Source organism: Lucilia sericata, unplaced genomic scaffold (genome assembly GCF_015586225.1).
Source record: "Lucilia sericata isolate MDLA Ls3-8-SP2 unplaced genomic scaffold, ASM1558622v1 Contig001998F_arrow, whole genome shotgun sequence".
In the NCBI taxonomy this organism is placed as follows: domain Eukaryota; kingdom Metazoa; phylum Arthropoda; class Insecta; order Diptera; family Calliphoridae; genus Lucilia; species Lucilia sericata.
Genome location: NW_023995865.1, coordinates 4,528 through 76,616, shown reverse-complemented (window position 1 = coordinate 76,616; position 72,089 = coordinate 4,528). Strand labels below are relative to the sequence as shown.

Here is a 72,089-nt window from a genome sequence, read left to right as displayed (position 1 = left end):
TTTCACTATTTAAAGCAATCTCATAAAAATAGTTTATTTTTAACATTTGTTTTAAAAATTATATTTTTATAAATATTCCAATAAGAAATATATATTCAAGGAATATTGCAAAGAATCTTAAATAAGTTTTTAAGTAAAAGACTTCTTTTTTTCAAAAAGCTTTCGCTTTTATAAGAAAGTTTTTTAAAATTTTTTGATTGGGATCTGGTATTAGCTTGGTATAAACTATTTTAGTGCTAAAACTATCACCACAATATCTAAAATAGTCTTGTGTAAGTAGAGTACAAATGAATCCTAATTTTTACTGATTTATAACGAATGCTATAACTCTTAATGACACTTCTATTAATGTTTCTACAATTATTACTATTACTTTAGCTATTACTAGCATTTGCTGTCCATACTACTAACACAATTCCCATAATTAAAACAACAATAACATGGGAACGTAAATTTCAGTTTCCTCCTAAATGTTTTACAAAAATTTCTGAATTTATTTATAGCTAGTTGTTATTGCTTCCTTAACACTTCCTGGCTTGACAAAACAATATACCCCAAAAAAAAAAAAAAAACAAAAACAAAATGAATATATATAAGACTTAGCACATACTAAAAAAGCTACCTACACAATATCCACCATAAAGGGAAATAAATAAATGAACTTAAGGTCAGACTTTGCTTATCATTTAATTTAATGTCTACAAATTTTTATCAATAAATAAACTTAGGACTTAGGCACTCACACTCTACACAATGGTTATAAATAAACAGTTGAATAAACAGTAAATGCCGGCATACTTTTAGGCTATTGGCCCTGTAAGCAAACTATACTATTTAGCAATATTTTCCTATGAAAGACAAACAAAAAAAAAAAAAAAATACCATAAAATATTTCGTTTGTAGGTATTTTACAATAAGTTTATTATTTGGCGCATAGCTGGTATCTTTTGTCAACAATCAATTTGTGTGAGTGCGACAAGAAAAATAATGTGATAAACGAAAAAAAAGAGAAAATTACAGCAAAAGCAAACAGCAAGAAATATACATACATATATATTTTTATATAAAAAATATATGACTAAAGTAATAAGTATCTTAAAGTTATATACAAGAAATATGCTGCTATATTAAATTACTTACATTGTATTTATAAAAGAATAAAATATAGAAAGTTTTTTCCTCTATATTTACACATACACTCTATCATACTAATTAAATGGTGTTCTATAATTGCACATTTAATAAAATTTATTACTGTTTTCTTCTCCTTTTTCTTTTATCATTTTGTGCTGCCAAAAGAAATCAAGTTAAAAACTTCGATTTTTACTGAAAAGAAAATGCTTTTTTCTAAGAAAATAGTAAAAAAAAACATTTATCCTTATAAATAAGTTTTGTCTGTCAAGAAATTTTGTTGATTTTTTTGTCATGATAAAAAATATATTTTTTTAAGATTAAAGAATTTGAGGAGAACGATATGGAGGTTCAATGACTTTGTTCTTACCGTTTGTAACATGAAATAAAGGTCAAAGATCATTGTGATCTCTAAAACTATTTAAGATTCATCTGCCATAATTATCCAGTTCAGTTCTAGTTCAGTTCTAGTTCAGTTCTCAGTTCAGTTCTAGTTCAGTTCTAGTTCAGTTCTAGTTCAGTTCTAGTTCAGTTAGTTCAGTTCAGTTCTCAGTTCAGTTCTAGTTCAGTTCTAGTTCAGTTCTAGTTCAGTTCTAGTTCAGTTCTAGTTCAGTTCTGTTCAGTTCTAGTTCAGTTCTAGTTCAGTTCTAGTTCAGTTCTAGTTCAGTTCTAGTTCAGTTCTAGTTCAGTTCTAGTTCAGTTCTAGTTCAGTTCTAGTTCAGTTCTAGTTCAGTTCTAGTTCAGTTCTAGTTCAGTTCTGTTCAGTTCTAGTTCAGTTCTAGTTCAGTTCTAGTTCAGTTCTAGTTCAGTTCTAGTTCAGTTCTAGTTCAGTTCTAGTTCAGTTCTAGTTTCAGTTCTAGTTCAGTTCTAGTTCAGTTCTAGTACAGTTCTAGTCAGTTCTAGTACAGTTCTAGTTCAGTTCTAGTTCAGTTCTGGTTCAGTTCAGTTAGTTCAGTTCTATAAGTTCAGTTAAGTTCTAGTTCAGTTCTAGTTCAGTTCTAGTTCAGTTCTAGTTCAGTTCTAGTCAGTTCTAGTTCAGTTCTAGTTCAGTTCTAGTTCAGTTCTAGTTCAGTTCTAGTTCAGTTCTAGTCAGTTCTAGTTCAGTTCTAGTTCAGTTCTAGTTCAGTTCTAGTTCAGTTCTAGTTCAGTTCTAGTTCAGTTCTAGTTCAGTTCTAGTTCAGTTCTAGTTCAGTTCTAGTTCAGTTCTAGTTCAGTTCAGTTCAGTTCTAGTTCAGTTCTAGTTCAGTTCTAGTTCAGTTCTAGTTCAGTTCTAGTTCAGTTCTAGTTCAGTTCTAGTTCAGTTCTAGTTCAGTTCTAGTTCAGTTCTAGTTCAGTTCTAGTTCAGTTCTAGTTCAGTTCTAGTTCAGTTCTAGTTCAGTTCTAGTTCAGTTCTAGTTCAGTTCTAGTTCAGTTCTAGTTCAGTTCAGTTTCTAGTTCAGTTCTAGTTCAGTTCTAGTTCAGTTCTAGTTCAGTTCTAGTTCAGTTCTAGTTCAGTTCTAGTTCAGTTCTAGTTCAGTTCTAGTTCAGTTCTAGTTCAGTTCTAGTTCAGTTCTAGTTCAGTTCTAGTTCAGTTCTATTTCAGTTCTAGTTCAGTTCTAGTTCAGTTTAGTTCAGTTCTAGTTCAGTTCTAGTTCAGTTCTAGTTCAGTTCTAGTTCAGTTCTAGTTCAGTTCTAGTTCAGTTCTAGTTCAGTTCTAGTTCAGTTCTAGTTCAGTCTAGTTCAGTTCAGTTCAGTTAGTTCAGTTCTAGTTCAGTTCTAGTTCAGTTCTAGTTCAGTTCTAGTTCAGTTCTAGTCAGTTCTAGTTCAGTTCTAGTTCAGTTCTAGTTCAGTTCTAGTTCAGTTCTAGTTCAGTTCTAGTTCAGTTCTAGTTCAGTTCTAGTTCAGTTCTAGTTCAGTTCTAGTTCAGTTCTAGTTCAGTTCTAGTTCAGTTCTAGTTCAGTTCTAGTTCAGTTCTAGTTCAGTTCTAGTTCAGTTCTAGTTCAGTTCTAGTTCAGTTCTATTTCTGTCAGTTCTAGTTCAGTTCTAGTCAGTTCTAGTTCAGTTCTAGTTCTAGTTCAGTTCTAGTTCAGTTCTAGTTCAGTTCTAGAGTTCTAGTTCAGTTCTAGTTCAGTTCTAGTTCAGTTCTAGTTCAGTTCTAGTTCAGTTCTAGTTCAGTTCTAGTTCAGTTCTGGTTCAGTTCTGGTTCAGTTTAGTTCAGTTCTAGTAAGTTCTAGTTCAGTTCTAGTTCAGTTCTAGTTCAGTTCTAGTTCAGTTCTAGTTCAGTTCTAGTCAGTTCAGTTCAGTTCTAGTTCAGTTCTAGTTCAGTTCTAGTTCAGTTCTAGTTCAGTTCTAGTTCAGTTCTAGTTCAGTTCTAGTTCAGTTCTAGTTCAGTTCTAGTTCAGTTCTAGTTCAGTTCTAGTTCAGTTCTAGTTCAGTTTAGTTCAGTTCTAGTTCAGTTCTAGTTCAGTTCTAGTTCAGTTCTAGTTCAGTTCTAGTTCAGTTCTAGTTCAGTTCTAGTTCAGTTCTAGTTCAGTTCAGTTCTAGTTCTAGTCAGTCTAGTTCAGTTCTAGTTCAGTTCTAGTTCAGTTCTAGTTCAGTTCTAGTCAGTTCTAGTTCAGTTCTAGTTCAGTTCTAGTTCAGTTCTAGTTCAGTTCTAGTTCAGTTCTAGTTCAGTTCTAGTTCAGTTCTAGTTCAGTTTAGTTCAGTTCTAGTTCAGTTCTAGTTCAGTCTAGTTCAGTTCTAGTTCAGTTCTAGTTCAGTTCTAGTTCAGTTCTAGTCAGTTCTAGTTCAGTTCTAGTTCAGTTCTAGTTCAGTTCTAGTTCAGTTCTAGTTCAGTTCTAGTTCAGTTCTAGTTCAGTTCTAGTTCAGTTCTAGTTCAGTTCTAGTCAGTCTAGTTCAGTTCTAGTTCAGTTCTAGTCAGTTCTAGTTCAGTTCTAGTTCAGTTTCTAGTTCAGTACTAGTTCAGTTCTAGTTCAGTTCTAGTTAGTTCTAGTTCAGTTCTAGTTCAGTTCTAGTTCAGTTCTAGTTCAGTTCTAGTTCAGTTCTAGTTCAGTTAGTTCAGTTCTAGTTCAGTTCTAGTTCAGTTCTAGTTCAGTTCTAGTCAGTTCTAGTTCAGTTAGTTCAGTTCTAGTTCAGTTCTAGTTCAGTTCTAGTTCAGTTCTAGTTCAGTTCTAGTCAGTTCTAGTTCAGTTCTAGTTCAGTTCTAGTTCAGTCTAGTTCAGTTCTAGTTCAGTTCTATCGTTCTAGTTCAGTTCTAGTTCAGTTCTAGTTCAGTTTTCTAGTTTTTTCTAGTTCAGTTCTAGTTCAGTTCTAGTTCAGTTCTAGTTCAGTTCTAGTTCAGTTCTAGTTCAGTTCTAGTTCAGTTCTAGTTCGTTCAGTTCTAGTTCAGTTCTAGTTCAGTTCTAGTTCAGTTCTAGTTCAGTTCTAGTTCAGTTCTAGTTCAGTTCTAGTTCAGTTCTTGTTCAGTTCTAGTTCAGTTCTAATTCAGTTCTAGTTCAGTTCAAGTTCAGTTCTAGTTCAGTTCTAGTTCAGTTCTAATTCAGTTCTAGTTCAGTTCTAGTTCAGTTCTAGTTCAGTTCTAGTTCAGTTCTAGTTCAGTTCTAGTTCAGTTCTAGTTCAGTTCTAGTTCAGTTCTAGTTCAGTTCTAGTTCAGTTCTAGTTCAGTTCTAGTTCAGTTATAGTTCAGTTCTAGTTCAGTTCTAGTTCAGTTCTAGTTCAGTTCTAGTTCAGTTCTAGTTCAGTTCTAGTCAGTTCTAGTTCAGTTCTAGTTCAGTTCTAGTTCAGTTCTAGTTCAGTTCTAGTTCAGTTCTAGTTCAGTTCTAGTTCAGTTCTAGTCAGTTCTAGTTCAGTTCTAGTTCAGTTCTAGTTCAGTTCTAGTTCAGTTCTAGTTCAGTTCTAGTTCAGTTCTAGTTCAGTTCTAGTTCAGTTCTAGTTCAGTTCTAGTTCAGTTCAGTTCAGTTCTAGTTCAGTTCTAGTTCAGTTCTAGTTCGTTCTAGTTCAGTTCTAGTTCAGTTCTAGTTCAGTTCTAGTTCAGTTCTAGTTCAGTTCTAGTTCAGTTCTAGTTCAGTTCTAGTTCAGTTCTAGTTCAGTTCTAGTTCAGTTCTAGTTCAGTTCTAGTTCAGTTCTAGTTCAGTTCTAGTTCAGTTCTAGTTCAGTTCTAGTTCAGTTCTAGTTCAGTTCTAGTTCAGTTCTAGTTCAGTTCTAGTTCAGTTCTAGTTCAGTTCTAGTTCAGTTCTAGTTCAGTTCTAGTTAGTTCTAGTTCAGTTCTAGTTCAGTTCTAGTTCAGTTCTAGTTCAGTTCTAGTTCAGTTCTAGTTCAGTTCTAGTTCAGTTCTAGTTCAGTTCTAGTTCAGTTCTAGTTCAGTTCTAGTTCAGTTCTAGTTCAGTTCTAGTTCAGTTCTAGTTCAGTTCTAGTCAGTTCTAGTTCAGTTCTAGTTCAGTTCTAGTTCAGTTCTAGTTCAGTTCTAGTTCAGTTCTAGTTCAGTTCTAGTTCAGTTCTTCAGTTCAGTTCAGTTCTAGTTCAGTTCTAGTCAGTTCTAGTTCAGTTCTAGTTCAGTTCTGGTTCGATTCTAGACGTAAATCATCTTATATTATGACAGTATAAGATAACAGATAAGATGATGATTCTCTGAATAGGTCCATAGTTTTGGACAAACCGCCAAGTAGTATTAACTACTTAAAACAGCAGTTTGTAGAGTACCATGCACATAATTCTTTACTGTTCTTGCTTTCAATTTGTTATGGCATTTTTAGCTGCAGTAATTATTTTATACATGTACATTTATTTTTGTTGAACATTTATAAAGATTCATATTCTTACTTTGGCTCTCATACATTTTGTGTGTTTCTTTTCAATAACGTTTTACTTAGTCTTTTTTCTTGTATTTTCCTTCTTCTATATTTAGCTGATTTATGCTGGTTATTGAAGTCATAACTTAGCAATAATGTATTAGTTTGATAACATCTTTGGCTGTCGTAAAATTACCAATTTTTCGCTAACCATATTTTTTTTATTCTTTGTTACAATATTTTCCTTACCTCTGTTATAATAAGACATAACTACTCAACATTTATATACAATTTGGTTAGTGTTTTTATTTTTTTAGACAGTCTTTATAAAGACTTGATAAATGTTCATAATGTCCTTGTGAAAGTTATTACTAGTTAATATTAGTGTACTTAACTGTTGGGCCAAATAGAAGAAGATAGTACCAATCATGTTGATAATTTTATTTCTTTATTTCTTTTTTTTTTTTGTTATTTAGGAATTATTTTGCGAATTGAAGGCTTTTCTTGTTATATAATGAGCTTATTGCTATATAATAGCGGTATTTATTAGGTTAAGCTTAAATAATTTGTACTTCAAATTTACTATTCTCTAGACATATTTCTGTTACAAATTGTTTTCTGAATAAAATACGTTTTATAACCGCTTTTTATTTATTTAATTTAATATGTTTGTTCATATATATATATATATTTAATATAATGTAATAAAATTTTAATGCCCATTTGAATTGCCATTTCAATAATGCATTGGATTGCTCTGCAATTACATTTTAACATGTACTCTCAATATTTATAAAACACCTTAAATGTATAATAAATAAATAAATTTATATGTACATATGAAAGTATGTGTTTTTATAAGTATTTGCATATGTACTAAATTGTATATGTATGTATATATGCATATTAGGGTTATTCATTTTAGGACAATTTTTGAAAATTTAAAATCGGCTTTATTCATTCCACAAGTTTTCGATATTTACTCTAAACAAAATTTTAGTTTTGTAATGCAAAATCTGAAATATTTTATATAAACCATGACCCATGACATTTACAAGATGCAAACAAAAAATAGGGACTTCGTTTAATCTCTCCTCCAATTTTAGTACCCAAATTTGTAGGTTATTATTTTATTATTAAAAAGTTAAGTACAATTATTTCCAAATGGTTTTCGAAAATCGATTTGCAGAGGACGTTTTTTTTGCACTAAAAGACCAAGTAGGACCCTAATTTGGGAATAACCCTAATGCACATATTTTATATGAACATAATTTTACTATAAAATATACAACTGTATAATAAAAGTGCATTTTAAAACTATAAAAACTGCCGCCACTTACTGCTAAATCGACTTCAACTCGACAAATTGTTAAGTAGGTGAAGTCATGGATGTGTTAATACAGTTATAGGGGAATGGTTAAGGACTCTTTGATTGCTTTAAAATTAATACTATTCTTGACTTGATAATTAGAGAATGTAGTTAGTTAGTTAGTTAGTAGTTAGTAGTTAGTTAGTTAGTTAGTTAGTAGTAGTTAGTTAGAGTTAGTTAGTAGTAGTTAGTTAGTTAGTTAGTAGTTAGTTAGTTAGTTAGTTAGTTAGTTAGTTAGGTAGTTGTTAGTTAGTTAGTAGTTAGTTAGTTAGTAGTTAGTTAGTTAGTTAGTTAGTTAGTTAGTTAGTTAGTAGTAGTTAGTTAGTTAGTTAGTTAGTAGGTAGTTAGTAGTTAGTAGTAGTTAGTTAGTTAGTTAGTTAGTTAGTTAGTTAGTAGTAGTTAGTTAGTTAGTTAGTTAGTTAGTTAGTTAGTTAGTTAGTTAGTTAGTTAGTTAGTAGTTAGTTAGTAGTTAGTTAGTAGTTAGTTAGTTAGTTAGTTAGTTAGTTAGTTAGTTAGTTAGTTAGTTAGTTAGTTAGTTAGTTAGTTAGTTAGTTAGTTAGTTAGTAGTTAGTTAGTTAGTTAGTTAGTTAGTTAGTTAGTTAGTTAGTTAGTTAGTTAGTTAGTTAGTAGTTAGTTAGTTAGTTAGTAGTTAGTTAGTTAGTTAGTTAGTTAGTTAGTTAGTTAGTTAGTTAGTTAGTTAGTTAGTTAGTTAGTTAGTTAGTAGTTCGTTAGTTAGTTAGTTAGTTAGTAGTTAGTTAGTTAGTTAGTTAGTTAGTTAGTTAGTTAGGTTAGTTAGGTTAGTTAGTTAGTTAGTTAGTTAGTTAGTTAGTTAGTTAGTTAGTTAGTTAGTTAGTTAGTTAGTTAGTTAGTTAGTAGTTAGTTAGTTAGTTAGTTAGTAGTTTAGTTAGTTAGTTAGTTAGTTAGTTAGTTAGTAGTTAGTTAGTTAGTTAGTTAGTTAGTTATTAGTTAGTTAGTAGTTAGTTAGTTAGTTAGTTAGTTAGTTAGTTAGTTAGTTTAGTTAGTTAGTTAGTTAGTTAGTTAGTTAGTTAGTTAGTTATGTTAGTTAGTGTTAGTTAGTTAGTTAGTTAGTAGTTAGTTAGTTAGTTAGTTAGTTAGTAGTTAGTAGTTAGTTAGTTAGTTAGTTAGTTAGTTAGTTAGTTAGTTAGTTAGTTAGTTAGTTAGTTAGTTAGTTAGTTAGTAGTTAGTTAGTAGTTAGTAGTAGTTAGTAGTTAGTTAGTAGTTAGTTAGTTAGTAGTTAGTTAGTTAGTTAGTAGTTAGTTAGTTAGTTAGTAGTTAGTTAGTTGTTAGTTAGTTAGTAGTTAGTTAGTTAGTTAGTTAGTTAGTTAGTTAGTTAGGTTAGTTAGTTAGTTAGTTAGTTAGTTGTTAGTTAGTTAGTTAGTTAGTTAGTTAGTTAGTTAGTTAGTTAGTTAGTTAGTTAGTTAGTTCGTTAGTTAGTTAGTTAGTTAGTTAGTTAGTTAGTAGTTAGTTAGTTAGTAGTTAGTTAGTTAGTTAGTTAGTTAGTTAGTTAGTTAGTTAGTTAGTTAGTTAGGTTAGTTAGTTAGTTAGTTAGTTAGTTAGTTAGTTGAGTTAGTTAGTTAGTAGTTAGTTAGTTAGTTAGTTAGTTAGTTAGTTAGTTAGTTAGTTAGTTAGTTAGTTAGTTAGTTAGTTAGTTAGTAGTTAGTTAGTTAGTAGTTAGTTAGTTAGTTAGTTAGTTAGTTTAGTTAGTTAGTTAGTTAGTTAGTTAGTAGTTAGTTAGTAGTTAGTTAGTAGTAGTTAGTAGTAGTAGTTAGTTAGTTAGTTAGTTAGTTAGTTAGTTAGTTAGTTCGTTAGTTAGTTAGTTAGTAGTTAGTTAGTTAGTTAGTTAGTTAGTTAGTTAGTAGTTAGTTAGTTAGTTAGTTAGTTAGTTAGTTAGTTAGTTAGTTAGTTAGTTAGTTAGTTAGTGTAGTTAGTTAGTTAGTTAGTTAGTTAGTTAGTTAGTTAGTTAGTTAGTTAGTTAGTTAGTAGTAGTTATTAGTGAGTTAGTTAGTTAGTTAGTTAGTTAGTAGTTAGTTAGTAGTAGTTAGTTAGTAGTTAGTTAGTTAGTAGTTAGTTAGTTAGTTAGTTAGTTAGTTAGTTAGTTTAGTAGTTAGTTAGTTAGTTAGTTAGTTAGTTAGTTAGTTAGTAGTTAGTTAGTTAGTTAGTTAGTTAGTTAGTTAGTTAGTTAGTAGTTAGTTTAGTTAGTTAGTAGTTAGTTAGTTAGTTAGTTAGTAGTTAGTTAGTTAGTTAGTTAGTTAGTTAGTTAGTTAGTAGTTAGTTAGTTAGTTAGTAGTAGTATGTAACTTAAATAATTTGTGAGTTTACAACTAAATCTTAACTGACCTATGGGAGTTACGATAAAAAATGAACCGATATTTACCCTTAGGGTACTACATTTTTCCATTTAAAGAGCAATTATATCTCTACTACAGTCTCATAGATTATGATTCAGATATTTTATTAACAACTTAACATCTGTCATTATTTTTTACTACTAACTGTGACTTTATAATTTAATGTAGAAATATTACATGCGGTTTGCGTTGTACGATTAATTATGCAAAACAGGTTGCTTACCATATGACCATAATACAACTTGGTTATATAGAAATGTACACAACAAGTACACTTGCACAAATACAAACACGCATATTTACACATACCATTATCAAATAAACATTCCAGCAGTTTTACCAGGATTCAGTCAGTATCGCTTTTTAACAGGCTTATTTAGTACGATTTTATAAAACATTTCATTGTACATCACTTGGGTTACTTCAGTGTCACTAAGTTTATAAAAACATATACGACAATTTTAAACACGATTATAGAAATATTACAGCGAACAGCTGGGATTTTCAATTCTACTACCACATAAATAAACATTTACTCTATTAATGATTTATGCGTGTATTTGTGTTGTGTTAGCAACTTAACTGTGTGCATACAATTTTCACATAATTTTTATAAAATTTCTGTTTTTTTTTTTTTAAAACCCCCTCCGCTCTTTGTGCTCCCTCTCGAACTCATTTACAATGGTTATTATATGAGTAAATTTCCATGTTTAACAAGACACTTTGAACAAATTATTAGTTGTTTGTTAATAAATCGTTGTTGTTACGAGTAGGGGGTCTAGTACTGGGAGTTTAATACACATATGTTGTGTGCAAAATGATAAATTAACAATAATTGTTATTTATTGTTATGTAACGAAAAAAATATATAGAAGTTTTTTTGAAGTGAATTGTATGTATATAATGTATAAGTTGTAAAACTATTTGGCAAATTATGATAGAAAATTAAAATTTATTATGTTTTAATTGTTGTAATAATAAAATTTTCTTAATAGATGGAAGTAATTTAGATCCTTAATATTTTTTCAGTTTGTTTTAATTATAATATAGTCGATACCTTGAAAATCCTGTATTCTAACTAAAAACTAAAACCTTCAAACATCAAATGCAGCATAAACCAAATAGACATTTTACAACCACAACAACAAAATACTCATTCATATTTATTTATTTGATTTAAATAGGAATTGCCACTTTTTTGTTACATGATGATTATTTTGCTGTAAAAGTTATTGTGTTGGTCTATATGTCCTGCCTGACTGTTATGTACAGTAAATATGTGCGTGTGGGTCTGTGTGTTGTATTATTTTATTTAGACAATAATAAAATGTAATGGGAAAAAACACCATGTTCAACTGTCTTTCTAACTGACTGTTTTGTCAGTATAAATATTTGTTTGCAAGTGTGTAAATGTATGTATTAGGGTGGTTCACATTTTTTTGTGAATTTTAGGAGGAAAGTCAATCATCACTATAGGGTTTCCCAGTAATATGAAGTAAATACCTTTTTGAGCATCTTTATCGGATATTGTAACTGAGCGCGTCCCCCTTTCTCTTTTCGTTCGGATTCTTTCGACGGATATACAGACAGACAGACGGATGGACGGACGGACTGTGTATTTATATAATTTTGATAATTTTAATTAGTTTATGTCCTCAAAATTTGAATCAAATTGTCATTGAGAGTACGATCAACTTGTCAGATTTATAGGAAGAGAAAATGTCAGTCATCACTAAGTGTTTCTAAGTACTGCAGATGGAATGTCAGTCATCACTTTAGAGTTTCTAAGAAATCCAAAGAAATAGGGTATATCCCCCGCCGTGAGTAAAATAGCAATTTCAGGACTACCATTCTATAGAGCAGGGTAAATATGTATATTTTTATCAAACATACACATCTACATAATGTTAATGTCTGAAACAGTATCTGTGGGTTTAACTTACCTAAAAACGAAATGTTTGCCACACTTCCATTTCTAGTTTGTTCACTCTTATCTGCGATCTGTTCTGTATTGCAATACATGTATATAAGTCTTTCCATTTGACTGTTTGTTTGTCAAGTTAACTTTACTTGACAGTTGACATGAAAATCATGACTATTATATTAAAAAGAACAACAAAAAAGACGATAACAGTGTTAGATCTAAACAGACAATAAAACACACACACACAACAAAAAAGAAAATAAAAAAATATTTAAAAGTTAAAGGAGTTTTGTTTATTTTCCTCATGTATACTACTTATTTGCACACCCTTTTGCCCTGCCATGGTAAAAATAAATAATAATAAATGACCGTCACTGGAGTTTATAATAAACAAGTTCAGTTTTATTTAAAAATCATTATAATGTGTTTTTATGTTAAAAAAAAGAAAAACAAGACAACTTTGACGAGTTATATTTACTTTAGACATAAACAATTGTAGATTATGACATGAAAAACATCTAGCCTACCTTTCGCAAAGGGGAAAATTACTTTTTATTTTACCACCCTAGGGAGCTTTGAGTACGTTTTTCAGGTGAAAGGATATTATGTATAATGGTGCAATACCTTCGCACAACATGTATTATATGAAAGGTAATCCAAGTGGATTTAGTTAAATTTAAACATTTATTTAAAAATATATTAAATTTCTACTAGAGCTAGTTGTCAAATTCAGTCTATAATTGTCCACTGGTCTATGATTTTTTTACTCTTTTTCTCTACTTCTGATTTTATACACCTTTTTGCTACAATTATTCTCCATAATTTTCTGTTGTATCTTTTTTTTCTAAAATAAAAGTTACAATAAAATACTTCTTCTGCATTTCATGTAAAAGTATGCAAAAGGTCTCAAGAGATTTGTACATTGTCACGTGGTTTACTCTCCCAGTATAAATTCTCCATAGAAATGTTACGAAGAATCTTAACAGTAACCATAACCAAAAATCTGCAGAGAGAAAGACAGAGTACAAAACAAACAAACTATGAACAAACTTACCTACAAACTCTAAACGTTTGTATGTTTAAGTTTTTATTTAAACTACAACAGCCCTCTCACCCCAAAGGGAAACAAAGACATTTTACACACCACTGACTTTATGTTTGTCTCGATCAGGGAATATATGAAAAAAGTATAAAAAACTAGTAGACTAAAACCAAAAATATGTATTACCTTTTCTATCTGGGCTGCTATTTTTCCTTTCATTTTGTATCTCACAATGCACAAGACACACATGCAGTACACATCAGTTGATAGACAAACAGACAGAAAGACAGTTAGTAGATATAGATATAACAACAGCAACTACAATATGTTGTGGAAGTTGCGGTTATTGTAGTTGCCATTACTGCTGTTGTATTGTTGTTACTCCCTGAACTAATGTCTATTTACTTCACGTGGTTTATTTTGCATGTACAACTAATGCAATAATTTTTCAAAACAGCTTTACTATTGTCACTGTATTTGTTGTTTTTTTTTTTTTTGCTTTTGAGGGGGAGTAGGAGGTGTTGTAATCTAAGAATACATTAATATACATTTATAGAAACAAACATAGGAAGTTGTATGTAGAACTTAAGTAATGTAATTTTGGTATCTTCTTATGAAAATGTGTGTTTGAATGTTAACAAATATTTATCACAGTGAAATAAAGTAACAAAACATTAGTAATTCTGGTTGTTGCTGTTTACTGTTTTAGTTGTATATAATATGATTGTGTCCTTTTTTCTGTGGTTTATTTAACCGATTTCTTGAGCTAGTTTTGAATTTGTTTGGGTATTGTACGAAAGGATGGAGATCAGTTAATACGTTCAGTTCTAGTTCAAGTTCAGTTCAAGTTCAGTTCAAGTTCAGTTCAAGTTCAGTTCAAGTTCAGTTCTAGTTCAGTTCTAGTTCAGTTCTAGTTCAGTTCTAGTTCAGTTCTAGTTCAGTTCTAGTTCAGTTCTAGTTCAGTTCTAGTTCAGTTCTAGTTCAGTTCTAGTTCAGTTCTAGTTCAGTTCTAGTTCAGTTCTAGTTCAGTTCTAGTTCAGTTCTAGTTCAGTTCAGTTCTAGTTCAGTTCTAGTTCAGTTCTAGTTCAGTTCTAGTTCAGTTCTAGTTCAGTTCTAGTTCAGTTCTAGTTCAGTTCTAGTTCAGTTCTAGTTCAGTTCTAGTTCGTTCTAGTTCAGTTCTAGTTCAGTTCTAGTTCAGTTCTAGTTCAGTTCTAGTTCAGTTCTAGTTCAGTTCTAGTTCAGTTCTAGTTCATTCTAGTTCAGTTCTAGTTCAGTTCTAGTTCAGTTCTAGTTCAGTTCTAGTTCAGTTCTAGTTCAGTTCGTTCAGTTCTAGTTCAGTTCTAGTTCAGTTCTAGTTCAGTTCTAGTTCAGTTCTAGTTCAGTTCTAGTTCAGTTCTAGTTCAGTTCTAGTTCAGTTCTAGTTCAGTTCTAGTTCAGTTCTAGTTCAGTTCTAGTTCAGTTCTAGTTCAGTTCTAGTTCAGTTCTAGTTCAGTTCTAGTTCAGTTCTAGTTCAGTTCTAGTTCGTTCTAGTTCAGTTCTAGTTCAGTTCTAGTTCAGTTCTAGTTCAGTTCTAGTTCAGTTCTAGTTCAGTTCTAGTTCAGTTCTAGTTCAGTTCTAGTTCAGTTCTAGTTCAGTTCTAGTTCAGTCAGTTCAGTTCTAGTTCAGTTCAGTTCAGTTCAGTTTAGTTCAGTTCTAGTTCAGTTCTAGTTCAGTTCTAGTTCAGTTCTAGTTCAGTTCTAGTTCAGTTCTAGTTCAGTTCTAGTTCAGTTCTAGTTCAGTTCTAGTTCAGTTCTAGTTCAGTTCTAGTTCAGTTCTAGTTCAGTTCTAGTTCAGTTCTAGTTCAGTTCTAGTTCAGTTCTAGTTCAGTTCTAGTCAGTTCTAGTTCAGTTCTAGTTCAGTTCTAGTTCAGTTCTAGTTCAGTTCTAGTTCAGTTCTAGTTCAGTTCTAGTTCAGTTAGTCAGTTCTAGTTCAGTTCTAGTTCAGTTCTAGTTCAGTTCTAGTTCAGTTCTAGTTCAGTTCTAGTTCAGTTCTAGTTCAGTTCTAGTTCAGTTCTAGTTCAGTTCTAGTTCAGTTCTAGTTCAGTTCTAGTTCAGTTCTAGTTCAGTTCTAGTTCAGTTCTAGTTCAGTTCTAGTTCAGTTCTAGTTCAGTTCTAGTTCAGTCTAGTTCAGTTCTAGTCAGTTCAGTTAGTTCTAGTTCAGTTCTAGTTCAGTTCTAGTTCAGTTCTAGTTCAGTTCTAGTTCAGTTCTAGTTCAGTTCTAGTTCAGTTCTAGTTCAGTTCTAGTTCAGTTCTAGTTCAGTTCTAGTTCAGTTCTAGTTCAGTTCTAGTTCAGTTCTAGTTCAGTTCTAGTTCAGTTCTAGTTCAGTTCTAGTTCAGTTCTAGTTCAGTTCTAGTTCAGTTCTAGTTCAGTTCTGTTCAGTTCTAGTTCAGTTCTAGTTCAGTTCTAGTTCAGTTCTAGTTCAGTTCTAGTTCAGTTCTAGTTCAGTTCTAGTTCAGTTCTAGTTCATTCTAGTTCAGTTTCTAGTTTCAGTTCTAGTTTCAGTTCTAGTCAGTTCTAGTTCAGTTCTAGTTTCAGTTCTAGTTTCAGTTCTAGTTCAGTTCTAGTTTCAGTTCTAGTTCAGTTCTAGTTCAGTTCTAGTTCAGTTTCGTAGTTCTTCAATTCTAGAGTCAGTTCTTGTTCAATTCTAGTTTATTTCATTTGGTTTTTAACTCATTCCTTAAAAGAATATTTTTATTTACATTTCTGTCATGGGAGAGTACTGTGGTTGCCTCTTCCCTTTTTTTTTCTCAGAGAAAATTGAACTAAATGTTAGTGTAAATGTGTTGAAATTAAGTTAGTAAATGTCTCACAAGGATCTCAATTGTTTTCAACAACAACACATACCAATGCAAGCTCGCAAGCAAACATAAATTCATAACACACATAGTCATACATTAAGTGATAGAGATAGAGAGAGATAAAAAGAAAAAATTAAAGAACCAGAGCAGAAAAAAAAGTATGGCAATTAGTAAAAACTTAAATTACTACAACAAAAACAAATTGTACGTGTTGTAGTTATTGCTGTGTTTTTATTGTTGTAGACAAAGTTAATGTTCAGGGTGTAGCATCCATGATGAATGATATAATTTATATTTTTGAAACACATTTCTCTCTAAATGTATTTATTTGCTGTTGTTGTCGTTGTTTGTACTTTTTTTTTTGATATTTCTCTGGTATCTTAAATGATTTATTTTTAATTAGCTTGTTTTTTCTCTAATGTTTTTATTGTTTTTTTATTTCTATTTTTTTTTTTTTGTTTAAAAACTGTTTTAGCACTTTGTTTTCTAGAAGAAAGGGGGACTTTTATAAGTTGTTTTGTAAGTAGGAAATAATTAGTACATTGCTGAATACAATTAGATATGAGTTTTTAAATAGTAATTAATTTTATATGAAATATTTATTATAAATGATATTTTTTTAAATATACTTACATGTATTTACATGTACATATAGAAAACATTTTAAAGCTTTTAATTATAAAGTTATTATGGAATTTTGTTTGCTGACAAACAATTTATTTTAAATTTATGTTAAAAAATTTTTATGGGCACCTTAGGAATTAAAAAAAGTATTTTTCTATAAAAAAATTTATAAAATAATCTTAAAATAATGAAGGTCAAGATTCTAAGATTATTTTATATGATTCTAATGGTCGAATAAATACTCAAATATAAAAGGTTAAATCTTAAAGAAATCCTTAAGAAAATTTCCTTCAATTTACAAAAAAAAAAAAAATCGGAATAAAAATTAAATAATATTTCTTTAATTCAATAAAACAAAATTACAATTTCAATTTACTGTCTTTAGCATAAATTCATTTTACAGCTGTCGCCTGCTATTTCCTTTGTATATCATGTATAGATTTATTTATATTTACAAAATATTCTCTCCAGAAGAAATTACTTCATGTAGGGGTGTGTATATTTAAAGAAATTTATATCAATATCATTTACTACTCATTTCACTTCAATGATTATAACTCATTTTATTTCATCAATTTTGTATAATTTTCCATTTTTTTCTGCTTTTCATCTAACATCTTTTGAATTGACAAGGCAATTGACAAATTCATCATAATTTCTAAATTTATAGAATCAACAATAAGAAATAGCCCTGAACAAGTGATTGTATAGATGGATTAATATAAAATTTCGAATGGTACACTCGCACACATTGTATATTTCCGGTATTAAAGAGGAAATTGGAAGAAAAAATTATATGAAATATAATAACGAAAAAGGTATTTTGTTGACCAAACATACAAAAAAAACAAACACTTTATTGATTTTACAATTTATTTTGCTTTATAAGCGGATTTTTTTCACCGACATCATTGTCTAACAGAAAAAAAGGAGAAAAACTTTTAAAAATTAAATTGTATAAATGTCTCATATATCTTTTTGGTTTATATTGTGTGTATACTGAATGTATATTTATGTGGGAGTTTAGATTGATTTAGTTCTTATGTGTTTTAAAGTGAGTTTCATTTTTAAATGCCACTACAATTTAGTCAAAATAGAGTTTGGAATATCATAACAAAATCTCATGTATATATGTATATTTTAAAATCTCATGTATATATATTTTAAGTTTAGTTTTTATCAGTTCTAGTTTCAGTTCTAGTTCAGTTCTAGTTCAGTTCTAATCAGTTCTAGTTCAGTTCTAGTTCAGTTCTAGTTCAGTTCTAGTTAAGTTCTAGTTCAGTTTTTAGTTCAGTTCAGTTCAGTTCTAGTTCAGTCTAGTTCAGTTCTAGTTCAGTTTCTAGTTTCAGTTCTAGTAGTTCAGTTCTAGTTCAGTTTCTAGTTCAGTTCTAGTTCAGTTCTAGTTTCAGTTCTAGTTCAGTTCTAGTTCAGTTCTAGTTCAGTTCTAGTTCAGTTCTAGTTCAGTTCTAGTTCAGTTCTAGTTCTAGTCAGTTCTAGTTCAGTTCTAGTTCAGTTCTAGTTCAGTTCTAGTTCAGTTCTAGTTCAGTTCTAGTTCAGTTTCTAGTTTCAGCTCTAGTTCAGTTCTAGTTCAGTTCTAGTTCAGTTCTATTCAGTTCTAGTTCAGTTCTAGTTCAGTTCTAGTTCAGTTCTCGTTCTAGTTCAGCTCTAGTTCAGTTCTAGTTCAGTTCTAGTTCAGTTCTAGTTCAGTTTCTAGTTCAGTTTCTAGTTCAGTTCTAGTTCAGTTTTAGTTCAGTTCTAGTTCAGTTCTAGTTCAGTTTCTAGTTCAGTTCTAGTTCAGTTCTAGTTCAGTTCTAGTAGTTCTAGTTCAGTTCTAGTTCTAGTTCAGTTCTAGTTCAATTCTAGTTCAGTTTCTAGTTCTAGTTCAGTTCTAGTTCAGTTCTAGTTCAGTTCTAGTTCAGTTCTAGTTTAGTTCTAGTTTAGTTCTAGTTTAGTTCTAGTTCAGTTCTAGTTCAGTTCTAGTTCAGTTCTAGTTCAGTTCTAGTTCACAGTTCTAGTTCAGTACTAGTTCAGTTCTAGTTCAGTTCTAGTTCAGTTCTAGTTCAGTTCTAGTTCAGTTCTAGTTCAGTTCTAGTTCAGTTCTAGTTCGGTTCTAGTTCAGTTCTAGTTTCAGTTCTAGTTCAGTTCTAGTTCAGTTCTAGTTCAGTTCTAGTTCAGTTCTAGTTCAGTTCTAGTTCAGCTTTAGTTCAGTTCTAGTTTCATTAAATTATGTTCTTAAAGAATCCAATCTTGTGATTGTAAGTATTTATAATTTTTCGTTTAGTAAGTTTTTTTTTTTTTGGAGGAATTTTTTAGCTCCAACAATTCTTAGACGACATTGAAAAAATTGCTAAAAATTTGCTGGTATTTTTGTACTAAGTAACAAATACTTTAAAACAATATTTGTTTGTATGTGCGTAGAAAAATGTGTGGTTTAAATTAATGCCTGCAAGTGTTGGATGTTTTTAACTATATAACTTTCTTTCATTACCCATAATAAAATACCGCAAATTTATTTGTCGCCATAGACACATACAATGTTACACCACAGCCACTGCCACATTTCTTACTGCGGGTCCTGCTTACTTTGTTTATTTTTGTTTTTGTATTACTCGGTTATTTTTCATTTTATTGTGTATTTGTTTTATTTTTGTACTTCTACTTTTTTACAACATGATAAGCTCATGATGTACTACAACAATGTATTTTATCCATTGCATTTATAGAACCACTAGCAGCAGCATTATTTCATTCCATTTTCGTTTTATATTTTTTCCGCTGCATTTTGTTTTTTTTTTTCGTTTGAAAGGACCACGCTTTGCACAAAAGGACAGCAAAACAAATAAATGTGTTTACATTTGTAACAAAAAAATCCTGAGAAAAATATGAGTTGTTATATTTTTCCCTTTATAGTGCTTTATAATAAGAATGTATTGTCTGTATTTATGCTGCTGGATATACTTAAACAAATATTATTCTCATCTTGAAAGATTTAAAGATTCATAGAATTGGTTATCGTAAGAGTAAAAATATTATAAAGTTTGTGGAAATTTGCGAGAAAACATTTTTCATTAACTAGGCGTATGATTATTACTTATTGTCAAATAATACTTATACGTAAGGTTGTAATTGTGAATTGGCAAATTTCAACAATGAACAATTTAAACAGAATCTCATGTGTCAATTATATAAATTAATATAATGGTTTTACCAGGGCATTTTTATGGGAAAGCGTTGAAGTTATTAATTTATTTAAAAATACTAATGAAGAGTAGATAAGCCATAATCTCAGGTAAATTTTGTTCAATTTGTATTGAATTCTATCTTTTTCCTTTTATGACATTGAAGTACACAAATTTGCGCTTTGTAGTGTATTCATTGGAATCCTGTTACAATGGAATTTTAGATTTTTTTGAAAAAATCGGATTATATTTAGTTGTTTTGAAACAAAATTCATAGAAACATATTGGACACGTGTGTCTAGGAGTAATACAAAACTTAAGTTTCCTAGAAAAACAAATATTCAGTTCCATATTATAACCATATTGTTATATGCAAAAGTTTAAAAATAGGAATTTTTTCTATTGTTGCGTATAAGCTAAACTAACAGACCTTTGTTAATTTATGAGCTAACATTCCTACAAACTGTAACCTATGAATAAATAATTGCTTTTAAAAAATATCAAAAATACGCCTATTTATGTACTATTATTATGTACACTAAAACCTATTTATATGTCATTTTTCCTATACATATATACGTATTTATTCTATCTCTTTTGTGTTCTGTATTTTTTTGACAATTAATGGGAATATTGTTGTATTGAATGACAGTATACTCTTTCCTAAATTTATCAAAAAAAAAAAAAAAAACATACAAATCGATAATTATGTGGTCACTTGTTAAATCTAGCATAAATGGAATCATTTCCCTTCAATTTCTTCACTAGGTTAGATTAAAAAAAAACTTATAAAAACGAAGAAATGTAAACAAATAAATATGTATGTACAATGTACATTGTACATATGTATATAAAATATTGGTATGGAAAGAGGGTCTTAATAATTTTAAGGAAATAACTACAGGACAAAATTAAAAAAGTAATTATTTTATTAATTTTATAATTTTAATTTTTATTAATTATAATTTTATAAAATTTAGCATCATTTCTTTAAATCCAATATTGGCGTATGATTAACATATGTGTTATTGAAATTTTTAGAAACTTTCCATTTAATGGAACTGAACTAGAACTGAACTAGAACTGAACTAGAACTGAACTAGAACTGAACTAGAACTGAACTAGAACTAAACTAGAACTGAACTAGAACTGAACTAGAACTGAACTAGAACTGAACTAAACTGAACTAGAAACTGAACTAGAACTGAACTAGACTGAACTAGAACTGAACTAGAACTGAACTAGAACTGAACTAGAACTGAACTAGAACTGAACTAGAACTGAACTAGAACTGAACTAGAACTGAACTAGAACTGAACTAGAACTGAACTAGAACTGAACTAGAACTGAACTAGAACTGAACTAGAACTGAACTAGAACTGAACTAGAACTGAACTAGAACTGAACTAGAACTGAACTAGAACTGAACTAGAACTGAACTAGAACTGAACTAGAACTGAACTAGAACTGAACTAGAACTGAACTAGAACTGAACTAGAACTGAACTAGAACTGAACTAGAACTGAACTAGAACTGAACTAGAACTGAACTAGAACTGAACTAGAACTGAACTAGAACTGAACTAGAACTGAACTAGAACTGAACTAGAACTGAACTAGAACTGAACTAGAACTGAACTAGAACTGAACTAGAACTGAACTAGAACTGAACTAGAACTGAACTAGAAACTGAACTAGAACTGAACTAGAACTGAACTAGAACTGAACTAGAACTGAACTAGAACTGAACTAGAACTGAACTAGAACTGAACTAAACTGAACTAGAACTGAACTAGAACTGAACTAGAACTGAACTAGAACTGAAGAACTGAACTAGAACTGAACTAGAACTGAACTAGAAGAACTAGAACTGAACTAGAACTGAACTAGAACTGAACTAGAACTGAACTAGAACTGAACTAGAACTGAACTAAACTGAACTAGAACTGAACTAGAACTGAACTAGAACTGAACTAGAACTGAACTAGAACTGAACTAGAACTGAACTAGAACTGAACTAGAACTGAACTAGAACTGAACTAGAACTGAACTAGAACTGAACTAGAACTGAACTAGAACTGAACTAGAACTGAACTAGAACTGAACTAGAACTGAACTAGAACTGAACTAGAACTGAACTAGAACTGAACTAGAACTGAACTAGAACTGAACTAGAACTGAACTAGAACTGAACTAGAACTGAACTAGAACTGAACTAGAACTGAACTAGAACTGAACTAGAACTGAAACTAGAACTGAACTAGAACTGAACTAGAACTGAACTAGAATGAGAACTAGAATGAACTAGAACTGAACTAGAACTGAACTAGAACTGAACTAGAACTGAACTAGAACTGAACTAGAACTGAACTAGAACTGAACTAGAACTGAACTAGAACTGAACTAGAACTGAACTAGAACTGAACTAGAACTGAACTAGAACTGAACTAGAACTGAACTAGAACTGAACTAGAACTGAACTAGAACTGAACTAGAACTGAACTAGAACTGAACTAGAACTGAACTAGAACTGAACTAGAACTGAACTAGAACTGAACTAGAACTGAACTAGAACTGAACTAGAACTGAACTAGAACTGAACTAGAACTGAACTAGAAATGAACTAGAACGACTAGAACTGAACTAGAACTGAACTAGAACTGAACTAGAACTGAAATAGAACGAACTGAACTGAACTAGAACTGAACCAGAACTGAACTAGAATTGAATTTTATTATATGTTCAGTACATCCATCCACAAAAACAGTTTTTTCCAATTTTCTTTTCAAGGATTTCTAGAGAATTTCATATACTATTAATTAGTCTAAATCAATTTTTTATTGAAAATTTACAAAAGTTTAAACAGAAATGTTAATTTTGCTAACATCTATGTTATTCTAATTAATAAAGAAATATGAATCAAGTATTTACAAACCGAAATTAATTTAATTATAAATATTGTTGACAAATAACAAAAAAATTTATTTTTTTTTTTTTGCGAAACAACAATTAATATAAAAAACAAGATTCACTTTTCATACACAATAACAACATTCAATCAAATAAATTAGAAAAAAATATTGAAATTTTCTTTTGAAACTCACAGCAGCACAACATTGATTTCATTACACTTGACATATTGTTATAATGATTGATTATCAAAATTATCATAGATAATCTTAAAAACAATTAACTAAATAAGAAAAAAAAAAAAAATTGTTTTTCTATTTGATATACTTTAATATTTGTTGAAAAGTAATGGCTGTGGGATGGAAAATGGAGGGAAGAGAAAAGGCAAATCATAAAAACACGTAATTATGTCAAAAGTTGTCGCATGTCAGATACATTATATATAGATATAAACACAGCTGGCTTAGATTAAGTTGTATGTGTGTGTAAATAGAAAACACGTTATGTACAGCGTTATAAGATTAAACCCATAAGGACGTTGTTTTGCAGTACGATCGTTTGTTGCTGACTTGCTATTTATTGTCTTTGTTGATGTAATATCCGTTGCGCATTGTTTTCTTGGTCTAGATCAGTGGCCAGGATGCTTTAAAGGAGAATCAACTATTTTAACTATGCACTATTGCTAGTTTAGCATTCAACTAGGTGCTGTTTTATTTTGAGATTTTTGTGTTTTACTGTGTGTGTTTCCTTTTATTTGCACGTTGAATCTGTGTTGCCTACCGTTGATCTAGATTAATCCCCCAATGGGTTAATTCTGCAAATAATATTTGTGAAAAATAGCAAACAATATATGTATAAGTATAAAATCATTGATTGACTGAATAAACTAAACTTAAGTTAACAACAAGCACACACCACAGTTAACAGGAGTCAGAAATAGGGAAAAGAAGAAAAAAGTTAAATTAATTAGCCTGCCTGTCAAAATAAGCAAGTGGCATTAAGTACTCAGCAAAAATAAAAACCAAAAAAAAGAAGAATGAGAAAATAAGAATATGTAAAAATGATATGAGTCATGTTGGTAACAAAAGAAAAAAAAAAATGTATTAAAGTGAATTTTCAAAAGTACTAAACAACACAATTTTATTAACGTATGTGTATGTATATTTGTGGCAAAATCCTGTATACACACATATACATATGACAGTCACATCTTTTAAGAATGGATCTTAACACTACAAAAAAAATTAAAAATTCAGTAATTTTTATTAAAGCATTAAATAGTTACTTAAAAGATGATAAATGTTATGCTATAACAGTACCAACTAAGTTCTCCTATTCCCTTCTAAATCTTAACTTCATGCTTACCATATACTCAAAGTCCCCACTGTTGTAACTTTATTAAAATATATAACCTCCTTATGTTTAATTAACAAACAAAGTGTAGAAAAACAAAATAAGAAGAAATTGTAAGTTGAATTGCATGAATTGCAACTTAACAATGTGAAAGCTAGTAAATTCAAAATAAAACTTGTATTAGAGTACTTTAGTAAAGTTCTTCCATTCCATGTAGGGTTAAAAACAAAACGAAAACAGAACACATTGCTAGAAGTGCAAAATAAAACTTGTTTTACAAAAGTTATTATGAAACTCATAGCTAAACTATTTATAAATTTGTTCACATGAATTATGTGTTAAATGAAAAGTTGTACATAAAGTGTCAAGATAATAGAAAAATTTTAAAATGATAAATTATTTTGTTCTGCTAATATCAATGAATTTTGAAAAAAAGTGTAATAAAATATTTTTTAGAAAAGTAATGCAGCGAAAATTTTGTTGAATAATAGAAACCATTGATATGGTTACTTGTAATTTCCTTTCCATAACTTTCTAGTTCAGTCCTAGTTCAGTTCTAGTTCAATTCTAGTTCAGTAGTCAGTTCTAGTTCAGTCTAGTTCAGTTCTAGTTCAGTTCTAGTTCAGTTCTAGTTCAGTTCTAGTTCAGTTCTAGTTCAGTTCTAGTTCAGTTCTAGTTCGTTCTAGTTCAGTTCTAGTTCAGTTCTAGTTCAGTTCTAGTTCAGTTCTAGTTCAGTTCTAGTTCAGTTCTAGTTCAGTTCTAGTTCAGTTCTAGTTCAGTTCTAGTTCAGTTCTAGTCAGTTCTAGTTCAGTTCTAGTTCAGTTCTAGTTCAGTTCTAGTTCAGTTCTAGTTCAGTTCTAGTTCAGTTCTAGTTCAGTTCTAGTTCAGTTCTAGTTCAGTTCTAGTTCAGTTCTAGTTCAGTTCTCAGTTCAGTTCTAGTTCAGTTCTAGTTCAGTTCTAGTTCAGTTCTAGTTCAGTTCTAGTTCAGTTCTAGTTCAGTTCTAGTTCAGTTCTAGTTCAGTTCTAGTTCAGTTCTAGTTCAGTTCTAGTTCAGTTCTAGTTCAGTTCTAGTTCAGTTCTAGTTCAGTTCTAGTTCAGTTCTAGTTCAGTTCTAGTTCAGTTCTAGTTCAGTTCTAGTTCAGTTCTAGTTCAGTTCTAGTTCAGTTCTAGTTCAGTTCTAGTTCAGTTCTAGTTCAGTTCTAGTTCAGTTCTAGTTCAGTTCTAGTTCAGTTCTAGTTCAGTTCTAGTTCAGTTCTAGTTCAGTTCTAGTTCAGTTCTAGTTCAGTTCTAGTTCAGTTCTAGTTCAGTTCTAGTTCAGTTCTAGTTCAGTTCTAGTTCAGTTCTAGTTCAGTTTAGTTCAGTTCTAGTTCAGTTCTAGTTCAGTTCTAGTTCAGTTCTAGTTCAGTTCTAGTTCAGTTCTAGTTCAGTTCTAGTTCAGTTCTAGTTCAGTTCTAGTTCAGTTCTAGTTCAGTTCTAGTTCAGTTCTAGTTCAGTTCTAGTTCAGTTCTAGTTCAGTTCTAGTTCAGTTCGTTCAGTTCTAGTTCAGTTCTAGTTCAGTTCTAGTTCAGTTCTAGTTCAGTTCTAGTTCAGTTCTAGTTCAGTTCTAGTTCAGTTCTAGTTCAGTTCTAGTTCAGTTCTAGTTCAGTTCTAGTTCAGTTCTAGTTCAGTTCTAGTTCAGTTCTAGTTCAGTTCTAGTTCAGTTCTAGTTCAGTTCTAGTTCAGTTCTAGTTCAGTTCTAGTTCAGTTCTAGTTCAGTTCTAGTTCAGTTCTAGTTCAGTTCTAGTTCAGTTCTAGTTCAGTTCTAGTTCAGTTCTAGTTCAGTTCTGTTTCACTTTATTAAAATGCCTCAGCTATACCTCACACAGTATTTTTTAATTTTTTGAGGTTTTTTCTTAAAATACATTTTCTTAGAATTCGAATATAGTTTTAGTTCAGTTCCATCTCTGTTCTGGTTCACTTTTATTAAAATGCCTCAGCTATACCTCACACAGTATTTTTTACTACTTTTTTTTCCTTAAAATACATTTTCTTAGAATAAGTATATTTTCTTTCAACAATTTAAAAAACCTATGTTTTACAATTTGAGCATAATCAACATCACCCGAACTTTGAACTGTACCTTCTCATAGTCAGTCTGTCAGTTAGACAATGTTGTTCTGAATACATTTTTTTTACAAATTTCTGTCTATTAAAAATTTAAACTTGATTTGTTGTTGCTGTTGTTATATTATTGTTATGTTTATTAGCTTGTCTATAGCTAGTAGAATGTGTTGTTATTGTCTTTCTCATCTTACATTTTAAAATTGAACATATTGTTGCTGCATTGTAGAAAGAAATTATTTGTTATAGGTTGTATATGTTTTTGTGCAACTCACTACTGTCATGTTGTTCGATTGAATTTAATATTTAATAATATTACAAACTATAATCAATGTATGGTCACAAGCAATAAAAGCCTATCTGAGAACTGTAGTTTGGAGAATTATATTTGTTATCCTATGAGTGTGCAGGGACCAGTTTGTATCTATAGGTTTCATTTCATTTCCAATAAGTGCAGTGTTTTCTTAATTGTCTTATCACGACTTAAGCGGATATTGATTATGTACACATCTTTATGTCTGTTAGCATGTATGTTAATTTTAATACAAATTGTTACAGGTGTATTTGTTAAGGTGAATTTTTATGATATAGTTTTTAGTTGGAAGACTCAATGAATGGAACTGGTAGCCTACCTGGAGAGCCTCCCACTAACTCCATTTTTAAAAATGTTCAATTGCTAACATTTCTTTAATTAAAATTTTTAAAAAATAGCGACCCTAATAAAAAAATCTCAGAACAGTGTTTAAGCTTAAAAAAAAACTATAAAAAATATAATCTTTTTATTATTTTATTTATAAAATCAATTGAGCCAAATTGTTTCGTATGCCCAATACTCTTAAAAAACTAAATTTCTATATAATAATACAGTGGGCAATAGAAATGATAAATAACATATTTAAAAGACTTTGAACTTACGTTTGCAATATTTAATCAAAAGAATTGTATTTTCATGTTCTTCCTCCTTTTCTTATTACTTGTTTTCAAATTTAAAACCATAACTTCTATAACTCTTTCAAGGCTTTCATGTAAATTCCTAATATTTATATCATTATACCCAGGTGTGTTTTTACTTTTACCACATACTGTTTATGTAATATTAATACTTTACAATTTTATTTATCTCCGTTATCTTTTTTTGTACAACTTTTTCAATTTATTTATACAAGTAAAGTATAGTTTGTATGCAAGTATCTCTCTAGTAAAAGGATTTTTGTGTTGTTCTATGTTGTGTTGTATTGCTTAAAGGAATAAAGTCATAAAAAAATTGTTGCTAAATAATAAATCTAGCAGGTTTTTTCTTTATATTCTGTTTTTATTTGGGCTCTCACTTGTATTCTCCTCCAGCAAATTGTGCTTGCACCATCATTGTGTGGCAAATAGATTTTTAGTATTGCAACCCATTTCCAGATTTACGCCCTTATTTTTTCTAGGTGCGTTATTTTGTGCAGACAACAACATGAAATTTTACTTAACAATATTTATTTATAGAAAATATTTTTTTCTTCCTCCTCAAAGAATCTTTTTTTCATTTAGATCTATTCTTGTTCTCATTGCAGATGGTGAAATACTACGTGTGTTGGTTAATAGTTCTGCTCAAATTAAATGTGATGTTGGCTCAAGTTTACCAGATGATAAAGTACTTTTAGTTGTATGGTATAAAAATAATTTACCCATATATAGGTAAGTAACATAAATGTTGAAAATAATGATATTTTATAGAAAATACTAGAAAAAAATTATATTTGTAATAGTTAAGAGCACTAAAGTGGTTTTTAGGGAGAAAAAATTATGATATTAAAGTAAAAAGAAAAGTTGTGTGAACTATTATTAAAAGATAAATTGAAATTAAATGTATTTTTAATGTTCTTTGTTGTTAATGGAGGAATATCTTTTCTAACACAGGACAAATATTAATCAAACAAACAAAAGTCAGTTCTAGTTCAGTTCTAGTTCAGTTCTAGTTCAGTTCTAGTTCAGTTCTAGTTCAGTTCTAGTTCAGTTCCAGTTCAGTTCTAGTTCAGTTCTTGTTCAGTTCTAGTTCAGTTCTAGTTCAGTTCCAGTTCAGTTCTAGTTCAGTTCTTGTTCAGTTCTAGTTCAGTTCTAGTTCAGTTCTAGTTCAGTTCTAGTTCAGTTCTAGTTCAGTTCTAGTTCAGTTCTAGTTCAGTTCTAGTTCAGTTCTAGTTCAGTTCTAGTTCAGTTCTAGTTCGTTTAGTTCAGTTCTAGTTCAGTTCTAGTTCAGTTCTAGTTCAGTTCTAGTTCAGTTCTAGTTCAGTTCTAGTTCAGTTCTAGTTCAGTTCTAGTTCAGTTCTAGTTCAGTTCTAGTTCAGTTCTAGTTCAGTTCTAGTTCAGTTCTAGTTCAGTTCTAGTTCAGTTCTAGTTCAGTTCTAGTTCAGTTCTAGTTCAGTTCTAGTTCAGTTCTAGTTCAGTTCTAGTTCAGTTCTAGTTCAGTTCTAGTTCAGTTCTAGTTCAGTTCTAGTTCAGTTCTAGTTCAGTTCTAGTTCAGTTCTAGTTCAGTTCTAGTTCAGTTCTAGTTCAGTTCTAGTTCAGTTCTAGTTCAGTTCTAGTTCAGTTCTAGTTCAGTTCTAGTTCAGTTCTAGTTCAGTTCTAGTTCAGTTCTAGTTCAGTTCTAGTTCAGTTCTAGTTCAGTTCTAGTTCAGTTCTAGTTCAGTTCTAGTTCAGTTCTAGTTCAGTTCTAGTTCAGTTCTAGTTCAGTTCTAGTTCAGTTCTAGTTCAGTTCTAGTTCAGTTCTAGTTCAGTTCTAGTTCAGTTCTAGTTCAGTTCTAGTTCAGTTCTAGTTCAGTTCTAGTTCAGTTCTAGTTCAGTTCTAGTTCAGTTCTAGTTCAGTTCTAGTTCAGTTCTAGTTCAGTTCAGTTCTAGTTCAGTTCTAGTTCAGTTCTAGTTCAGTTCTAGTTCAGTTCTAGTTCAGTTCTAGTTCAGTTCTAGTTCAGTTCTAGTTCAGTTCTAGTTCAGTTCTAGTTCAGTTCTAGTTCAGTTCTAGTTCAGTTCTAGTTCAGTTCTAGTTCAGTTCTAGTTCAGTTCTAGTTCAGTTCTAGTTCAGTTCTAGTTCAGTTCTAGTTCAGTTCTAGTTCAGTTCTAGTTCAGTTCTAGTTCAGTTCTAGTTCAGTTCTAGTTCTAGTTCTAGTTCAGTTCTAGTTCAGTTCTAGTTCAGTTCTAGTTCAGTTCTAGTTCAGTTCTAGTTCAGTTCTAGTTCAGTTCTAGTTCAGTTCTAGTTCAGTTCTAGTTCAGTTCTAGTTCAGTGCTAGGTCAGTGCTAGGTCAGTTCTAGTTCAGTTCTAGTTCAGTTCTAGTTCAGTTCTAGTTCAGTTCTAGTTCAGTTCTAGTTCAGTTCTAGTTCAGTTCTAGTTCAGTTCTAGTTCAGTTCTAGTTCAGTTCTAGTTCAGTTCTAGTTCAGTTCTAGTGCAGTTCTAGTGCAGTTCTAGTTCAGTTCTAGTTCAGTTCTAGTTCAGTTCTAGTTCAGTTCTAGTTCAGTTCTAGTTCAGTTCTAGTTCAGTTCTAGTTCAGTTCTAGTTCAGTTCTAGTTCAGTTCTAGTTCAGTTCTAGTTCAGTTCTAGTTCAGTTCTAGTTCAGTTCTAGTTCAGTTCTAGTTCAGTTCTAGTTCAGTTCTAGTTCAGTTCTAGTTCAGTTCTAGTTCAGTTCTAGTTCAGTTCAGTTCTAGTTCAGTTCTAGTTCAGTTCTAGTTCAGTTCTAGTTCAGTTCTAGTTCAGTTCTAGTTCAGTTCTAGTTCAGTTCTAGTTCAGTTCTAGTTCAGTTCTAGTTCAGTTCTAGTTCAGTTCTAGTTCAGTTCTAGTTCAGTTCTAGTTCAGTTCTAGTTCAGTTCTAGTTCTAGTTCAGTTCTAGTTCAGTTCTAGTTCAGTTCTAGTTCAGTTCTAGTTCAGTTCTAGTTCAGTTCTAGTTCAGTTCTAGTTCAGTTCTAGTTCAGTTCTAGTTCAGTTCTAGTTCAGTTCTAGTTCAGTTCTAGTTCTAGTTCAGTTCTAGTTCAGTTCTAGTTCAGTTCTAGTTCAGTTCTAGTTCAGTTTCTAGTTCAGTTCTAGTTCAGTTCTAGTTCAGTTCTAGTTCAGTTCTAGTTCAGTTCTAGTTCAGTTCTAGTTCAGTTCTAGTTCAGTTCTAGTTCAGTTCTAGTTCAGTTCTAGTTCAGTTCTAGTTCAGTGCTAGGTCAGTGCTAGGTCAGTTCTAGTTCAGTTCTAGTTCAGTTCTAGTTCAGTTCTAGTTCAGTTCTAGTTCAGTTCTAGTTCAGTTCTAGTTCAGTTCTAGTTCAGTTCTAGTTCAGTTCTAGTTCAGTTCTAGTTCAGTTCTAGTTCAGTTCTAGTGCAGTTCTAGTGCAGTTCTAGTTCAGTTCTAGTTCAGTTCTAGTTCAGTTCTAGTTCAGTTCTAGTTCAGTTCTAGTTCAGTTCTAGTTCAGTTCTAGTTCAGTTCTAGTTCAGTTCTAGTTCAGTTCTAGTTCAGTTCTAGTTCAGTTCTAGTTCAGTTCTAGTTCAGTTCTAGTTCAGTTCTAGTTCAGTTCTAGTTCAGTTCTAGTTCAGTTCTAGTTCAGTTCTAGTTCAGTTCTAGTTCAGTTCTAGTTCAGTTCTAGTTCAGTTCTAGTTCAGTTCTAGTTCAGTTCTAGTTCAGTTCTAGTTCAGTTCTAGTTCAGTTCTAGTTCAGTTCTAGTTCAGTTCTAGTTCAGTTCTAGTTCAGTTCTAGTTCTAGTTCAGTTCTAGTTCAGTTCTAGTTCAGTTCTAGTTCAGTTCTAGTTCAGTTCTAGTTCAGTTCTAGTTCAGTTCTAGTTCAGTTCTAGTTCAGTTCTAGTTCAGTTCTAGTTCAGTTCTAGTTCAGTTCTAGTTCAGTTCTAGTTCAGTTCTAGTTCAGTTCTAGTTCAGTTCTAGTTCAGTTCTAGTTCAGTTCTAGTTCAGTTCTAGTTCAGTTCTAGTTCAGTTCTAGTTCAGTTCTAGTTCAGTTCTAGTTCAGTTCTAGTTCAGTTCTAGTTCAGTTCTAGTTCAGTTCTAGTTCAGTTCTAGTTCAGTTCTAGTTCAGTTCTAGTTCAGTTCTAGTTCAGTTCAGTTCTAGTTCAGTTCTAGTTCAGTTCTAGTTCAGTTCTAGTTCAGTTCTAGTTCAGTTCTAGTTCAGTTCTAGTTCAGTTCTAGTTCAGTTCTAGTTCAGTTCTAGTTCAGTTCTAGTTCAGTTCTAGTTCAGTTCTAGTTCAGTTCTAGTTCAGTCTATAGTTCAGTGCTAATTCTAGTTCAGTTCTAGTTCAGTTCTAGTTCAGTTCTAGTTCAGTTCTAGTTCAGTTCTAGTTCAGTTCAGTTCAGTTCTAGTTCAGTCTATTCAGTTCTAGTTCAGTTCTAGTTTCAGTTCTAGTTCAGTCTAGTGCAGTTCTAGTACAGTTCAAGATCTGAACTCTAGTTCCAGGGAAAGTTTTTCAAATTTATTAAATGGTTAAAACTTTACATATCGATTAAATCTTTGCTCTATTCACGTATTTTATATAAATACAGAAATTTATTAAAAATACTTTTCGTTTGTTATTTTTCTATATTTTCCAATAAAAAAACTCTCGACTTAACCACTAACTAAAAAATTAGTTATGATACACGTGGTGCCCCATGCGGGGACACCGTCACACTGGCGTGATGAAGAAGTTTTAGAAGATCGTGCTGTATTTCATACACATCGTGAACCAGCTGAATTGATTTTAAATCCTGTGCAGGTAATATGATGTGAAAAAAAATTATTAAATAATTTAATTAAAAAGTTCAAAAAATGTGAAAAAACTATAGCAAAAAAAAATTTAGATGAAAAAAGTATTTTATTATATGGGAAAAATATTTTTTCTGCTGCTTTTGTATAGATAAAGGATGCTGGTAATTTTCGGTGTAGAGTGGATTTTAAACTTTCTCAAACTCGCAACAGTAATGTCAATTTGGAGGTGGTTGGTAAGTGTATACTATTATAATATTGCTACAAACAAACATAACTACAACAAAATGTATACATGTGTAAGAGAGAGGCCTCTATATGGGAAATGAAAATATTTCGCGTAAATCAATTTATTACCGATTTTACTTGCTTATACATAAATATGTAATTTTAATCGTTAACATATATATGTATGTATTTATGTATATACATATGTGTGTATATTTTATGTTGTGGTTATTTTATAGTTATAAATATTTATATAAATATTTATTTTGTTAAAAAAAATATAGTTTTTATTATTATTAACGGTATGATTTTTGTTTCAAAACTTTAATTCAGAATGGTTTTCGTAAAATTTTTTTTTGTTTTTTGTGGGTTGCTATTGAATATATTTACAACAGAAGTTATTATAACTTACAACCCCTACCATTACTTTTAAAAATTATTTTTTTTTTGTTTTTACTTTTAATGAATTTTTAGAAAACGTATATATACGAATACCTACACTTCATGCATGGAGCTGAATACTACATGCCAGCACACATCCCTGAAAAATTCGTAAAGCTTTTTTTCTATAGAAAAATTATGCAATTAAATAAACAAATTTTTAAAGTGAAAACTCTCTTAATTAACTGTGATACAAGCTATGTAGTTCAACCGAAATGTGATTTCAGTAGAAATATTAAAAAAAGTTAAAACGAGCTTTCTCGATAAATCTTGTTATAAAAGATGCTCGTATTGCAAATGATATTCGATAATTATTTTTTAATTAAAGGGGTTTCTAATGAAATCAGTCTAGCATGAATCAATCTAACAATGCCTTTTATAGAAATAAATTTATATTTTATAAAAAACCGCGTTGTAAAAAATTTTTCATAATAAAAGCTTCCAATCAAATAAAAATAATTTCCGAAAACCCTTTTAATAAATATTTTAATGATTTCATTGAAATATGTATTTATAAAAAATATTTTATCAGCAAAAAGTTTTTCAGGGCGTGATTTTACGAAAATGTCTTTTTAAAATAATTCTTCAACATAAAACTTAATCTTGCAAAGCTCTCACAAAAAACATTATGAAAGCTCTCACAATATGATGTTTAATAGCAAGTTTTCCAAAAAGGACTTTTAATTTTTTAAAGCTCATAGCTATTAATAGAAAAAAATTAAAATAGTTTTCAGATAAATTCCTTTTATAAAAAGCTTTCACACATAAAAGCTTTTTAGTAAAACATTTAATTACAAGAAAGCTTTTATAGCATATGTTTTGATAAAAAAATTTCCCTTAAAGGATTTTTTAATAAAGTCTTTTTAGATAGAAAGGTTTGACATAAAAGCTTTTTGTAGAAAGCTCTAACGTTAATGCTTTTTACAAATCTTACAATTAAACATGGCTATATAGAAAGTATTCATATACATTTAATTTTTTGGATAGAAGTAAAAGCTTATGTTAAAGCTTTTTGATAAAAAGCTTTAACATAAAAGCTTTCACCAAAAGCTTTAAAACGAGCTTTCTCGATAAATCTTGTTATAAAAGATGCTCGTATTGCAAATGATATTCGATAAATTATTTTTTAATTAAAGGGGTTTCTAATGAAATCAGTCTAGCATGAATCAATCTAACAATGCCTTTTATAGAAATAAATTTATATTTTATAAAAACCGCGTTGTAAAAAATTTTTCATAATAAAAGCTTCCAATCAAATAAAAATAATTTCCGAAAACCCTTTTAATAAATATTTTAATGATTTTCATTGAAATATGTATTTATAAAAAATATTTTATCAGCAAAAAGTTTTTCAGGGCGTGATTTTACGAAAATGTCTTTTTAAAATAATTCTTCAACATAAAACTTAATCTTGCAAAGCTCTCACAAAAAACATTATGAAAGCTCTCACAATATGATGTTTAATAGCAAGTTTTCCAAAAGGACTTTTAATTTTTTAAAGCTCATAGCTATTAATAGAAAAAAATTAAAATAGTTTTCAGATAAATTCCTTTTATAAAAAGCTTTCACACATAAAAGCTTTTTAGTAAACATTTAATTACAAGAAAGCTTTTATAGCATATGTTTTGATAAAAAAATTTCCCTTAAAGGATTTTTTAATAAAGTCTTTTTTAGATAGAAAGGTTTGACATAAAAGCTTTTTGTAGAAAGCTCTAACGTTAATGCTTTTTTACAAATCTTACAATTAAACATGGCTATATAGAAAGTATTCATATACATTTAATTTTTTGGATAGAAGTAAAAGCTTATGTTAAAGCTTTTTGATAAAAAGCTTTAACATAAAAGCTTTCACCAAAAAGCTTTTACATAAAAGCTCGCACAAAAAAGCTTTCACACAAAATCTTTTTAATTAAAACCTTTCATATAAAGCTTTTTAATAAAAAGCTTTCACATAAAGGCTTTTTGATAAAAAGCTTTTACATTACAGCTTTTTGACAAAATGCTTTCACATAAAAGCTTTTTAATAAAAAGCTTTCACATAAAATCTTTTTAATAAAGAGCTTTCACATAAAAGCTTTTTAATAAAAAGCTTTCACATAAAATCTTTTTGATAAAAAGATTTCATATAAAAGCTTTTTCATAAAAGGCTTGCATATAAAAGCTTTTTGATTAAAAGCTTTTCGATAGAAAACATTCTAAAATACTTTCATATAAAAGTTTGTATAACTTTTTTATAAACTTTTACTCTAAAACAAGATTTTTATTAAAAAAAAATTTTAACTGTGTTTATGTATAGAAATCGCTGATATTTTTATTGTTTTCATTCTTATTTTAAAATTACCTTTAATTATTATTAATAGTTGTAAATGCATACATATTTACTTTAAACAGTTTAACAAATAATAACTCTTTTCCTTGTGCTTTTTTTCTAGTACCACCTCAACTGCCCATAATACTAAACGAACGTCGTGATGTCATTGATTCACGTGCTGGTCCCTATGAAGAGGGTGGTAGTCTGGAGGTGATATGTGTGGTTTCTGGTGGTAAGTGGAATGAATATAAAAAAATTTATATTTTTAAATCAAAACAACCGTTCAGGGTCATTTGATAAAAGTAGAGAAAAAAGGCAAACATAAGCAAAAAAATGCAGACATTTTAAAAATGTTAAAACAAAACCTTTGGAATTTTAAAATATAGGGAATTTCTTTTTTTTTTTGCTTCTGAATTAACCAATGCCTAGACATAAAATTGCTAACAAATTAACACAATGAAACCAAATGTCAATACTAGATATTTTAAAAGAAAAACTTTTTTCTTAATATTAAAAAAGGGTCACTTAATGTCTGGCTACTAAACCATAAAAAATTAATTTTATAAACAATTTCTATTTTTTTTATTTTCTTTACGAAATACATGCTACTTAGTTTAACCAAAAATTTCCCCTTTATTTAACTTGTCTTTCTACCAAGAATTGATTTATTACCCCTTTTTTGTTTCACCTGTTTCCCTGTGCCAAAAAAAAAAAAACGAAAAGTTTTATAAATTCCCTTTGATATATAGACATCATACACAATCATGGCAATTATAGTGATTCAACTATGGCGTGTTATTACCAATAAAAATAATGATAATAATGCACTTATGGTTGGCAAATAATTCTACTTTAAATTTACTTTTAGGTTTTAATTTGGTATAACTATATTTCAGAAAATAAATACCCTATAAGTTTAAGCTCTAAAGCATTTGGGGGGCTTTATGAAAAGTATAGAATAGGAAATTGAAATTGAAAGAATCTCAAAATAGAACAAAATTAAATTATTACATTACTGCTGTTAGGCTTTAAAAGGATTTGGAAGTTAAGTACTTAAAAAGGGAAGAGTACTCTGGTAAGGAAAAAAGTTATGTAAAATATGTGCTTTAAAATAAACTTTGATAAAAAAAAGTGCTGTCTTAAAGCTTCATATGATGTTTTCTGCATAAAAACTATTCTTTTTAAAAAGGGTTCCGTATCTGGATCTTAGACTGTTGAGAGAAATATTATATTTTAAATATTTTATAGCGCTTTAACCAATTGTAGAGTACCTTTTCAATCGTCTACACAGCATAATGCAACTTTCATGGTTTCTGGTTTCTTTTGCTGCACTAAAAATTAAAGAAAAAGCCTTATAGAAAATTACTTTATTTTATTAATACTATTGTTACTATGGCCTGGTTTTGTGGTAACATTCTGTTTCCTGAAATTTTTATTTCTAATGTTTGTAAATATTCGCATATTATGTTGCACAGTGGGTCAGCAATTGCCTTTTTATTGGGAAGAACACTACAAACACCCAAAAAGATAATACGTTTAGTACACAAGCATTTTTTGATTAAAGCTTTGAAGTTATTTAAAGATTAAACTTTACATTTTAATTGTTTCCACGAAAGCTCTATAAAGTAGCTTTTAGCAAAAAAGCTTATAAAAAGCTTAAAAAGGCTTTTAATAAAAGAGCTTATGAAAAGCTTTTAACAAAAAAAGCTTATAAAAAGCTTTTAACAAAAAAGCTTATACAATTCTGTTAACAAAAAGCTTATAAGAAGTTTTGAACAAAAAAGCTTATTTTGACAAAAATGCTTGAAAAAAGTTTTTAACCAAAAATTTCTTAAAATTTCTTAAAAAATCTTATAAACAGCTTTTAACTGAAAAGTTTATAAACAGCTTTTAACTAAAAGTTTTAAGCATTTTTGTTAAGCTTTTAAGTAAAAAGCTTAGAAACAGTTTTTAAGAAAAAATCTTATAAAAAGCTGTAAACAAAAAATCTTATAAAATCCTATAAAAAATCTTATAAACCGCTTTTAACTAAAAGTTTTAAGCATTTAAAAAGCTTTTAACAAAAAGCTTATACTCTTCTGTTAACAAGTTTACAAAAAGTTTTGAACAAAAAAGCTTATAAACATATTTTGACAAAAATGCTTGCAAAACGCTTTTAACCAAACGTATAAACAACTTTTAACTGAAAAGTTTATAAACAGCTTTTAACTAAAAGTTTTAAGAATTTTTGTTAAGCCTTTTTGTAAAAAGCTTATAAACAGTTTTTAAGAAAAATCTTATAAAAAGCTTGTAACAAAAAATCTTATAAAAACCTTTTTAACAAAAACAGCTTATAAATAGCTTGTAAAAAGATTTTAACAAAAAAGCTTATAAAAAGCTTTTAACAAAAAGCTTATAAAAAGCTTTTAATAAAAAACTTATAATGAACTTTTAAGAAAAAAAGCTTATAAAAAAACTTTTAACAAAAAAGCTTATAAAAAGTTTTGAACAATATGCTTACACAAATATTTTGACAAAAATGCTTACAAAAAGCTTTTAACTAAAAATGTCTTAAAAGCTTTTCTTAAAAAATCTTATAAACAGCTTTTAACTACAAAACTTATAAACAGCTTTTTACTGAAAAGTTTATAAACCGCTTTTAAATAAAAGTTTTAAGCATTTTTTAAGCTTATAAAAAGCTTTTAACAAAAAGCTCATACTCTTCTGTTAACAAGTTTATAAAAAGTTTTGAACAAAAAAGCGTATAAACATATTTTGACAAAAATGCTTGCAAAAAGCTTTTAACCAAAAATTTCTTAGAAGCTTTTATCAAAAAATCGTATAAACAGCTTTTAACTGAAAAGTTTAAAAACAGCTTATAAGTTTATAAACAGTTTATAAGCTTTTTTAGCAAATAGCTTATAAACAGTTTTTAAGAAAAATCTTATAAAAAGCTGTTAACAAAAAATCTTATAAAAACCTTTTTAACAAAAAACTTATAAAAAACTTGCAATAAAAAAGCTTTTAGAACAAAAGAAGATACGTTATTAGTTAAAAAAATCACATCCGTTCTGAAACTTAATTAGTCCAAAAATTATTCGCCTGTTTTATCTAGATTCCAATTATGTATGCCCCACTGTATGTTGTCTTATGACTTGATTGCAGTTCGTTAAGTTTTATTAGCAAAACTATAACTACTATTTTCATACTTACTTACATTTTTTTAAGGCCTGTTTTTCTTTTGCACAACAGACGGCCATAGTTTTTCGCTGTTAACAATTTGCCCAGAAACTAACCTCAAAATGTAATTTTGTTGCCAACAGACCAGCAAAACCAAAAAAAAACAAAAAAGACTATAAAACTAATAAAATACACACAATATACAAAAATTTAACTTTAAATAAAAATTTTAAACAATAACTATAAAAAAAGAAAAGTTTTTTTATTAAGGCAAAGGGAAAACCAAAAAATGTCCTACATAGTTATTTGTGGACTTTTTATTTATTTATTTATTTTTTTTTTTGGTTCTTAATATCAAGTACTTGAAGAGGATGGTCTTTTCTTTTCTTATTGCATTTGATACTTTGTATTAATTTACAACTTAGTTTTGTAGCTTTTATTCTTGAGTATAAAGTAAATTTTTGTGTAGGACACTTTTGTAAAAGTTCGAAAGGAAATAATTTGTTAAATATGTTAAAGCAAAATAAGCAAATGAAAATGTAAAGAAAACATAAGCTTTAGAGAAGGTTTGTAAAAAGGAAACAAAAAGTTTTTACTTTTTTATAAAGAGTTTTTAGTTTATTTGATTATGTTAATTTTATTATAATTTTGATAAAATTTAACAAAATGTGTAAACAATGAATCAATCTAGGTCAATTCATAGGCGGAAACAATGAACTATTGAATAAAATATTTTTATATATAAGAAAGTTATTGAAGAGTGTCAGAAATTCTTTCACTAAAATCAAAACTACAAATTTCTAAGTACTAAAACGCTTTTTCTATATTTACGTATGCGCAATATTTAATTTAAAAAAACAAACAAATATCACTCATACACCCTATTAATCAAAAAATCTCTTACATATTTGTTTTTTATTCTATTAAAACAAAAACCAACAAACACAACATAAATATTCTAAATATGAATATAATTAATTAACGAAGGCGTTTTCTGTCATTCTGCTAATGGCCATATTTACATTGTTGCTCATATTGTTGTTTAAATTTACCCCTTTTTTTCTAATATTTACCCACACAAACAAACAGCAAATCTCAGTGTTTATTATCATTTCTATATGACGTTTCAAGTTCTTTGTACACGTTGCAGTAGTGCGTGTATTTAACACATAAATTTAAATTATTTCTTAAATCATTTCGAAAAAAAACACCTCTTTGTTTAAAAACCCACTCTGTGAACTCTCTCCTGATATCTGTGGTAGCATGCATAAACAGCTAAGTCAATTTAATAACGAAATATGCAAAAGTTGTAATGATAACTTAAAGGGGTTGGTAGTGTTGTAACTACTACTAACTAACTAACTAACTAACTAACTAACTAACTAACTAACTAACTAACTAACTAACTAACTAACTAACTAACTAACTAACTAACTAACTAACTAACTAACTAACTAACTAACTAACTACTAACTAACTAACTAACTAACTAACTAACTAACTACTAACTAACTAACTAACTAACTAACTAACTAACTACTAACTAACTAACTAACTAACTAACTAACTAACTAACTAACTAACTAACTAACTAACTAACTAACTAACTAACTAACTAACTAACTAACTAACTAACTAACTAACTAACTAACTAACTAACTAACTAACTAACTAACTAACTACTAACTAACTAACTAACTAACTAACTAACTAACTAACTAACTAACTAACTAACTAACTAACTAACTAACTAACTAACTAACTAACTAACTAACTAACTAACTACTAACTAACTAACTAACTAACTAACTAACTAACTAACTAACTAACTAACTAACTAACTAACTAACTAACTAACTACTAACTAACTAACTACTAACTAACTAACTAACTAACTAACTAACTAACTAACTAACTAACTAACTAACTAACTAACTAACTAACTAACTAACTAACTACTAACTAACTACTAACTAACTACTAACTAACTAACTAACTAACTAACTAACTAACTAACTACTAACTACTAACTAACTAACTAACTAACTAACTAACTAACTAACTAACTACTAACTAACTAACTAACTACTAACTAACTAACTAACTAACTAACTAACTAACTAACTAACTAACTAACTAACTAACTAACTAACTAACTAACTAACTAACTAACTAACTACTACTAACTAACTAACTAACTAACTAACTAACTAACTAACTAACTAACTAACTAACTAACTAACTAACTAACTAACTAACTAACTAACTAAAACTAACTAACTAACTAACTAACTACTAACTAACTAACTAACTAACTAACTAACTAACTAACTAACTACTAACTAACTAACTAACTAACCTAACTAACTAAACTAACTAACTAACTAACTAACTAACTAACTAACTAACTAACTAACTAACTAACTAACTAACTAACTAACTAACTAACTAACTAACTAACAACTAACTAACTAACTAACTAACTAACTACTAACTAACTAACTACTAACTAACTAACTAACTAACTACTACTAACTACTAACTACTAACTAACTAACTAACTAACTAACTAACTAACTACTAACTAACTAACTAACTAACTAACTTAAACTAACTAACTAACTAACTAACTAACTACTACTAACTAACTAACTAACTAACTAACTAACTAACTAACTAACTACTACTAACTAACTACTAACTAACTAACTAACTAACTAACTACTAACTAACTAACTAACTAACTAACTAACTAACTAACTAACTAACTACTAACTAACTAACTACTACTAACTAACTAACTACTAACTAACTAACTAACTAACTAACTACTAACTACTAACTAACTAACTAACTAACTAACTACTAACTAACTAACTAACTAACTAACTAACTAACTAACTAACTAACTAACTAACTACTAACTAACTAACTAACTACTAACTAACTAACTAACTAACTAACTAACTACTAACTAACTAACTAACTAACTAATTTCTAAAGTTTGATTTTTGAGTTAGACTGTTATTGTTAAAGCCTATACATTTACATGTGCACACACACATCCTCCTGACTCCGCTTCTTTGGTTCAGGTTTTAATCTTTTGTTAAACTTTATGTATTTGTGTATGTAAATATTGAAATTTTAATTTAGCTTTCTTGCGTGTCTACAAATATTGACTTTTACATAGCACTAGCGTTGTCAATGTTGGAAAATTTCTTCTTTTTTCAGTTCTTTTCATTTTGTGTTGCCCTCTTTATTCTTGCTTTTAATGTCACAAGTTATTTTAACAATTAGAAGCAGGGAATTTAAAGAAAAAACAATTTTATAGTAGTGAATTTTTTTCTCTACACATCTTTTGTTAGCTGTGTGTTTTTATTATAAAAGTTTGCGTGCATTTCATAATTTTTTTTGAATAAAATATGAAATTAATTTTATTAAAATTTGTGTTATGTTTAACTATAGTATGCATTAAGTGTGCTCCAATAACCTAGTTAAAATTATTGTTATTTTTTTAATTTTAACCAAAATACTTCGGAGTATTTTTTACACAATTATTACAATTATTTCTCAATGTACAGAGTTATGCTTTGTGTTTTTTTTTTTATTTAACGCTTAAATTAAAATAGTACTTAAACTGTCTGAATAGCTTTTGAAGTTGTCATTATTGAATTTTTAATATGATTCAACTATTTGTAAAAACACTTGAGGGTAGAGGTAAATAAGAGATTGTAGCAAAAGTTAGTATTGAGAGCACTTCTTGGTTAATGTCTATTGGATTAATTATTTATTATTTATAAAAAATTATTATATGGAAATATTTCTACACACTTATTCATAAACAAATTCGTATTGTATATTATAAGAGTTTCATAAAACAAAATTTCCATACAAAATTTGTTATATAAACCTGAAATAAATTAAAAATTTGTCTATGAATAAGGCCTCTGATGAATAAATAAATAAGATTAAATAGTCTGTGATTGTTGGACCAACAATTTAAAAGTTCATAACAGTATTTTACCAAAAAACAACTTTAAAAAGTAAGGCTTTAAAAATGCTTTTATCAATGAAATTTGTAAAAATCTCTTACAAAAAAGCCTGAGAAAAATATTTTGTTAAGTAAACATATTTAGAACATGAAGCTTGTAAAAGCCTACAAAAATTATTGTAAACAGATTTTATGAAAAAAGATTATAAAAAGCTTTTATGAAAAAAGCTTGTAAAAAGCTTTTATCAAAAAAGCTTTTATAAAAACAGCATGCAAAAAGCTTTTATCAAAAAAGCTTTTATCGAAAAAGCTTGTAAAACTCTTTTATCAAAAAAGATTGTAAAAATATTTTGCCAAAAGTTCGTAAAAAGCTTTAATCAAAATCGTCCGTAAAAAGCTTTTATCAAAAAAGTTCGTAAAACTTTTATAAAAAAATTTATAAAAAATGCTTATAAAACTTTTTTTCAAAAAACCTTATAAAAAGATTTGTCATAAGTACTGATAAAAAACCTTTCATCAAATAGTCGGGCTAGGTCGACCATATAATACCCTACACCTGTTATAAAAATAAATATGATTTAGTTTTCATATAGCGGCTAGGGTCTATTGAGGCCCTATAATTATAAAATTCATGAGGGTCATCAAGGCTAGTATAGAACTTGGCTTTGCAGCTTTTTGTGAACAAACATAATTATGAACTTAAAAGCCCTATTCGGCGGGTTAAGTTGTATGGGGGCTAGTTGAAATAACGGACCGATGTTAACCATTTTCAATAGGCTTCTTCTCCGATACAGTAGAATATCATGTGCTAAATTTCATTGAATTATCTTCAAAATTGCGACCTATAGTTTGATTACAAAGTTTAAAAGCCCTTTTCGGAGATTCAGTTGTATGGGGGCTAGGTGAAATAATAGAGCGATCTTAAACATTTTCAATCGACTTCAGACATTAAAAGATTATGTAGCAAATTCCATTGAATTATTTTAAAAATTGCGACTTGTAGTTTTATTACCAGGTTTACATGGACAGACGGACGGACATAGCTAAATCGACTCAGAAAATGATTGTAAGCAAATTGATATACTTTAAGGTGTGTATAAGATCAATATTATTGTGCGTTACAAACATCCCCACTAAAGCTTGTAAAGAAAAGTACTTTCAAATTATAATTTATAGTAACATTTTTAGGTCATTCATTTAAACGTTGTAAAAGATAACCGCTTTTACTAAAAAAACTTCTACATAGAACTTCAACTTGAAAAGCTTTTAACAAAAAAGCTTCGTCATAAAAATATTTTACTAAAAAAGCTTCGACATGAAAAGCATTTTTAAAAAAACTGCAACATAAAAAAACCTTACCAAAGGAGCTTATACATGAAAATCATATACAAAAAAAGGCTACGATATAAAAAATAAAAAGCTTTTACTAAAAAAAGCTTCATATATAAAACTTTGACTAAAGTAGCTTCGACATGAAAAGCTTTAACAAAAATAGCTTCGACATAAAAAGCTTTGACATGAAAAGCTTTTACCAAAAATGATTTGACACAAAAGTTTCTTTTACATAATATTGTTTGAAAAATTACTAATTTAATATAATTGGAATTAAAATTCTTGGATTTTTTAACTGTATGTCGCTCGAGCTTATGTAACTGACCGACCAACAAGTGAAAAGCTATAGCAATCTTCAAATCATAAATCGATTTTATTTGAAAATCGGTAATTATAAAATCATCATCAACCTTTTCATTACACTATTTACATGGCTAGATGAACAACGCCTCATATAATAAATCTAGTTAAACCAGTATACATAAAGATTTTCATTTATAGTTTGCCAATATGCAACTGGAGGTTTACTCAAAGGTTTACATGGACGGTTGGACACTGTTAGGTTTAGCTTCAAAAGCACAACATGTGGTTTGATAAAATGGGCGGACAGGCGAATGCAGCAAGTCTTTAATAAACTATATGGGCTATATTGTTTGTTGATTTCAGCTATTTTTAGTAGAATTGTCACTTGAGATAAAGGCCACATGTGAAGGTTAATTTTGAGAAGGATGAATAGAAAATAGCGTATTTGTTTTTATCATAAATTTAGTAAAATACTTTCTTCAGTTTCAAACTTACGTGGACGAAGTTAAATGTACTCCAAAAGTTTATTTGAATGTATTCAGAACAAAATTTTTTTTGGGTCATCGCTAAAAGAACTAAGACAAATTCATTGAGGTAATAGTCAATTCATGATTGCATAATAATTAAAAAAAACAAAATATTAATTAAAGACATTTACCAAATGTGTGAATATATTTACCGTTAAAATTATAACTTTAATAACTACCCCCCATTTGCAGCTAATTATCTAACCATTAAAATTTAATAATTTAATTAAAACTTAAACTAGCAGCTGTTATATTCTTTTGTCGACAACAAACCCTTTTTTTAATTACCTTAATTAATAAAAATAACATGTCTTTGAAATTTTTTATTACACAAAATTCCTTAATTAATTGCTATTGTCACTCAAATATTTTGAAGAGAAAAATTTTAGATTTTCAATTTAAACTCAAAGACAAAGTAGTAGAAAACAAAAAGAAAATTTAAACAATTTTCCCACTCATTTAGCTATTTTTCTATCAACTGACTGACATTCTATTAAAACATTGAACAACAAAAAAAAAATAGAAAACGAAATTGTTTAAATTATTTATTATCAATCAATCTAAATTTTTTTAACTTTCTATACGATTTTTTTTTTATTTGTTTTGCTTTTATTGTCTGGCTTGTCTAAAAATCTAACATTTTTGTTTAAAACGTGTTCCACAAAAAGCTTAACAAAAACAACTAAAAAAGAAATAAAATTATATATTGTTTGAAACATGCATAAGTATATAAAATATATCATTGTATATAAATCTAAAACATACACGTGTGTTTTTACTACCTTACATACTTACCCTTACATACATAGATTATATTAACTTCCTTTAAATGAAAAAAAAAACATAGTAATTGATTTTGTTTACGTTCGCTCGTCCTAATATGTGAACTTGACTAAAACAGGTAATAAAGTTTATGTGTCTAATACGAAATTGTAGAAAATACTGCCAATGAATTTCAACAAAACACAACTTTTTTTATGTCTTCTTAGTTTATTACTATTTTGTGAATGTTATTTCCATTTTTTTTGTTGTAGAATAAAAATAAAATAATAGTCATTAGAAAAAATCATAATAATGTTAAATGGAGAAAATTTAATGATTTGCAAGGTAATAGAAAAAAATTAAACAACATTGTTTGGATATTATATTGTCACCATGACGTTAAATTGAGATGTGAGGTGTAAGGGATATTTTATTATATTGACTTGTGTCATTAAAATGTTGCCATTTGATGACCTTTCGATAGCAGGAGAATAGTGGGGAGGGGATAATGGGTTTGTGTTAATTTCCTACACCCACCTTAAAGTATACCGATCGACTCAGATCGATCGATCTGAATCAATTAAGACATTATCATTCGTCTGTCCGACTGTCCATGCAAACCTTGTGTTCAAGCTACACGCCGCAATTTTCAAGTTATTTCGATACATACATATTTTTCAGCCCAAGGACGAATCAAAAATGTTTGAAAATGATTTTTATACTGATATAGTCTCATTTGCACAAAAGCCTCTACAAAATCGTGTTCAGATTTCTACGTCCATTAAACATAATCAATATGAAAATTAGCATAAATAACTTTTATACAGACATAAATTCCTTCTTCGAATCAGCCCAAATATAACCCTAGACCCATATTAAGGTAAAAAACAATTAACTATTAAAATATATTGGTGAAGGGTATCATATGGTCTCTATAATGGGGCCTTGTTCTAATGGCTCCTACATGTGACATAGGGGCTATTCTTCACATACCATCAGTGGATATTCTTTTTAAAGATGAGGCCAGTCTAAAAACAGGTGACCTGGAAGAGACAAGTTATTCATCAACGACCTATAAATCCACGTTTATGATTGTGAGTCACCAATATTGGTTTTTAAACGTTACTTCGAGGTTATGATACCTGACTGGAATCAATGGGCCAATCAAACATGGTGGCAGCAAAGTACTGATCAAGTTTGGTTTACTGTCGGGTTCAATCACATAGATTGTGATACTGGAGCGGGCATTTGTGATCCTAACTTCCAGAAGGCAATATCCATGAAGAATCCTTTATGAAGTTAAGTTGGCTGTTGTAATGGACTGTGTAATATCATTAAACGAACTGAGTAAACATAAAAAATTAACATTCTGGGAACGAACGGGCGGATTGCTTGGCAAATGGAGGTGATCATCGCCCACCTATTGGGTCTGAACCATTCTTTGATATCCCACAAGGATACGTCAGAGAAAGCTGCGAATCGTGGGTCGAATCTGAATTTACACGCCACAAGGGGAAAATCCCACAAGTTGCTATCGCTTAACAAAAGTGATCTCAGAATACTAACGGGACTTCTCACGGGACACTGTGGTCTTAGATATCATCAATTCATTCTAGGAAGCGCCATATCTGAACACATATTGTGCAATTATTCAACACTAAAGACTCGTCGAGAAAGAATCTTAGGTGCTGCACCACTAGTACCGAAAGATATATTCAAACTCTCACCAATCAAACCCGTTATTTTCATACGTGAATTAAACCTGTTACGCTGCACAAAAGATCCAAAACAGGGTCGCAGTGCTTAGGGCCCTCTCTAATCTAATCATATGGTCGGCCATGTCCGATTATAATTTCCTACTTGTTTTCTATGAAAATTTTAATTTTTTATGAAAATTGACATTTTCTATGAAAATTGACATTTTCTATGAAAATTTACATTTTCTATGAAAATTTACATTTTCTATGAAAATTTACATTTTCTATGAAAATTTACATTTTCTATGAAAATTTACATTTTCTATGAAAATTTACATTTTCTATGAAAATTTACATTTTCTATGAAAATTTACATTTTCTATGAAAATTTACATTTTCTATGAAAATTTACATTTTCTATGAAAATTTACATTTTCTATGAAATTTACATTTTCTATAAAATTTAAATTTTCTATGAAAATTTACATTCTCTATGAAAATTTACATTTTCTATGAAAATTAAAATTTTCTATGTAAATTTACATTTTCTGTGAAAATTTACTATTTCTACGAAGATTTACATTTTCTACGAAAATTTACATTTTCTACGAAAATTTACATTTTCTACGAAAATTTACATTTTCTACGAAAATTTACATTTTCTACGAAAATTTACATTTTCTACGAAAATTTACATTTTCTATGAAGTTTTACATTTTCTGTGAAAATTTGCATTTTCTATGAAAACTTAGATTTTCTATGAAAATTTCCTAAAATAAAGCTTTTGCGGAAAGCTTGTAAGTTACAAAATATTTTTTCATAGCAAAAAGCTTAATTTTGAAGATGCTTTTCACCAAAAGACTTTACCTCAGGTGACATTTTAGAAGAAATACTTTTTATTTTCTTTTATGAATAGGCTCTTTCCGAGAGAAATGTCAAATTCTGAAATAAAAGCTCTTCTCTGAAAAAAGCTTTTTCTTATGAAAAACTTCTAAGAAAGAAGCATTTTCTTTGATAAAGCTTTTTCTTTGAAAAAAGCTTTTTCTTTAAAAAAAATCTTTTTCTTTGAAAAAAAGCTTTTTCTTTGAAAAAAAACTTTTCCTTTGAAAAAAGTTTTTCCTGAAGAAACCACTTTTTTTCATTGAAAAATCTTTTTTATTGAAAAAGGCTTTTGTTTGAAAAACTTTCTTAAAGCTTTTGTTTAAAAAAATCAGCTGAACTATCATATTTTAAATTCTACAATATTCCTTTATTATTCCTACAATTTCCTTATTAGGCTCTAATTTTAAGGGTCACTGAACATTAATTTTAATGTCTAACAAGCTCAATAACAAAACTCATAATCTTTGGTTTAAATTTAGTTATTCTGCCAATAACTTAATTTAATAAAATTCTTAAAAAAAGAGAAAGAAACCAACATTATTAAGTAATTACATTCGTTACACTTAACACGCAATTATAACAAATATAATAAACAAAAACTACTAGCAAACGAAAAAAAAACAATAGTATTGTATTACAATTGCTTTTTTATAGGCGAAGTAGAAAAAAAAAGTATAGAATTTATTGCTCAATTAATAGACTACAATTTAATATGAATTTTTTTCTGAAAAAACTGCTGCAGAGTAAACAAGTAAGAGTATTATATTCGGCCATGCCGAATCTTATATACCCACCATCAAATCATCCTTATAAATAAACTTTGATATTATCGATCTATGTTGAATCATATGTCGATATTATTATGAACATCAGGGAAATATTTGGAAGAGGGAATTTAATAAGGGCTTAAGCATGGACCGTGCTCTTTCGAATTAAAAATATTAATTTTGTTTGATCCAATATTTATAACAATAAACTGTTTTTTGTAAGAGTGGTTATATGGAGGGTAGATTCAATTATGGACCTATCCTTGTCCGTTTATACAATAATTATTTGTATCTAATGTAGCTGTACTTGTATCTTTAATTCAGTCATGGGGTTTAAAGTAATTATCTGAAGGAAACCGAAAATGAGTGTTTGAGTTATCGACCGATCCTCATCAAATTCGGTTGAAAAATTCCAGTTCCTATAAAACTACCGTAATTTGGAAGAACTTTTGAGCCATACATGAGCGTTAAAGTGATTCTCTGGAGTGAATCTTATATAAGGGTCAATTATAGACCGATGTTTATAAACTTTCGTACATAAATTATGTTCTTAAGTCGTAATTTTAAGCAACTATTGAGAGTTCAGTAATTTTACTGAAGTGGTCATTTATCGAACCATCTTCATCAATGTCGGTAAGAAGATTTCAGTTCCCATAACACTTATGTTGAATTGTATATATCTACCCGTATTTTTATGCCAGTAATGAGCGTTAAAGGCGCCTCTTTACGCCCACCCCGCATAAGTCAATTATTGATCGATACTTCTAAAATTTAGAACGATTTTTGTACATACAAATATTGTTTATGTCGCATTTTTGAGCCATTAAGGGACTCATACAAAACTTGTTTATGTGAAATTTAGCCAGTTATGGGCGACAAAGTCATTTTCTGAAGGGGACTTTGTATGGGGGTAGGGTCAATTATGGACCGATCCTTATAAAATTCTACGAAGAGAGTTACGTTCCCATAAAACATGTTTGTGCCAAATTTCACCGCTATTGATTCTTCCCTTAGCAAGTTATGGGCGATAAAGTCATTTTCTGAAGGGGACTTTATATGGGGGGTAGGGTCAATTATGGACCGATCCTTATAAAATTCTACAAAGAGATTTATGTTCCCATAAAACATGTTTGTGCCGAATTTCACCGCTATTGATGCTTCTCTTAGCCAGTTATGGGCGATAAAGAAATTTTCTGAAGGGAATTTTATATGGGGGGTAGGGTCAATTATGGACCGATCCTTATAAAATTTAAAAAAAAGATTTAGGATCCCATAAAACATGTTTATGCTGAATTTCACCGCTATTGGTGCTTCTCTTAGCCAGTTATGGGCGATAAAGTAATTTTCTGAAGGGGACTTTATATGGGGGGTAGGGTCAATTATGGGCCTATCCTTATAAAATTTTAAAAAGGATTAAGGATCCCATAAAACATGTTTGTGCCGAATTTCACCGCTATTGGTTCTTCCCTTAGCAAGTTATGAGCGATAAAGTCATTTTCTGAAGGGGGCCTTATATGGGGGCTAGGCGAAATTGTGGACCAATATTGCCTATTTTCAATACCAAACAAACTGCATCAACTAGAAGTATCTGTGCAAAATTTCAGCTCGGTAGCTACTTCCGTTTGGACTCTATCGTGTTTTCAACAGACAGACAGACGGACAGACGGCTAGATCGTCTTAGAATCTAATAAGGACCCAGAATATATATACTTTTATGGGTCTTAGACGAATATTTCAATGTGTTACAAACATAATGACAAAACCAATATACCCCCCATCTTTTTTGATGGTGGGTATAAAAAATACCAAAGGTTTATTAGACAATTTGTAATTTAATGGTGTCCTTTATAGAGCAGCCTAAAAGTAGGCAATAAATAAATAATATATTGCTAAATATGGGTGTATTTTTTAAAGCACTTAAGGTATTTTTGGGGAAGTAAGTAGACACTTGTAAAAAGAAAAATCTTTGAAAGATTTGAGACTCTGCGTTTTATAGGCCTAGAATGGGATTTTGGAAAAGTCTTTTTCCATTACTTAATAATTTTTCTAAAATTTTATTTATACTTTAAAAAGTTTCCTAAAACAATATTAGTTTATTTTTTACATATAATTGATAAATGCATAAAAGCAATCAAATTTTAAATCTATATAAGTAGTAAACGTAAAATAAATAAAGCCTGAAACTATGCAAAAAAAATAAACAATAAAATTTATGCAAACAATTGTAGTAAACTAAAATAAATCAATTATTATTATTTGTTTATTTGCTTATTTTTAAAAGTGGACTTAAAACTTATATAAGTATTTTTTTCTTCAGCATTAAATTTTCATATAAAATGCAAATGTTTTGAATATAATGGTATAAATACTCTTACCTAAACTTAAACAAATATTATAAAATTCTTTTTTGTATTTTTTATAAATACTTAAACTATATAAAAATTCTTTTGTTATTTTATGTTTTTTTTTTTTTTTGAAATATTGCTTTAGGTTAATTGTATTATTTAGTTTGTTGTTGGTTTTTTTTTTTTTGCTTTTACGTTTTTTATTTCCATTTAATGATATTACAAGTTTTTTTTAATGAATTATTTAAGAAGGTAAACAATACTCAGAAAATTATAAATGCTTCAAGCCTAATAAATTTAACAAAAAATTATATATAAATTGCAATAAGGCAAAAGCAATTGTATAATTATTTGACCTATATAAAATTTTAAATAAAAATATTGAAAATTTCAATAAACAAAAACATATTGTTTAAACTATTACCGAATATTAAAGTGAAATATTAAATTTCCTATTATCTTACCAAAAAAAAAAGACTTGTTCATTAAAACCCTGCTTTCTCTTTTATTTCTAGGTTCACCACCACCCACCGTCACCTGGCTAATGAATGGACAAATACAGAATAGCGTTGTCGATTACACGTACATCGATAGCATTAGTACGATAAATAGCAAATTAGTTGTACGAAATTTGTCACGAATACACCAGCATGCGGTGTATACGTGTCAGGCGAGCAATTTTCACAAGAAATATGTTTCCACCAATGTAACAATTGAATTGTATTGTAAGTATGAAATGATTTTTGGTTTTACTTGTTTTTTTTTATTTAGTTTTCTAGTTATGAACACGAATGTCTAATGTACATAAGCTATTATTAAAAAAAAAACTGAGATTTCTTAAGATTATTTGAAATAAATGCACAGTCATTGTTAGTTTTTAGACTAGATTTTTGCAGCTGTACTAATTACTTTAAACAACTTTATGTTCAATCTATTTACCGCAGAACTTTAAGTTTGTTTAGATACAAATGCATGTATATTCCATTACAGTCTAGCAGTCATTTATGATAAACGATTTGTACTTCAACCTGTTATCTTTATGCTGGATGTGTATGATTTATATTTAATGTGCTACTTAAGGATGCTAATTTCCATACTACTGTATATATTGGTTTATACACTGACTAGTCAATAGCTTAGACAATAAACTAGTCAAGAGGCTAATCAATAGACTAGTCAGATAAACTAGTTAATATACTAGTCACTAGACTAATTAATATACTACTCAATGGACTAGTTAATAGAAAACTTATCAGAGCAGATAAAAGACATTCCATAGTCAATATACTAGTCAGTTGACTAGTCAATATGCCAGTCAATATCTTGTCTATAAACTAATGAAAAGATCAGCCAATACAACAGTCAATTCAAAAGCCTATAGACTAATTTTTAGAGCAGTCAATAGACTGCTTACCAAATTACTATTCAATGAACTACGTACCAGACAGGTCCATAAATTACTCCATGATACAATCAAGAGTATCAAAACACCTGCTGATAGTAGAGTTAAGAGACTAATCCATTAACTACAATGTTGACCAGTTTATTGAGCAGTCAATTGACTAAAGACTAGTTTATAAACTTCTTCATAAGTTGTTTAATAGACTAGTCAAAGGCCTAGTCATAGACTAGTCTATTGACCAGTTTATTGACTAGTCTACGGACTGATCGAAAGAGTAGTCAATGAACTGTTAAATATATAAGTCGATAGACAAAACATTAAACTAGTATACAATAGAATAATGGAAGTCAATAGAATAGTCGGTATATTTCTAATGGAATTAATATCAGGCGAATGTGAAGAATAGACTATTCTATTCATCATTCTTAACACTCGTAAATATATTGTCGACAGACTGGTAAAGTTAAACTAGTCGAGGAATTTCAAAGTCAAATTTACTTAAATAACTCAAGCCAACCTGTTTTTAAGTACGGGTATCTTGTTGAATGGTGAATATAGAGATTGAAACTTTATTTTAAGTTTGCCATAGCTTGAGCTTTTATACAATATAACAAACGTTATAAATAAAGTTATCTTCGTACAGTTATAACATCTTAAATATGGTCAAATGGGGAGTTTTTTTAAATCGTTGTGACACTTTATCTGAAAACTCTGATGTACTGGAGAAATTTTGGGTTAAAACTTGTATTCAGTCCTTTACAAACGTATACTTTAGCCTCAAAGTTTCCACTTTCAAATTTTATTGCCCTATGTATTGCAGTCACTAGGCGTATGATTAATATATAATTAGGAATTTTTTTATACAACACTTATACGCCCTGATGCAAATCTATCCTGTATAGCAAATCTACATATTTCATGCAAATCTTCTTTTAGGAAGGCAAAGCTATTTAAATACGAATTATATTTGGCTGCATTTCCATCCGCCCATCTGTCTGTGTAGAAAAGCCTGATGTGCTGGAGAAATTTTGGGGCAAATTTTGTATTTAGTATAGGTCAGTCCTTTACAAACGTTCACGTTGGTTTTATAGTTATCACAAATTCTATTGCCCTGTGTAACATATTACAGTCAGTGGGCGTATGATTAATATATAACTATAATTTTTTTAAATAGCACTCATACGCTCTGATGCTTTAAAAACCTGTAGTGCAAATCTATTTCAGGCAAATCTTCTTTAAGGAATCAAAAGCTATTTAAATACGAATTATATTTGGCTACATGTCCATCTGCCCATCTGTCTGTTTGGTAAAGCCTGTTCTGCTGGAGAAATCTTGGGGCTAAATTTGTATTCAATATAGGTCAGTCATTTACAAACGTATTCTATGATCTCAAAGTTTCCACTTTCAAATTTTATTGCCCTGTGTAACATATTACAATCACTAGGCGTATGATTGATATATAATTATGCATTTTTTAAATAACACTCATACGCTCTCTTGCTTTAAAAATGTTATATCCTGTAGTGGAAACAGTTTTTTAGGAAGCCAAAGCTATTAAAATACGAATTATATTTGACTGCATGTCCGTCCATCCATATGAATGTTTGACAAAAAATGGAATAAATTGTAAAATAACTTCAGAATGAATAACAATTAATTATTTTTTTCTTAAAAAAGTTTAATAAAAATTTGAAACTCAAGTTATCTGAAAAATATTTTCAATAATATAATATAACAAAAAATATCACTTACAACCTTATTTTGAAATTTTAAAAATGATGTTCAAAAAATGCCTTTAATTTTCAGCAAAAACTTTCATATAAAATTTTACAAATCTCATATTCAAATTTATTTCACAAGAATAATTTAAACGGAAAACTTACGTAATATAAATCGAAGTATGGAAAAATAAAAAAACAAATCCAAGTTAATACTTGCATTTTGTATAAAATCATAGCATATTTCTAGGGATTTAGCTAAATAAATAAAAAAAAAACCTTAAACAATACTCCTGCAAACTCGGTTGTTATACTTGTTTCGATTTTTTTTTAACAATATTTTTGTATTTATATCTAACATAAATATAAGTAACAATATAACGTAATATTTTGTTCGTTACTCTCACTCTGTTTTTTTTTTTTTTTGTTATAACAATTTGTTTGACTTTATTTATGGTTTTGTGCCAAAAACTTTATCTGTGGCAACAATAACGCCAACAACAACAACTAATATTTTTTTTAGTAAATTTATAACCAATATCTGATAATACAAATATATGTTATTTTTTTTTTCGTATACAAATAGTAAAATATTGAAGTAACAATCATATATTTAGCTTTATAGCTTCCTACTGCAGAAATCTTTAAGAAGGAGAGAAATGTATTATTTTGTGTTTTCTGAAAAAGAGAAAAATAAAGTCAACATTTGTTAAATAAATATGGAATAAATATTATATACGCACAGAGAAAACAGATTCGTTGTCGCAACCGAATTTGTTTCCAATCGAATTTGGTCGGTTACAACAACTACCACATAAATTGGTTGCAATTACCGAATATTTCATTTGTTAAATCTATGTTTTTAGAACACAGGTAAGTTGTTACTACCGAATTATCGATTGAAGTCATTGAGTGAGTAGTCATTATACCTACTTATTTAAAAAAACAATTCGGTTATGGGGACCGAAACTATCAATATCAGCAACCAATAAAATTAAACGTATTGTTTCATATTTATTTGAAAAATTGTTTATTATTTTTAAATTAATTTTAAATTCAAACCTACGTTCCTATACGTTCATAAATGCATTAATAGCGCAAAACTGTAATATTTTAAATATAACGTTCTATACACTATTTTCTGTTACATATCTTACTAATTCAGAAAACTTAATGCATTTAGGAACGTATTTACATATTTTTTGGTTTACGTCTATATTTCTATTAAAAAGAAACAAAGTAAAATATTTAAAGTAATCACAGGCCAAAGGAACAAAAGCCTTCTTTTGACCATCGATGTAATTGATGATATTTTAAGCGTCAATGCGATTTCTGGCTGGTATAAATATCCCTGGGTAGAATTTCAATGTCTTAGGTCTGCGGAAATATACGTTTGTTGATATTATTTGTCTAAGCCTTATAGCAAAGCTACAGCTTTAACCTTTGAGGTACCCTTTTGTACTTTCGAGCCAGGTTTGGTAGCAACGTCCTTGTCTTTGAGGAGAGGGCCGCATCCTTGGTTTTAACTTAGCCTTAGAGGCAACTTTCTGGGTAGGAGCGGCCGGTTTTTTAGCTAGAGCCGGCCTTGCTGTAGTTTCCTCTTTGCCACCAGCAGCGGAAGTAGAAGCCGAAGCCTTCTTCTCTTGATTCTTATCACCAGGCTTGGCAGCGGATTTTTCGGTTGGCATTCTGTAATTAAATGTATAATGCTTATTTTATATTATTTAAATACACGGAAACAGTTTCATTTACTTACAATTTTTATTAAAAATCTGCAAAAACTTCTAATTTTTTTAAATTTTTTATTTTATTTTTAAATGTCTGTTCTTTTTTATTTCGTTTTTATTAATTTAGTACTAAATATTTTTAAATGTCAAGTAAACATAATCATTTGTATATTGAATTCGGTTGGAAATACCGAATTAGATTTTATTGTAATAAATATCGAATTTTTCGGTTGGAAATACAGAATTATTCTTTATTTTATCAAGATAACTGAACTTTCTATACTTTTAATTGAATTATTTTAATACCATAACTAAAAACACATTTTTGGCATTAATAAAGAGATGTAAACAAAATTTCGATTATAAGTACTGATATTTACAGTAGTAGCAAATAATTATAAATTTAATTCGATCTTGCTAAAAGACATAATTGAAATAACCGTTTATAAAGCTCAAGTTGGATAGATTAACTGAAATAATAGTTAGGCGAACCATAGTTCGATTACACTTTTGGTTTTTCAATTGTAATTATATAAAATATGTTAAATGTACTGTTTTTTAATGACTACAAATAATATTCTTTCATAGTGAACAAAAAATTGTAACTGTGACCGATTTCCAACCAATCTTTTTCCTGTGTGCGTATTACGGGAAAGCTAGGTGTTTTTAAGGTAAGGTGTTACGGGGAAAAATAACAATAATCGAAATAAATAATAGTTAGTTATACAAATATTATTCATTTGCTGTATAAAAAGTAACATTTATACTTTATATTCATTTATTTTGAGGTAATTTTATTTGTTAAAGTTGTTTAGCTTTTAAGGTGGACAAACATTATTTTTTTAAAAAAACAATAATCATTTTAACAAATAGCTGTATAGATATCAATGAAAAAAGTAAATATTTGTTGATAAACGAAAATCTGAAAAACAAGAAGAAATAATACAAGGACCTAAATATAAAGGTAATGGAAAAAGTCAACAAAATGTTGAATTGTTTTTGAATTGTTGAATACTTTAAATAACAAACAAATGGGGTTTTATTGTTTATTGTGTAGGAGTTACAAGAAAAATACATTAAGTTTGAATTTTTTTTAATTTTTTGTTTTTGTTAAGGGATTTCTAAGTAAATGTTTACAAAAGGCATTTTTCTAAAATTATAAATTAAATTTTCTTTACGTTTTTTGTTTTAAATTCGACAAACTTTTAAATTCTTTGCCAATTAATTACGCATTAAGAAAATTTGAGAAATTGAAATAAGTTTTCTGGGAAGTAATATTTTGCTGTATAATTATTTATCTTTTAAAATTATGTAGAATTTTTATAAAATGATCAATTAAGTAATAAATTTACTTTTTAGTCAATAGGTAGTCAGATCATACAGTAGCTTAGTGGCATATCTACACAAAAGTCTACGTATACATATGCGTTATAAAGTAGTCTATAAACTAGTATAAAGTGCATACTTATCTACTGATTAGTCTAAGGATTAGGCCATTGAATAGTAAGTACTTGGACTAGTTTGTAGTCTATAAACTATGTTATATACTAGTACATCTACTAGTAGAAAGACTGATTTATTCATTAGCCAATGGAATATTGATCGTTCATAGATAACTAGTCTGATGACTGGTCTGCTGACTTGTCTAATAAATGATCTGCTAACTAGTCTAGTGACTAGTCTATTGACTAGTGCATTGACTTGTCTACCGACTACTCTATTGAATATTTACTTTTGGTTATTAACTTGTACATTGACCAGTCTGCGGTCTAGTGCATTGACTAGTCTGTTGTCCCGTTGTTGATCGTTCATGCAGTAGCCTAATGACCTAGTCTGATGACTGATATGTTGACTAGTCTAGCTATTCTATATAGCTAAAAGACTAATTTATTCACTAGCCAATAGAATATTGATCACTCATAGATCACCATTGACTGGTCAACTGACAAGTCTAATGGCTAGTTTGTTGACTAGTCTATTGACTAGTACATTGACTTGTCTACCGACTACTCTATTAAATATTGACTTTTGGTTATTAACTTGTACATTGGCCATTCTTCGGACTAGTGCATTGACTAGTCTGTTGTACAGTTGTTGATCGTTCATCAAGTAGCCTAGTGACTTATCTACGCAATAGTCTACTGATAAATATGTGTAATAAAGTAGTCAATAAACTAGTATAACTACAAATTTATCTACTGATTGATCTAATGACTAGTATATTGTATAGTAATTGGACTAGTTTCTAGCTATTCTATTAACTAGTTCATTTACTAGTAAAAGACTAATTTTTTCATGACTGGTCTGCTGACTAGTCTAATGAATGGTCTGCTAACTAGCCTGATGACTGTCTGTTGACTAGTACATTGACTTGTCTACCGACTACTCTATTGAATATTGACTTTTGGTTATTAACTTGTACATTGACCAGTCTGCGGTCTAGTGCATTGACTAGTCTGTTGTCCCGTTGTTGTCTATTGCCTTGTCATGACTGGTCTGCTGACTAGTCTAATGAATGGTCTGCTAACTAGTCTGATGACTGACCTGTTGACTAGTCTATTGAGTAGTACATTGACTTGTCTACCGACTACTCTATTGAATATTGACTTGTACATTGTCCAGTCTGCGGACTAGTGCATTGACTAGTCTGTTGTCTGGTTGTTGTCCATTACCTTGTCCAATTACTGGTCTGCAGACTAGTTGTTATTTAGTAAATTCAAAGTATATATAATTATTTACTAGTCCATTAACCTTAGACTAGTCTATTGTCAAGTCTATTTGTTAGTCTAATGACAATTATATTAACCAATCAATTTCCTAGTATATTGACAAATCTATTGAATAGTCTACAGACTAGTACTATAGCGGTTTGTTGACTAGTACATTAACTAATTCATTGACTAGTCTCTTGACTAATCTAAAACTGGTCTATTGTCAATCTATTGCTTTGTCTATTGACAATACTATTGTTCAGGCCATTGACTAGTCTACTTAGTACACTTTTGACTAGTCTTCTTAGTAGTCTTTTGACTAGTCTACTTAGTAGTTTTTGGACTAGTTTATTTATTTAGTAGTTTGACTAGTCTCTTGCCCAGTCTATTGATTATTCTATTAAGTAGTTTATATTTAAGTTTTTCAATATTGTATAATATATTGACTACTCCATTGACTAATCTATGAAATACTACATTGACTAGTCTATTGAATAGTCTGCTGGCTATTCTATGATATAGTGTTGGGATTATTTTATGAACAAATCTTTCAAGTATTCTATGATTGGTTTTATTATTAGAAGAGTTGATAATATAGAAAAATCACTTCGTATGTCGATGAGTTACATAGTGCTAGCCAATCTAATATAAAGGTAAACCCCAAATTCATAAAGATATTATTCGTTTCTTTTAGATTTATTACGCACATGTTTCATACAAAAACTTACAGTAAAACATCAATAACTATAATATTAAGCATTTATTAATAGAGGGTAAAAAGTTAATACAAACATAACGTATGAGTGTTATTTAATAAATTCCAAATTATATATACATCATACGCCTACTATTTGCAAAATTACATGACATTTTAATTTGAATGGCAACTAAAAGTAGGCAGTGTTTTTTTTTTATTAAATATATTAAAAAGCTTGTATTTTAAAACACAATAATGAAAAATTTATTTCTTTCAAAAAAAATAATAAAAATGTCATTAAAAAAATAATAATTCAATTAATTGTTTTTTTTTTTTGTATTAATGACTTATTCAATTATAAATTGATTTATAACATGTGAACTAAATATTATTATTTTTTGCACTTTTTTCTAATTAAATAATTAATATATACTATGACAGCGTCACTTTATAATATAAATTATTAGTTTTTTTTTAATAAATTTTTTGTGTAATTCCTTTAAGCCATAAACCAAACTAGAGCAAAGAAAAAATAACTACTAAAAAATAACTTGCAATTATTAAAAAGTGACATATTAATGACATTTGATGTCATAAATAGCAATATTTTTTTTTAATACTAAACAATAAAAATTGGATTTTTTTTGTTCTTAAAATTTTTGTATTTAAAAGTTATTATGAAAAATTAATAGATTATCCCTTAATGTAGGGAAATGTGTATCCTAAATTTCTAAGTAATATGACTTAAAAAATTTCTATAGCTAGGTAATTAAATAAAATGAATGCGAAGTTCTAGAAATTTTAAGTATATTTAACTAGTTCCAGAAATTGATTTATAACATTTACTTAAGCTGAAATATATGATAATCTCGTTATGCTATGCAGTTGCAAACATTCTAGTTATATTATTAGATTATTGAGCAATTACAGGCATTTATTTAAATAACAAAATTCCTGATAATTTGTGAAAAAATTATATATTATATTTCAAATAAATTCCCATAATAAGTCCTAATGAACAGTTTTATTTTTGGCAATACAACGGAAGCATTTAATAGACATGGTGGTGGCTTTTGATATAATTTTCATAAAAACATATTACACATTTATCAGTTTGGTATGTATTTAAAGAAAAATTAAATAATTTTAAAAATGAATAAATATTTGCATATGATGTCGTGGACAATTCTATGGAATAATTTATGAACTAGTATATTGCTAAGTCTATGGATGAAAAACTACAAGTCTATTTTTATACCCACCATCAAAAAAGATGGGGGGTATATTGATTTTGTCATTCCGTGTGTAACACATCGAAATATTGTTCACAGACCCCATAAAGTATATATATTCTGGGACCTCGTAAGATTCTAAGACGATCTAGCTATGTCCGTCCGTCCGTCTGTCCGTCTGTCTGTTGTTGGCACGATAGCGTCCACAAAAAAAAGAGATATTGAGATGAAATTTTCCCAAAATATTTTTTATTGATCAGAAATGTTTGGTATTGAAAATGGGCAAAATCGGTCAACGATTTCACATAGCCCCCATACAAATGTACCCCCCGGAATATTGTATAAAGAGCTTCAAACATTCACAAATTCGTTGTTTATGAAGCAAATGCCACAAAATTTCGCATAAGTCAATTTTTTGACTACCGAAATAAAATTCTGAATTACGGCGGAAATAGCACCACAATTTGCCCTACCCCTCATATAAGGTCCCTTTTTTAAAATGACTATAATGCTGATTACTGGCTTAAACATACAAATATAGCGATGAAATTCGACAGACATAGGTTTCAAGCAAGCCAAAATCTCTCTACCAAATTTTATGTGGATCGGTCCATAATTTACCCTACCCTCCATATAATGTTCCCTTCAGAAAATGACTTTATCGCTCATTATTGGCGTAAAAATACGAGTATAGGAAAGAAATTTGAGATAAGTAAGTACCTTAGGAGCCAAAATCTTTCCACCAAATTTTATATGGATCGGTCCATAATTGACCCCCCATATAAGGTCCCCCCCGTAAAAATACGGGTATAGCAATGAAATTCGACTCAAGTAAGTTCTTTCAGATCCAAATTCTCTTAAACAAATTTTTTGTGGATCGGTCCTTAATTGACCCCCCCCCCACATATAAGGTCCCCATCAGAAAAATAATTTAACGCTCATTATTGGCCTAAAAAATGAGTAAAGCGATGAAATTCGTTATAAACATGACCTGTATGAACCAAGATGGTTCTACAAAATTTTACGAGGATCGGTCTGTAATAGACCATCCCCCATATAAGGCCCCTTCAGAAAATGACTTTAAAACAAAATTACTTTAATTGGCTGAAAATACGAATACCGCAATGCAATTCGACATAAACTAATTTTAAGCTAAAATCTTTTTACCATATTTTATGAGGATCGGTCCATAATTAACCCTAACCCTGTACAAGGTCCCTTTAAGAAAATTACTTTAATGTTCATTACTGGCCTAAAAATATAAGTAGAACTATAAAATTTGAAATAAGTAAGGAACTGAAATCTTCCTACCGTCAAATCCGAAAACTTCACTGTCAATAGTTGAATCCCCATTAAGAGAACTATTTCAAATATTACCCTGATGTTCACATTAGTATCGATATATAAAAATAAAATATTCAAAATATCAAAGTTTATTTATATGGCAGTGATTTGATGGTGGGTATATAAGATTCGGCATAGCCGAATATAACACTCTTACTTGTTTAGTCTATGAATTAGTCTTTTGCCTTTTGACTAATCTATAGAGCGGTTATATTAATTAGTCTGTAGGCTAATGTATTGTCTTATCTATGATAAAGTCTTTGCACTAATCCTTGTACTAATCGTTTGATTATAATATAAACCAGTGTATTCCTTATTTTATGGACTAGTCTCTTGCATATCTAATCAACTAGTCTATGGACTTGACACTAGACTGTTACATTGATTGTTGTCTGATCTGATCTATTGTTTAGAGCCTTGAATAGTCTATGAACTGGCGTATTGAATAGCATATATACTGGTTCATTGAGTATTGATTATTCTATAGAATATGAATATCCAATCAACTATCCTATGGACTTGACACTAGACTGTTACATTGATTGTTGTCTGATCTGGTCTATTGTTTAGAGTCTTGAAAAGCCTATGATCTGGTGTATTGAATACTATATACCATTGATTGGTCTACGGCCTTGTCATATGATTAGTCTGACTACTCTATTTGATATTAAGTGGGCTGGTGTATGAACTACTTAGCCTATTGAATATTCTCCGGAATAGTCATTTAATTAGTGTATGAAATGAGATATATACTGGCTTGTGGAATAGTATAACTGCTAGTCTTTAGACCAGTCCATTAATTACAATATTGACTTGTCTCTGAACTATTCTATACATTAGGTTATTGACCTGTCTATTGACTTGTCTATTTACGTGCCTATTGACTTGGCCTATTGACTATTCTGTTAAGTAAAGGACAAGTCATATATGAACTACTCCATGTATATGTCTACTGACCAATGTATCCTATTGACTACATTGATCATTGTGGAATAGTACAACTGCTAGTCTTTGGACCAGGCCATTGATTATAATATAGACTTGTCTCTAAACTATTCTATATATTAGGTTATTGCCCTGTCTATTGACTTGCCTGTTTAACTTGTCAATTGACTATACTGTTGACTAATGAACAAGTCATATATGGACTACTGCATATAAATATATGTCTTCTGACCAATGTATTCTATTGACTACATTGGGCATTGTGGAATAGTACAACTGATAGTCTTTTGCAAAATTATATTATGTTATTGACCCTTCTATTGACTTGTCAGTTGACTAATGGACAAGTTATATATGGACTATTGCATGTATATATCTACTGACCAATATATTTAACCGACTACATTGGTCATTGTGGATTAGTACATCTGCTAGTCTTTGGATCAGTCCATTGATTGCAATATTGACTTATCTCTAAACTATTCTATATATTAGGTTATTGACAAAGTATAACAAGTAGTCCGACTCCTTGACAGCAGTACCTAACTCTAAGCATGTGTTAGTGAAAAAGTACCTAACTCTAAATTTGTATTAGTAACAAAAATGTACATGTATTTGAGCATTTAAAATGTTCACCAGACATACAGAGTTTTATAAAAATTCCTAAAATTTTATTTGTTTGAATTTTCAATACAAAAAAATTTAACTCTGCTTCTAAATTAAAATTCTACCACAACAAAAAATAAATGTCAATAATAAATAAAAAATAAAATTTTCAGTTTGCTCAAAATAAACGGAATTTTAAAGAAAAAATTTCGTAAAAGTATTTTAAAAAATTTTACTTTTTATGTGGATAGGTGAAATATCGCGTAGAACCCGCTATTAATTCGAATATGTAAGTAGAGATTTGAAGTATTTTGACACAATAATATTTCTCACCAAGGTGTTGAATTCACACAGCACCCGTAAATGTGGAGGTGGAATTTCGTGTACGTGAAAGTCGGACTACTTGTTATACTTTGGTTATTGACCTGTCTATTCACTTGTCAATTGACTATTCTGCTGACTAATCGACAAGTCATATAGGAACTATTCCATGTATTTATATGTCTACTGACCTATGTATTTTCTTGTATACATTGGTCATTGTGGAATGGTACAACTGCTAGTCTTTGGACCAGTCTATTGATTACTTGTCTCTAAACTATTCTATATATTAGGTTAATGACCTGTCTATTGACTAGCCTATTGACTTTTGAATGGACTATTCTGTTGACTAATGGACAAGAATATATGGACTACTCCATGTGTATATGTCCACTGACCAATGTATTCTATTGACTGGTAACTCGACTAGTATATTGGTCTATTTATTTTCCATTGACTGTTCTTTTGACTTATCTGTGAGTTACTGTATTGATTAGTTTAATGTTTAACATGTTGGCTAGTCTATGAACTGACTTATAGAATAGTTTATAAACTGTTAATTAGTTTTTAAACTATCATATGGTTTAAACTATAGTCTATACCATATACTACATGGAAATTGGACAAAAATTTTCTAATAGGAAGCCTAATAAATCAAACATTATATTTCAAATAACTATCCATAACCAGGACTAATGAAACAGTTTAATTTTTGACAAAAATATAAAATATTTGTCAGTCATAGTGTCGGCTTTAGAAATAAGTTCTATAAAAGCAGGTTCCATGAATATCAAATAATAAACTAAAACAATATTAAATGCTAATAAAAATACATACATATACATACATAAACACATATACTACTTACCTTTAAATGCTGAAAAACTGTACTTTCAGTATCGCCAAATAATAATTGTATTGATCAAAAGCATTATAATTATTAGGGTAAATTTTGAGTGCGAATGTTCATTATGAAAATATGGCTGATGTATATAAGCCTAAAATTCTGTTGCAATAAAAATTTTTAAATAATACAACTCATTACATATTCATAAAAACGCAAGTATACAGTGTATGTTTTCCCATGTATTTGAATTTATTATAGCATTTTTTCAAATTATCTATGGAAATTTTGTTTAAAAAAATTGTTACCAAAAATGAGTTAAAATTTAAATAAATAAAAACTTTGTTAACAACAATTAAAGAAATACAAACTATTTATTTGGCATCTAATATTTTTTTAATTAAAAACTATAAAAAATTTGGTAACAATTTGAATTTTTTTATATAATTGAAATTAAATACTTAAATAAGCATCTCCAACAAGTTTGCAACAAAATTTTAAAATCTATTTATTACTTAAAATTATACAACAGATTTTTTTTTAATTTATTTAAAAAAATTCCATTTAATTCCCCATAACACCATAAATTAGATTAAAATTGTGTCTAATTTAATGCAACCAATTCAACTAACCACTTTACCGCTAGTCAGAATTTATTTCATTAAAAATCTTTTCAATTTGTTTTTTTTTTATAATTTTTATGATTTTATTTTAATTATAATTCTATTATTATAAAATGTTTTGTTATAAACTAAACTATTTGAAATTTAATATTAATGCATGTTCATATACATATGTGTGCAGAGAGTTTTAAATTTATTTAAATACATAATTAATTGAACATTTAAATGACAGTATATAATCCTGAAAACATTACAAATTATCTATTTAAATAAAATGGAATTATGAACACACACATATGTAAACAGAACTGTTGCAAGTGCAAAATATTTTAAGTCCATAAATTTTATTCACTCTTGCCAGTAAAAAACATAAAAGTTTAAAAATCAACAGGATTATTTAGCAACTTTGAAAACTCCTTAAACTACTGCTAAAGCAATTGCTTTAAACTAACTTTTGTTTCTATTCTAAAGCCTGAACAATCACTACAAATAATTAATTATTTCCTACAAATAACAAACTTTCATAACGAAATAACTTTTTTTAAGTAACCAATTTGGCATCTAAGCTAATTTCTATAACATGTACTCAAAGGCATAATTAAAATAATTGTAATAGCAAATTAAATATTAAAAATATTGCATTAAATAAATTTACAAAAGGAGAAAAAAAACATTGAACAAATTAACACTAAAAAAATAAAAGAGAAAATGTGGTTGCAGCTAAAATTATTGTAAAAAAAAAAAAAAACAAAACAAAACATATTAAATGAAATTTGATGTGGTTTATTGAAAAAATATACGTTTTAAATTTTTAACAATGTGGAAAAAATTAAACAAAAAATAATATTTACAAGATTTAAATTAACATTTGTTAGGGTGAACAATTTATAGGGGTTAGTCAAATAATGACACAAAGTTCAAATCTAATTCAGTTCTAGTTCAGTTCTAGTTCAGTTCTAGTTCAGTTCTAGTTCAGTTCTAGTTCAGTTCTAGTTCAGTTCTAGTTCAGTTCTAGTTCAGTTCTAGTTCAGTTTCTAGTTCAGTTCTAGTTCAGTTCTAGTTCAGTTCTAGTTCAGTTCTAGTCAGTTCTAGTTCAGTTCTAGTTCAGTTCTAGTTCAGTTCTAGTTCAGTTCTAGTTCAGTTCTAGTTCAGTTCTAGTTCAGTTCTAGTTCAGTTCTAGTTCAGTTCTAGTTCAGTTCTAGTTCAGTTCTAGTTCAGTTCTAGTTCAGTTCTAGTTCAGTTCTAGTTCAGTTCTAGTTCAGTTCTAGTTCAGTTCTAGTTCAGTTCTAGTTCAGTTCTAGTTCAGTTCTAGTTCAGTTCTAGTTCAGTTCTAGTTCAGTTCTAGTTCAGTTCTAGTTCAGTTCTAGTTCAGTTCTAGTTCAGTTCTAGTTCAGTTCTAGTTCAGTTCTAGTTCAGTTCTAGTTCAATTCTAGTTCAGTTCTAGTTCAGTTCTAGTTCAGTTCTAGTTCAGTTCTAGTTCAGTTCTAGTTCAGTTCTAGTTCAGTTCTAGTTCAGTTCTAGTTCAGTTCTAGTTCAGTTCTAGTTCAGTTCTAGTTCAGTTCTAGTTCAGTTCTAGTTCAGTTCTAGTTCAGTTCTAGTTCAGTTCTAGTTCAGTTCTAGTTCAGTTCTAGTTCAGTTCTAGTTCAGTTCTAGTTCAGTTCTAGTTCAGTTCTAGTTCAGTTCTAGTTCAGTTAGTTCTAGTTCAGTTCTAGTTCAGTTCTAGTTCAGTTCTAGTTCAGTTCTAGTTCAGTTCTAGTTCAGTTCTAGTTCAGTTCTAGTTCAGTTCTAGTTCAGTTCTAGTTCAGTTCTAGTTCAGTTCTAGTTCAGTTCTAGTTCAGTTCTAGTTCAGTTCTAGTTCAGTTCTAGTTCAGTTCTAGTTCAGTTCTAGTTCAGTTCTAGTTCAGTTCTAGTTCAGTTCTAGTTCAGTTCTAGTTCAGTTCTAGTTCAGTTCTAGTTCAGTTCTAGTTCAGTTCTAGTTCAGTTCTAGTTCAGTTCTAGTTCAGTTCTAGTTCAGTTCTAGTTCAGTTCTAGTTCAGTTCTAGTTCAGTTCTAGTTCAGTTCTAGTTCAGTTCTAGTTCAGTTCTAGTTCAGTTCTAGTTCAGTTCTAGTTCAGTTCTAGTTCAGTTCTAGTTCAGTTCTAGTTCAGTTCTAGTTCAGTTCTAGTTCAGTTCTAGTTCAGTTCTAGTTCAGTTCTAGTTCAGTTCTAGTTCAGTTCTAGTTCAGTTCTAGTTCAGTTCTAGTTCAGTTCTAGTTCAGTTCTAGTTCAGTTCTAGTTCAGTTCTAGTTCAGTTCTAGTTCAGTTCTAGTTCAGTTCTAGTTCAGTTCTAGTTCAGTTCTAGTTCAGTTCTAGTTCAGTTCTAGTTCAGTTCTAGTTCAGTCTAGTCAGTTCTAGTACAGTTCTAGTTCTGTTGAACTAGTTCTAGTTCAGTTCAGTTCTAGTTCAGTTCTTATTGGTGTTCATTAGCAAAACATGAGTAGTGCTTCCTTTTTAATAATTTTTGCTGCTGTTTTCAAGTACGTTGGCACAACAAATACATCATGTTAATAATATTATAATTTTTTCACTTTGCAATTAATTAAATTGATTAAACCAAATAAAAAAATTGAAGGTGTGCAATGACATAAATATATTTTCATTTATTTAATCACAATTTTTGTTCGTATTTAACATATGATTTGTAGGTTTTCATTTTTTCTCTCAAATATTTTTTATGTTTTGTTTTATTTTATATAATTTTTTCAACAAAGTTTTAATAAGCTTATTAAAAAAACACTTGAAGTAATAAAAATTCATTTGTTGCGGTTTATATATTAAAAAAAAATTTGTTTTAATAATTAATGTACATTTAAGGCAGACCTATCTATTTTAGTAGGATTTTTAAAGAGAATAAATAATTATAATTATTAAAGCTAGAAATGGATGCATAATTATATATATTTTTATATTTTTAAATAACAAATCTATTTTTATAAATAAGAATTTAAAGTGATTTATTTATGATTTTTTTTTGTTATTTTTAGTGCGTCCTTTATTAGTGGAAATCTCATTTAACAATCAACCCATGTCAGCAGATCGTAAATATGAAATCGAATGTCAGGCTATTGGCTCTAGGCCACCCGCAAAAATTACCTGGTGGATGGGCAATGTAGAGTTAAATGGTCATAGTCAAAAGGTAAGTAATTTAAGGGAATTTGTTAAAAAATTTTAAATATTATTGAGATTTTTTTAACTTACTTAATTGGGGTTTGTTTTATCTCTTTTAGGTTTCTGAAGATGGCAATGTTAGCACCTCAGTGCTGACAATTACACCTACAAGAGAGGATCATGGCAAGGCTTTGTCTTGTCGAGCCACCAATGAACTAGTGAGAAATGGTATACGAGAGACAGCCATGAAGTTGAATGTTTTTTGTAAGTATATATAATATTTAAAATTTTATATTTAAGTTTTTAGGGCAAAGTAAAATTAGTATTTGGGGGATCCTGGGAGTTTGGAAAGTAATGTTTGAAATATAATAGAATATGATTAAATTCCGAATAATAATTTATTTGTAAAGCACAACAATGTATTTGAAATCCTTTGTTAAAATAAACATATCAACTTACAATTTTAATTTCTTTGCAAAAAGCTTGACAAATGCCTGAAGAATTATATCGATTCTTAAATTAAGCAGATTTCAAAAAGGAAACAAATCAATGTATTATTTCATTTCATCCCTTCTTCGTAACAGGGATAGTGTAAACTTTGTTTCACCCTTCTAACTAATAGAAATTTGAAATATTTGTCTATAATTAAATTAAAAAAAATCTAAATCAAATAAAACTCTACAAAAGCAACAATTTAATACAAGGGTTGACAAATTACTATATAAGTCTGTCTAATACTGAAAATAGTATTAATAACAACAATGTACAATAAAACAATGTATTGTTAAATAAGTTTATTTGTAATCTAAACTTCAATGAATTCTAGATTAATTTTTTTACACAAAAGTATTTATACCCTACACCACTATAGTGGGGAGGGTATTATACATTTGTGCTGATGCTTGTAACACCCAAAAATATTGGCCCTATACCCACCTTAAAGTAAATCAATTGGCTCAGAATCACTTTCTGAGTCGATTTAGTTAAGTCCGTCCGTCTGTCTGTCTGTCTGTCTGTCAGTCCGTCTGTCCGTATGTCTGTCCGTCTGTCTGTCTGTTTGTCCATGTAAACTTTGTGCGCACTATACAGGTAGCAATTTTCCAGATAATTTCATGAAATATGGCACATACTCTTCTTACGACCCAAGGACGAAGCCTATTTCAAATGGTTAAAATCGGAAAATGACTTAATGGTCAAAATTCACTTATAAACATGATACAGGATAGGACTATATGATAGGACTATATTAACCTCCGGTCCCCATATAACCCTTCATTTAGAAAATCCCTTTTTCGTCAACAAATTGTTTAAAATATTTCTGAACTAAGGAAAAATAAAATTAAATACTTTATTATTATTAAATACTTTAAATAATCAACATTTTTAACATAATCAATGGTATAGGGTATCATATGGTCTACCATACCGAACTATAAATTCTTACTTGTTTTTAAAATGTAATTTGATTCTTTAAACAACCTTTTACCTTTTATAGAATAGTTATTGTTTTATTTTTGGACACTAATGTTGTATTTATTATTGTAGGTGTATAGTTTTTGTTTTTGGTGTTTTTCATTGTAGATATAAACAACAATTTAACATTATTTTAACCACATTATTGCTAAATAAAAGTTTATTATTACAAATATTTGTTGCTTGGTGGGGAAAAAGTTTTTGTAGAACTTTTACGGGTTTGTTTGTAACAAAAATTTGGTTTTTTAACCTTTTACATTTATTCGGTTGCTCTGCTAAAGTATTTATTAGTAATTCTCTTTTTTCTGGGGGGAAATAGTGGTTTAGACAACACAAACATATATAAATTTATAAAGTATAGGCGCCCTATGATAGGCAATGGTAAAATTAGTTCAAATGGCAACTTTACTGAAAGACGAAATTAAGTATTGTGCTCTAAAAAAATTCTATATAAAACATAATTTACTAATTTATTAAAAAAATAATTAAATTTTTCATTAAGAAATAAATAAAAAAAAAAATTCATAAAAGGAATGAAAATCTTTCATTAAAATAATGAAAGTTTTTCTTCAAAAAAAAAAACATCCTATTTGTTTAAGTTAATTAAGAGAATAAATTATTTATTTAAAATATAACTATTTAAAAAAAATTACCGCATTCTCAGTAGCAACTTTCCAGTCTCTTTTATCCTGTCTGTTACATTAAAAAGCAAGGAATCCTTTTAAAGCTGTAATTTTTTTGCTATTCCTCGCTTTAATACTTTGTATTAACTTCCTTGACAAAAATTTTTATAGTGAAAAAAAAAAAAACAAAGTAATGATTTAGTCCCATTATAGCCACCAAATATGTGGGTGTCTGTTATCCTTGTGTGTGTATTATAATACTGGTATCCTTGTGCACACTGGTTGATGTTTTTAATGGGCTTTTGTTGGTTTATAAACATATAAATTGAAAATGAAGGGTGTTACTAAAAATATATAAAAATGAACAACATAACATTGTTCACAACTTCTATAGATGGTTCTCATACGCAGAGCTGTTTTAACTGGTAACAGTAAATTCAAGGGTAAAGTCTTTTTAAATCCTGTGGTCAAGAACAGAAGTAATTTTGTTAGACATTTTTTCTGTTCTGTTCCTTTTTTCTTTCTTTCTTCTACTCTTGTTATTTTGAGCTTATTAAACTAAAGCCAAATACCAGTGATACTGCAAGTAAAAGCCAGTTAAAGCAGCAAAAAAAAGGGATGAACATTGGCTGGGCTTTGCAAGCACTTTGGATATTTATATTTCTGTATATATATTTTTAAAATTAAAATTGTATTGTTGCTTAAACGAAATAAGGAAAAGTAAAAATAACAATATACATGAAATTTGCCGCTCTTAAGGGCTTAGTGTTGGTAATGTGTTAAAAAGTGAAGATTTAATTTAAAGTGAAAAGTTATTAAAATGGAGTTTTAGCTAAAGCTTCGCACATTTTTATATGAAATAATAAAGCATGATATTGATAAAGGTTTTTCTTACAGTATAGTATATCATAATGTAAGGGACATAAACAAAGTTGAATGAAGCTGGTTTATGTTGTTGGTCTATCAAAGATGAGGGAAAATGTTCATTGTATTATAATACTTAATGACTTTTGCATATAATTAGTTCAAATCTTGTTCAGTTCTAGTTCAGTTCTAGTTCAGTTCTAGTTCAGTTCTAGTTCAGTTCTAGTTCAGTTCTAGTTCAGTTCTAGTTCAGTTCTAGTTCAGTTCTAGTTCAGTTCTAGTTCAGTTCTAGTTCAGTTCTAGTTCAGTTCTAGTTCAGTTCTAGTTCAGTTCTAGTTCAGTTCTAGTTCAGTTCTAGTTCAGTTCTAGTTCAGTTCTAGTTCTAGTTCAGTTCTAGTTCAGTTCTAGTTCAGTTCTAGTTCAGTTCTAGTTCAGTTCTAGTTCAGTTCTAGTTCAGTTCTGTCAGTTCTAGTTCATTCTAGTTCAGTTCTAGTTCAGTTCTAGTTCAGTTCTAGTTCAGTTCTAGTTCAGTTCTAGTTCAGTTCTAGTTCAGTTCTAGCTCAGTTCTAGTTCAGTTCTAGTTCAGTTCTGGTTCAGTTCTAGTTCAGTTCTAGTTCAGTTCTAGTTCAGTTCTAGTTCAGTTCTAGTTCAGTTCTAGTTCAGTTCTAGTTCAGTTCTAGTTCAGTTCTAGTTCAGTTCTAGTTCTAGTTCTAGTTCAGTTCTAGTTCAGTTCTAGTTCAGTTCTATTTCTAGTTCAGTTCTAGTTCAGTTCTAGTTCAGTTCTAGTTCAGTTCTAGTTCTAGTTCAGTTCTAGTTCAGTTCTAGTTCAGTTCTAGTTCAGTTCTAGTTCAGTTCTAGTTCAGTCTAGTTCAGTTCTAGTTCAGTTCTAGTTCAGTTCTAGTCAGTTCTAGTTCAGTTCTAGTTCAGTTCTAGTTCAGTTCTAGTTCAGTTTCTAGTTCAGTTCTAGTTCAGTTCTAGTTCAGTTCTAGTTCAGTTCTAGTTCAGTTCTAGTTCAGTTCTAGTTCAGTTCTAGTTCAGTTCTAGTTCAGTTCTAGTTCAGTTCTAGTTCAGTTCTAGTTCAGTTCTAGTTCAGTTCTAGTTCAGTTCTAGTTCAGTTCTAGTTCAGTTCTAGTTCAGTTCTAGTTCAGTTCTTTATTAATAGTTGATAAGTTAATAAATGTGCTTATGTTGTAAATATTTAATCCATAGATTTTCATTTAAATAAGAATAATTTTAGGTGAAATTTGGATAATTTCCTATACTGTATTTCCTTACTACACCAACAAGTAATTAAAATAGAAATTTTGAACTCTTCCCCATTTCATAAACAACCAGAAATTTATAAAAATTTATTTTAACAAAATTATTACATAAAAAACGTGCTTTTAAAAATTCAATCTTAAATACATTATTTAATATGCATTTACAAGCATGAGTATGTCAATCCTTTCTCCATAGCGACAGTGATAATAAAAAGAAAAATTGAAAGACGTTTTCTCGAGAAAAATAACAATATCTACTGTTGCTGCTGGTAGTATACATATGTGTGTATGTATGTCTGCAAATACAGTAAAATTTTAAACATTTGTATGTGTTGACACAAACACAAAAAAACTTTTAAAATGTTATAATTTTATACTGAAATGCATATGTTTAAGCCTGTACATAAATGTATAAACATACATGTGTTCCTAAGCATATAGCCCTTTTTTTATCAATATGTCTACATTTTCTTAAGTGCGTCGTTTTTGTCCTCCAAATCCACAAACTGCC

At 29.1% G+C, this 72,089-nt stretch overlaps 1 pseudogene; it reads left to right on the top strand.

Moving 5' to 3' along the window:
- Positions 1-27,159: 27,159 nt before the first annotated feature.
- On the top strand, positions 27,160-67,620 carry LOC119613180 (annotated as a pseudogene).
- The last annotated feature ends 4,469 nt before the right edge of the window (positions 67,621-72,089 follow it).